The 70,662-nt window shown below is 47.2% G+C and overlaps 3 protein-coding genes across 3 annotated transcripts in view; 1 reads left to right on the top strand and 2 right to left on the bottom strand.

Annotated features, from left to right (window-relative positions):
- Nucleotides 1–179, top strand: part of FGF23 (fibroblast growth factor 23) — a 2,234-nt gene extending 2,055 nt beyond the window's left edge. Inside the window, 1 exon segment of the mRNA XM_050324854.1 lies at nucleotides 1–179. This exon segment is cut by the window's left edge and continues 259 nt beyond it. Coding sequence (XP_050180811.1) covers nucleotides 1–179 — 179 coding nt within the window.
- Nucleotides 180–5,775: 5,596 nt separating this feature from the next.
- On the bottom strand, nucleotides 5,776–12,856 carry TIGAR (TP53 induced glycolysis regulatory phosphatase). The gene is made up of 6 exons (XM_050324588.1): nucleotides 12,590–12,856; nucleotides 11,605–11,642; nucleotides 11,090–11,211; nucleotides 9,283–9,360; nucleotides 7,735–7,845; nucleotides 5,776–7,251 (listed from the first exon to the last, which is right to left on the bottom strand). The coding sequence occupies exons 1-6, from the start codon at nucleotides 12,619–12,621 to the stop codon at nucleotides 6,799–6,801; spliced, it is 834 nt and encodes a 277-aa protein (XP_050180545.1). The 5' UTR covers nucleotides 12,622–12,856; the 3' UTR covers nucleotides 5,776–6,798.
- Nucleotides 12,857–19,510: 6,654 nt separating this feature from the next.
- CCND2 (cyclin D2) lies at nucleotides 19,511–49,059 on the bottom strand. Its single transcript, XM_050324600.1, has 5 exons — nucleotides 48,623–49,059; nucleotides 46,969–47,184; nucleotides 44,046–44,205; nucleotides 33,245–33,375; nucleotides 19,511–23,765 (listed from the first exon to the last, which is right to left on the bottom strand). Exons 1-5 carry the CDS (start codon nucleotides 48,815–48,817, stop codon nucleotides 23,610–23,612), a joined length of 858 nt encoding a protein of 285 aa, XP_050180557.1. The 5' UTR covers nucleotides 48,818–49,059; the 3' UTR covers nucleotides 19,511–23,609.
- Nucleotides 49,060–70,662: the final 21,603 nt, after the last annotated feature.

Genomic DNA, 70,662 nt, shown 5'->3' with positions numbered 1-70,662 from the left:
TGGTCCCGCAGAGGAAGGCCTCGGGGCCGGGCTCTGCCCCTCAACAGGGAGCACACTTCCCCCACGTGCCCCGGGAGCCCGTGAGGATCAACCAGAACGACGTGGTGAACCCCGACGACCCCCACGCCATGATGGAGCCCCGCAGGTACCCCAGCCCCCGCTTCCACATGGCGGGGTAACGGGGACCCTGCAGAGCGAGGACAGAGGCAAAGGGACCCGCCTGACACACTCCCAGTCTGAGTGGCCAACGGGAAACGTGGGGAAAAGCCCCTTACAGTTCAAATTTTGTACTTAACAGGTGCCAACGTTACTGACAAAGCAAGCCGGACTTTCCCAACTGGGGCTCTGTGGACTGGAAAGATGTATTTTTTTAAAGAATAATAGAAATCAAACCTTTTAGGGTCCTAATCGCCTTAAGTTTGCATAAATGGGAAAAAAAAAAGAAAAAAAAAGGGAAATGTCTTGAATGAAGTGAGAAATTGATGTTATGTTGCTAATATAACTGGGAAGAGACCTGGGGCATCTGACATTCCAACAGAGACAGGGAATCCTCTTATTGCACTGTCCCTGAGTGTTCAAACACAGCAGACAAACTGTCTGGCAGTGTGTGATATTATTAGATAAAATACTACTATATATGTAGTATATCCATTGTCTGAAGGGGCCTACAGGGAAGCCAGAGAAGGATTTTCTTTCTGAGTAACTTCTTCAGGAGGAACTGTAGTGACAGGACAAGGGGATGGCTTCAAACTGACAGAGAGCAGGTTTAGGTTGGATATTAGGATGGAATTCTTCCCTGGGAGGGTGGGGAGGCCCTGGCACAGGTTGCCCAGAGAAGCTGTGGCTGCCCCATCCCTGGCAGTGTCCAAGGTCAGGTTGGATGGGGTTTGGAGCAACCTGGATTGGGATGAGATGATCTTTAAAGTCCCCTCCAACCCAAACCATTCTGTGTTTTTAGCTTTTAAAAAATGGTCAAAAAATGACCACTCTGCTGTTGTAAGAGCACCACGTGGAAAACAAGTAAGGGACAGGAGAACAGGCCAGGATTAAATGGTCTTGTGTAAAACGAGCAATTTTGGACACTTTCTGAATCCAAGATGAGGTTTGAGAGAAAAAAGAGTCTCACTGTCTGTCAGGTGCTTCACTATCACAGTTCTACACTCACTGAATTGTGGCATCACAATGTGGAAATGTAATGTAAAGATCATCAGTTTTGCATCTTCCCAACCCAGAGAGAAGTACCAGGATTACTAATAACCAATAGTGTGGGGCAAGATGGTTTGTTTTGCATACTGCTGAACTACACAGGGGGAGAAAAAAAGCAAAAATTTATGCCTTTTAAGTGCCAAACTGTTAACAGTTTGACTGTAATGAAGGTTCTCATCTAATGAGTGAAAATCAGGTATGTATTTAGAAAAGGACCATCTAATTAGCATCCATGTTTCTATCCAGTTCAGAGCAGGTATCAGATGCTTGATATTTGTAAGAGTGAACTGACCATTAATCAAGAGATCTCTCGTTGACAGAACTTTTCCCCTGGGTTGGTTTATGCTATGGGTAAGTTTACTTGGAAAAAGTTATTTGTGATGCAACTCTGCAGAAATCAGTTCACTGAAGTCACTGGAGTTACATCAGTGCAACAAAATCAAAATAAGCCCCCCCACAATGTTTCCTGTGTTTACTGGAATTTTTCTGGATTTAGCACAGGGTCTGTCCTGCTGACAGCATTTAAATAATCCCTTTTTCCCTCCCTATATATGTATAAATACATGATATCTCTTTACCTATAACATTCAACTCATGTTAGAAAGTCATAGGTCCTGGTACTGCTTTCAGAACTCCTTTCCTACCTGGAGTGACTCCTAATTCATGTAAATGCTCAGGAGCACAGGACAAGCCAAGTGATTAAGATTAGACCAGAAGTTCTGTCTCATCATTTGTTTTCCTAAACTCATCATGGTTTTGATTAATTTCTGAAGGAATTCAGGAGAATTGCAGGCAGGTGGAGAGTTGTGCTTTTTCTTGATTATTCAAAACACAGCAAAGAATTTTTACCTTGCTATCTGTTGTACAGTGGAGAGGTGTGATTTTATTTAATAACTTCACTTGATTTCTGTTCTGGGCTTTTGCTCCCTGAGAACTCTGGGCTTCAAGTACAACAGCAAAGTTTGCATTTTGCATAAATTGTTGGAAGCTCCACAGGGCTCTCTGGGACTCCAAGACAAAGGACCTACAGAAATTTGAATCTCTGTCCATACTAAACTTTGCTGAGAAATGTGGGGTTTAATCTCTAAACCATCTTTATATCCATACCTTAGAACAAAGTGAGCAGGTTGCTCACTCTCTCAGTAGCCAGGGGATTTAGTGCCTAAAAGCTAAGACTGAGTACACAGTGGATTTTGCATTAAAAAAATGTATTTGTAGCTATAGACAATTGTATCAAAATGTCAAAAGAATTAATTCTTCAATGGAAACGCTGGCAATCACCAGCTGGTAAGAAAGGTATTACTTATTTATGTTGCAATATTTATTTATTTATTTGTGCGGGTCTTAAATCCCGCAGAATATTTATAAATATTTATAATAATGTATTATAGAGACTATTTCCTTTTATAAAAGCACCAATAAACTTTTCATTCTCTCCAAATTGTGAATTCTGCTTTGTTTGTTTAACTCCCCCATTCTGGAAGGATTTGAGTCTACAACTTATTGATGATGAACAATTTCTCGTGAACATTCCTAAATTTTATTCAAAGCCATTACAGAAAAACAGCCCCATGAAAAACTTAAATACTGATTTTACTCAAGCTCACTGCTTCACCTTGGACATTACCACTTACTCCTATGCCCAATAACTGCTTGCATACCTACTTCATCTTTTTTTATCTCCTAAGTAACATTTACTTTTTCCAGTTAAGCTTATGGCATTGTGTCAAGTGTTTAATTAAAATTCACCATATTCCATCATTTTTCCCTTGTCTATACATCAGTTATTTCACCAGAGAACCACTCACATAAGTGTGAACTACTTATGGTAAAAGCTCAATTATATTCCAGGTTTCATTTGCCTCTCTTGTCTGTAATTATATTCTCCTTCAGAGTTTATTCTACAGCCCTGAGTGTTATTAAGGTCAGACTGACAGTCCTGTAAGATTACTTTGTTCTCAAATAAAAATTACTTTATTTCCCATTCTCTAGTCATATGGTTCCACACCCAGTTGGACAGATCTATTTAAAATACTTCCTTACAAATGTCTAATTTTAGATGTGTTTTATTCTGGGATAAAGATTAGCAATTTCATCTGACACGAGAATACTAAATGCTTTCATTCTTGGCTTTAAAAGGGAAGAGGAGGGGCCAGAACTCTCTGCCAGAGCACTCCCCTGATGGCTGCTGGAGGTTGGGCAGACCTGTGAGATGATGGTGGTGGAGCAACACTGAGGAACATGAGCTGCCACGAGCTTTGAACTCCTCTTTTTCTCTCCTGTCACCTTTTCCAAACCAAGCCTGGCCTGATAAAGCACTGACTAAACACGAACCACTTCATCAAAAGAGGCCAAAACTCCCCTACCTTTTGAAACATTATTTTTTTGGAAGCAGAATACCACTGGGCTCTTCAGCAAACAAAACATCAACTTAGAAAGGAGGGGACTGAGTTTCCTCTTGGTTTTGGTGTTCCCCACAGCCACCTTTTCTTCTCTCCTGATGTTCAGATGAAAAAGCCTGCCAAGACAGCTTTTATTTTATTTTAACCTTCACCAGTTTCCAAACCAATTTTCAAGCACACATCAGTTCTGCCAGATCTGACTACAGTCAGATAGGCAAGCTGAGAAGTTTCTAACATTTATTTCAGCACCACCTTCCTAGAAAGGCGTTCCAAAGGAATGGAAGATTTTCTTATCACCCAAGGTTCTCCTGATCCTGGTAGTGTGTGTGACAGCTTGATCTGCTTTCTCTGCCTCTCCCACATCTTGGCAGCTACTGCTGAAAATCCACCCTGTAGTTAAGGCCTTGTCTCCTGCTGCTAATTAGAGACTGGCACATCACAGGGACAAAACATCCATTGCCCACTACTGAGTAATCCCTCAAATATTTATGTTCTGTTACTATTCCTAACAGAACCATCTATCACTGCAGGCTCTCCTTTCCCATGATCCCAATAAACTGTGTGGATTTACTGTACAGATGCACAAGAGTCACTTGATTAAAAAAAGCAAGAATTAAGATTTAGTCTCTGTGTCGATGTACAGACCTGAAAAGAGCAGCACTGGACACAGACCTAAAGAAAACAGGGGTTAGAATTAACTTCAGAAGCTTCCAGAATTAGTGGCCTTTTATTGCTTAGAGAACCTTACACCTGGCAAAACAAAGGTGAAAGAACTACATCAGGGTAGGCTATAAGATCATCTAGGCTGGTACAATGGTCTCCTACAATGACAAGTGCAGATAAATAAGGAAAAAAATACAACAGGGCATCTGCAGAACACACCTGACTGCTTGTACTCCCCTGGCCACTGGCAGATGTGTTTGCACCACTTTAGTGTGTTTTACGAAGTGTGAGCTGGGAGATTCTGACTCGTAAGTTTTTCACTGGAAAGTAAATGTTACTCCATTAACACAGGAGCTGTTTAGAAAACTGGAATGCTTTCACCCTGGGGTATTTTTCATCCCACCACCTGCTTGCCCCGTGTAACAGTTACCAAAAGAGACAATTATTTGCTAACAATAACTTCAAGAAAACAATCCTACAGATGTGATCCTATTTCTTGGCATGGGTCTAAATTTTAACCACCCTTAGAGAAGGCAAAGTGTATTAGAGATAGAGTCAAAAATCCCTCTGGGAAGAGTATCACCCAAGCAGTGGCAAAGCATTTAATAAAGAGGTAGATATCTCCTTAAGTTATTTATGTCATCAGCAAGAACAAAATGTTAATTACCTGCTTGAGAGTAAGCAAGAAAGAGAGAAAAAGAAGTCTTTTAAACTGAGAAGCACAGAAATCACTAGTGTGTTTTGAAACATTTGATAAAAGTTACAGACTTAGGGAGAAAAAATGTGTTGTGTCTCCAATCATCTTCCAGCTGATGAAGGATGCACATTTTCAACTCGGTTACTCTGGCTCCAAGAAGTATTAATGGAATGAGTGACAAAATTCAGGGCATGGCAATTCCAGAAGAGTTCAAGCTATTTAAAGCCCTGACAGGAGAGTCTCCTGCTGTGTAACTGCCCTTCCTGAAATAAACAGGCTCTGCCAGGGACAGGCAAAGGAAGAATGAACTCCTGTCCCACCCTCTGCCATTAACTCTGCCATAAGTCATGGTTAAAACTGTCCTACCTTCCTTGGCTGTGACCATCATTCAGCATTGAGGAGCCCTCCAGGAAGATGCACTTCTGAAAGCCCCACATTCCCATTTTAGCTTCCTGAGGACACAGCTTCCTTCCTTCAGCACCTTAAGAAGGAATACCTTGAGTTGGGACAAAGTGCTGTGGGCACTTTTAAGCGAGTCTTGAGCAGCTCCTCGAGCTGCCACTGCCATCTCTGTACTCCTGATTTTAAACAGGCCCTTTTTAACTCCACAAGCACAAACTCACTGTCTGGGTCAATGATGTGGTCAGTGATGGTTGGCTCCCAAGGATTTTCCCAACCCAACTCAGGGGTACCCAGTCCTTCAAGCTGTGTGATCTGAACAAAGCTTCATCATAGAGTAATTGTTCATTTCTCACACTCATTATTCATAGAGTAATATTAAGAAAGATTTTTACCTCAAAAGAGACACAGATGAAATGGAAGTTTTATTCAGGAGCCTTTAATTGTTGTTTTTTTTTTTTAAACAGGCTTAAAATACGCAAATGAAGAAAAAATATATGGATATTATAAATAACATAAACCAGATAAGCTTACAGAGCAACACTACAAACACCCCAGAGGGGAAAGAATGCAGTATTAACACCAAAAATCGCCAAGCAATCAAATTTGCCTAATTCTAGGCAAAAATATTCATAGAATCAAGTGTATGACTGAACTGACAGAAGGATTTTAGCTGGGTACAACTCCCCCTATTGATAAAGTTCCTTTTTAGAAGAGAGACCATTATTCCAACTATGTGCACATAAGGTTCCTCTTCGTGCTTACAGCTTAAAAATAAATATTCTATGTTTATTGTACAGTGCTCTTCAACAGAGATGACAACAACCTGAACAATTTCTTAGGAAATACTCCTGGCGAGGTAGGTATATCAGAATTCCCACTTTCCAAATGGGAAGGAGACTTTCCCCAGAGTCTCCCAGCTGTTCAGTGCCAGAGCTACAGTCCCTGACTCTGCACCAAACCTTTCTCACTAGGCAATGCTCCTTTTTCAGGTTGGACTATTGCATTCAAAAATTCATTTTAAGACAACGTGTATGTTTGCTATTACAATCTAGCATTTTGCAATAAAACAAGAATACAGTATAGCTCATCTTTGAGGTACCGTTCCTCTCCCCTCCCCAACTCTCTTACACGGAGGTCATAAAAACAACCATGGAGTAAAGCAAAGGAGTTTTTCAAATTATGTGCTGTAAGAGCAGATGTGCAAGTGACTGGAAGTGTTATGTTTCTGTTCACAAAGAATATTTCTTTTATTTTGCTACTGCCAACTTATGCTGGGCAGGAGGACCATGCGGACTGTGGTTTTTTGGGATGGTAAGCACTTGCAGATTAGTGTCAGTAATTCCAGTCCATCTCAGTAACTACTACACACACCTTTCCCATGCTTAGCAAAAGGGTGACCTAAACCCACCTCCAACCCTGCAGGGGCTGCTAAAACACTTTTGAAGCCACACATTCAGCTCCCACGTCCACTAAGTGGGAGTCCTGGTTCAGACAAACGCACGCGATCTCGGGTTTCGACAGGTTCCCGTTTTCCAGCTTTACAACGAAGTGACTGACCCCTGTATTGGGACTGACAGAAGACAGCTGGGACTTGGTTAAGTTTGCTGGCAAAGTACAGTTGAGATCTGAGACAAAATAGCCGATCCAGCTCCTCATGTAGGCTCCGTGGCTCACCACCAGGATGTTGGCATCTAATAATACTTTGGAGGATTCGCCGCCCTCGGAACTCGGCTCTCCTTCGCTGCTGTGGTTTGTCCAAGGGAAAACAAACTGTTCTTTAGGTGTTCCTGAGCTTCTGCTGGATGCACCAGGCTCCTTCTGTTCCAACCCAACAGCCAGCTGGCACAGGAATTCAAAAAAATCCCTCGCACGTTCTCTCACCTGAGGAGAAAGAGCAGGAGGGAACACTGGGGAGAACGAAGAGATCATCGTGGAGAATGAAGGGATCGAGAAGAACTGAGAGATCCTTGTGAACAAAGCAATGGGTTCTGGCTTTCAGAAACCTAAGCTGCAACTCCCTCAGTTAAAAGAGAAATATTTATCACAGAGCAGGCTCAGAGGTCAGTGGTAAACTACTGGATGTTGTACAAACTCCCCTCAAAAGCCGAGGTGGAGAGTGATTGCCACCCTTCCTCCTGCAAACCCTCCTCCTTCATGAGGAGTCAGCCTCAACATCAACAGTTCAGTTACAAAGAGATTTCCTGCTTGGCAGCCACTGTTAATGAGGCCAAGCAGTTTTTAGCCCAGAAAACGACTCTGGCTGGGCTGAGCTCTCAGTAAGTTCCTAAGCAGCACAAGCTGCAAGTGCACTGATAAAACTGCCCCTAGAAAAGGAAGGCACAAGTAAATACATAAATACCATACCTCATCCAGTGTCTCTCCTCCAGAGGGGGTGAACGAAGGACATTGCTCTCCAGCATCCTTTGCCATAGCCTTGAGGTCAGCCAAGGGCCTTCCTTCTGCAACACCGTATTTCTGCCAGGGGCAAGGTACAAAAAGGGGGGTTGGCAAGATGTGGCAAGAGCCCCGTGCCCCTTCCAGTGCAAACAGCTTTGTTTTCTTGGATTCTCCAGTGTAACATGGAAGTTTAACCACCTTTCATATTTTATTCCAATCTGGGGGGAAGGAGGTGTCTTTACGTTTGCTATTTAAAATTTTTCTAAAACTATGTATTTTATAAATATAAACACACAAAATATATAAATATATATATTTATAAATACAAATATATTGTGTTTATTTATATTATATAATATATTAAGAGCAGCATCTCATTTAAAGCACTGACATTCAGAACATGACCTTCAGCCTGATCTACACCTTGAGATTGTTTCCTCCACTGACACTCCTAGCAAACAAAATTCAAGTGGCTTTGTCACTGAGGTTACACTGCAAACACTTCTGTGCACGGCTGTTCACATGAGGATAAACTCCATTTACTTCTCACTTGCACAAATACCACATGGAATTATTTTTCACAAGTAAAAGAAACAAATGTTTTCTCTACAGATCTCTGAAATCTCCACAGCAGAGGATGAATCTCTGAAGATTAATCCTTCATTACCACTAACATAATTATCATGGAATATAATACATAAATTATTACAGTCTTCAGAATTTAAATATACTGAAATACATTTAGTCTCTCAATCCCCTTCTCTAAAGCAAAATAGCAGCAGTTTAAGAGCACCAAGAAAGACATGAAGAAATCAGTGCTCTGAAGCTGCTGGAAATGAAATCCTAATCCTAAAGATTTTTCCAGAAAAATCATGAAAGCAAGGCATGAGAGAATAAAACTTTCCTAAGAGGGTCAATGCCATGTGTTCTTCTAAAGTACTTTGCTTCTTTTTGTGCAACTCACTTAATTCCTGTTATCCTGAGTAGTGACTCACAACCTGTGACCTGCAGACACTGTGCTGGCATTTCCATGCATCCCTAAAAACACCATGAAAAACCTTGTACCAGAGATATCAGATTATTCTTTCTAAAATCTGGTACCATGAGCTGTAATATTTTTCTAAAAAGTCAGGTGGTAAAGCAACTAAAGAAGTCTGGGAGGCATTTAATGGTCTCAGGGGAAGAGCTGGAATTTCTGAGAGAAAAAAAGGATTCAAACAGGAAGTGCTACAGTCATGTGCTGCTCCTTAAACAACAAATATTACCTTATTTAAATCATTAAAGCATCACAGTTACAAGGCTCATTGCTAAATTTTGGCTTTGCCTCACAATTCTGCAAACAATTCATTGTGCCTGATGTGAAAACTTCAGTTTTCAGTGATTAAGAACACAGCAAACAGTGCTCTCCACTGTTAAATCTATGACTTAATAAGCCAAGATATCCATCAGCAGTAAGTTACATTTTCAAATTCTTCAGTATTTGATATTAAAACAACAAATTCTTCTGGCACTTACTCTCTCTCGCAGCCTTGCATCATACTTGACTTCCAAATCTCTGCAGAACTTGTTCTTCCCTAGAATGGCAGCACAAGTCTAGAAAGTGAATACACAGCCACGTCAGTGGGATGGAACAGAGACCACCTCACACCCCAGCAGCCAAGGCCAATCACACCACAGCACCCAGCACCCCAAACCAACAAAATGAAACCTTCTGCAGCTGAATTTTGTGAGAGTCGGGCATATGGCCTAGATCAGGAGAAGTTCCTGGACTGTCCCTCATAATTCGAAGTCCAGAAGAGCTGGAGACACCTGGCACCTGTGGAAGGTGGGCAGCAGGATTTGCTGGGATGAAAGCCCCATCCTGGGCATAACGCTGCTCACAAATCCACCGTGTCCACACATCCTTCACATGGGCTGCAGGGGACAGACCTGGGCCCTAAAAACTGTTCAGTTAACCCAACTGCAAAAAACATCTGTCTGACACCTGCCTGGCTGCCACAGCCAATCCCACAACCATTAGGGCTGGAAGGGACCTCTGGAGATCACCCCGTCCGACCCCCCTGCCGAGGCAGGGTCACCTGGAGCAGGTGACACAGGGGCGTGTCCAGGGGGGTTTGGAACGTCTCCAGAGAGTTCCAGGGCTCAGTGGAAAGAAATTCCTTGTTATGTTGAGGTGGAACTTCTTGTGTTTTAGACTGTGGCCACTGCTCCTCATCCTGTCGCTGAGCACCGATGAAAGAGCCTGGCACCGTCCTCGTGGCTCCTGCCTTGATCCCCTCTCAGTCTCCTCTTCTCCAGACCACTGCTGAGGCCCAGCTCCTGCAGGGAGATACTCCAGACCCCTCATCATCTCTCTGGCCTCCACTGGATCCCCCCTGACAGCTCCTTGTCTTTCTTAAACTGGGAACCAAAGGATGGCCAACCTGCTGCTGTTCCCACGTGCCCCCACGTGTGGAGGCTGGACTGGGCACACGGGAACTTTGGACTGGTAATATCTGCTGGCAGGGCTGTGCAAACATCCACACCCAAACTGACACTCAGATAACTCACTTGGAAAAGGCTCCTTGGATTCTGGCAAAGAAGCAGCAGCCTTGCTGTACTGACACGGTTTTATGATTGATTTAACACGTTGCTCAGGAAAAGATTTTATGTTGCAACTTTAAATTTCTGTCACAGAATAACGTCAAAATTCAGACAGGGTCGAGTCCACTTCCTTGTATATATGAACAGCACAGTTAATTGTATGATTATATGCTGGAATTTCCTCTTTTTTAACAGAATTTGTACGTTCCTCTCATACTTGAGCTGTGAAGTGACAGCTTAGTAACAAGACACTTCAGAGATCTGCAGCTGCCAAGAAAGGGAATTCCAACCACATGGAAACTGCAGCTTTACACATCTCTGGAAAAGCTTTCACCAAGTCTGGGTAGCTTCTCAAACAAATGGCAAAGCACATGTCCTTTAGGCAAAGAAAAAACTCAGGTCTGTCTTCTACATTTTGAGAGTGCCAATGCTTTCCACGGAAAAGGCTGTCTCTAATACAGGGAAAAAAATCCAAACCCAATTCCCCTAAGGCAGGCACACAGCACAGACAGTTTTATGGAAGTCAGAAAGTGCTACTGATTTAAAACATAACCACTGCCTTCCACAGGAGATATGTCCTAGAACAACTGACCTCTGCCTTTAAAACTCCTGATTCCTTCATTTTGAGAATCTCATTTGCACACAAAATCCCATGTAATCTCACTGCTTTATTTCTGCATCACCAGCAGCAAATAAATGCTGAATTTTGCAGCTCACTGTTGCCTCAGGGAGCCCTCACCTGCTTTGCTCGAAGGAGGTCACTTGAAAAGACGTGAGTGAACTTCACATTGCTGAGGAACACACCAGCAGCATCTGCTTGTCTGAAACCAGTCGCAGAGAGCGGCTCATCCACTCCCTGACCTGCAAAATAAATACATCAAGACACGGGAATTTTGGGATTTAGAGCAAGCATGTCAAGGAATAAAGAGTCTGCTCAGTCATAATAAAATCCTGCTCCTTCAGTAAAGCCAAGCACTGGGAAAAGTTACTGCTCTCCTGGTCTTCCTGAAACCCAGTCACACAATTTTAACCAAGAAAAGGAGTACAGGATAGGAACACAGAAGGACTGCCTTCCTAGAAGGAGCTGGGATTGCACAATATTATTCTGTAATATTACAATATCACTGCAATATTACAATTATTATTACAATTATTACAATAGTATTACAATATTATTCTGCAATAATACTTAACAGCTGAGCAGTTGGTTACAGGACTTCACCGTGATTTTCCAGCAGAATAACTGATACTAACCTTGCAGTATCTTGTCTTTGTTGTATCTCGTTTCTCCACTGAAAGAGATTATAAACAACAACAACAACAAATTAATCAGTTAACTGAATTTTCAAAAATGTTCTTATATTAGACACCAAGTGACAGCAGAGCCTGAATGTGGGCTCTGTGAAAAACACAATACAGTACAGATTCTCTTCAAAAGGATGCACCTGAAGGCTTTACAACAACAAAAATCCATTTTCAACTAGTCAACCCCAATCATGCCATCAGTATTTTTAAGACAAACCCATCCAGAATAAAAGGAAGTGAAGTAATTACTTAAATTTATCACAAATGCAGCATAATTTATCTATAACAACTACACCTCCGTGCTGGAGAGGATAAAGTTGCAGGAAGACTCTGGAGCCCTGTTATGAAAGGTATATGTTGGCCAACTTGACCTCAAGATGAGCCCCAAACAGGTCACAGGAGGTCAGTATTTTTAAAATGAGCTCCCATCCCTTTGGTGAATGATTTGGCATCTTCCTAAAGTGCCTGCAAGAAACCCACGTGAACTTTTCAAGTTCAACAAATTCACCCAGGCTCACGTTTTCTGGCTGATGTAAAATTAGGCTGCAGTCACAGCACCAAGTCAGCAAGACCCAGGTCTTTGAGGGACGAGTTACTCTTAACAGGAGGAAAATCAGGAAGGCAAATCAGTTGTACTGATTAAGTGTTAAATCACAGAACCATGGTTTGGGTTGGAAGGGACCTGAAAGATCATCTCGTTCCAATTCCCCTGCCGTGGGCAGGGACACCTTCCACTGTCCCAGGTTGCTCCAAACCCCATCCCAGCAGAGCTGCTCCATCCTCTGATCACCTCGGTGTCTCCTCTGGACTCTCTCCCACAGCTCCCTGTCCTTGCTGTGCTGGGATCCCAGAGCTGGGGCAGCTCTGCAGGGGGTCTGTCCAGAGCAGAGGGGCAGAACCCCCCTGCCCTGGGGCTGCAGGGCTCGGTACTCACTGCCGCACCACGGTCAGCCCGAAGCGAACCATGGCAAGGTGAGCTCAGGTGAGCTCAGGTGAGCTCAGGGGCCGGGCTCGGGGGGAATCTCGGGCGGGATCCCGGGCGGGATGTCCGGAGGGATGTCCAGTGAGGCTCCAGGGGAGGTTCCAGGTGGGATTCCAGGTGCGGATTCCAGGTGGGATCCCAGGTGCGGATTCCAGGTGAGGATTCCAGGTGAGGATTCCAGGTGCAATCCGCTCCCGCTGCCCGCACTGCAGCGCCGCGCGCCCGCGTGACGTCACGGCCCCGCCCCGCGCCCCGCGGTGACGTCACGCGGGAAAAGGAGGCGGCTCCTGGGAGGAAAAAAAAAAAAATAAGGAGGCTCCGGGAAGATCTCATCGCTCCGGGAAGATGCCATCGCTCCCGGCGCCTCCCTGTGCCAGCCGGGTTCTGCTCCCGGCGAGCCAGCGACGGGGCGAGAGGACACGGCCTCGAGGGGAGGCTCAGATTGGACACGGGGGAAAAAAAAAAAAAGCCTCATGGAAAGGAAATTCCAATCATTTAAACAGCCCGGCGGTGTTTAGGACAGATTTAAAGCCCCGTGGCTGCGGACAGGGCTCAGCGGAGCGGGGTTCGCAGCCGCCCCACCCCGGGTGATGCTCCGGCTCGCACTTCGCGGCTGTCAGCGGTGTGGGGCTCGCCTTAAAAGCCTGGTTTTGGCGTGGTTTCACGATTCTGGTGTTAAGGGAACCTGCCGGCCGTCCAGGAGCCGCTCTGGCGGTGACACTGCGGCACCCCGAGCTGGCTGCGCTGAATGTGTTCCTCGGCACCAGCGCCGGAGAATTCCCTGAGCAGAGCACGTAATACCTGGTGATGCTCAGCCTGGTTGCATCGATGCTAAGAACACTTAATCGGCAGCAGGGCTTTGCTCAGAGTTGTATCAAGACATTGATAGTTATGTGATAAATGGGTAAATAGCGCTACTAACAAGTCAATTAAAAGTCTTGGGAGCCAAATCGCACCCCAGAGTAACCACCCATCAGCAAAGGAGAGCTGGTTCAAAGGAGCAGTGCCAGACCAGCAGTGTACAAGGCACAGTGTGTGTGGTGTGGGAATCCACGGCCAGCTGGGACCACCTTGTGCTGCAGAATCACTGAATGGTTTGGGTTGGAAGGGACCTTAAAGAGCATCCCATCCCACCCCCTGCCATGGGCAGGGACACCTTCCACTGTCCCAGGTTGCTCAGAGCCCCATCCAACCTGGCCTTGGACACTGCCAGGGATGGGGCAGCCACAGCTTCTCTGGGCAACCTAGAAATTACTGCTGGTAAAACGGACACAGTAACATAAGAAGTGACTGGAAATCATCCCTTTACCCTCAGAAAGATGAATTTTTATGGATTACAGGCAATGTGATTAACCAAGATGTTAGTTGGTCAGATAGCTGAGTGTGTTTCCTTTTGGATTTCACAACCGGAGGGAATAAATGCTATCTAAAAATCAGAAATTCTTCTGGGTTGCACAGAGATCTGACCTAAGTTTGCAACTGGTTTGTGCTTTAACACCAAACACATGATGACTAAAACATAATTTGTTTCATTTGGTAGTCTAAAGCAGCTGCTAAATTAAATATTTAATGCAACAGCAGGTCTGTTTCATTCCCATTTTATCTTCCTTTGTCAGCATGAAATTAACCTCGTATTTCTGCAGTGCTTTTGCTCCACAGATTTCAGAGCTGACATTTTCAAGGGGTGAGACCAGTGATGTGTCTCTCCTCTATATATGAGCCAGTGCCAAATGACTCAGCTCTGGCCTATTTCTATTGTATCACCATTAAAAACAACCGTGTTCTGCTGTGATGAGGAGACCCCAGCTGTGTCTTGAGCATGTTTTAGAAGGACAAGAATCAAACATGAGCCAACACTGTTGGCATCTGTATTCTTATAAGTGCGTGTTTTGATACAGGTCCATTTGCAGGAGTGACAGACCTTCAGGCAAAGTTTGAAAGAGACTGCCTGAAGTTGCACAGCATTAACATTCTTATTTTTCATTTCTTCCTCCTCGGAAACTTCTCTGATCTGCAGCAGCACATCGTGTCAGTCTGTGCTCACGAGTCTGCTTTTTTAAATTGACCCACTGAAACAAAATGTTCATAAAGCACAACTGCTACCATGAGCACAGGAGCTCCCCAGAGGAGGAGCAGTGTTTTGAGGAAGTCATCCTGGGAAGGAAAAGCTTTTGTGAAGCTGCAAGTTAAGCATTTTTGGAAATGAGAAATGAAATGAGAATCTTTTTTTTTTTTCCCAATAGAAATTTTGAACCTCAGTAATGCTGACTGCCTAGGAAATTCATCATCACATAGCTCTCACATCATGAACATCAGACAATATCCTAAACCCAGCGTGAGCTATGACAGAATCACAGAAGCACAGAATGAGTTTGGGTTGGAAGGGAGGGATTGCGCCGTTCCTTTTCCCAGGCTGGAATGCCCGGGGAGCTCCCGCGGGACGCGCCGGGCCGTGGGTGGGTCGGGACCGCCACCGCGCGGTCACCCCGCGCTCTGCACCCTCCCTTTCCCTTTCCCTTTCCCTTTCCCTTTCCCTTTCCCTTTCCCTTTCCCTTTCCCTTTCCCTTTCCCATTCCCTTTCCCTTTCCCTTCCCATTCCCATTCCCATTCCTTTTCCCTTTCCCATTCCCTTTCCCTTTCCCTTTCCCTTTCCCATTCCTTTTCCCTTTCCCATTCCCTTTCCATTCCCATTCCCATTCCTTTTCCCTTTCCCATTCCCTTTCCCATTCCTTTTCCCTTTCCCATTCCCTTTCCCTTTCCCATTCCCATTCCCATTCCCATTCCCTTTCCCATTCCTTTTCCCTTTCCCATTCCCTTTCCCATTCCCATTCCCATTCCCATTCCCATTCCCTTTCCCATTCCCATTCCCCCTCCTCCGCCTTTTCCCGGCCCCGCCCGTCCCGTCTGTTGCGCTGGTGCCGCAGGACGGGAAGGAGAATCCCATCGGGCATTCCCGTTGCCAATCTCCACAGCGTTGGGCCAAGCCTCAGTGCCTAAACCTGGGAGGCTGAACAGTGACCATCAGCGCCCTCCAGGATGAACTTTGTTGTGGGTAAGAAGCAAATCCAAAGAAACTGAAATAAAAAGCTTCTCAGAGGAGCAAAGAAGTGGAACTTGGAATCATAGGATCACGGCATACCCTGAGCTGGAAGGGACCCACAAGGATCATGCAAGTCCAACTCCTGGCCCTGCACAGGACACCCCAAGAATCACACCATGTACCTGAGAGTGTTGTCCAAATGCTTCTTGAACTCTGTAAAGCTTGGTGCTGTGCCCACTGCCCTGGGGAGCCTGTTCAGTGCCTGACCACCCTCTGGGGGAAGAGCCTTTTCCTGATATCCAACCTAAACCACCCCTGATGCAGCTCCAGCTGTTCCCTTGGGTCTGTCCCTGGTCACCCCAGAGCAGAGATCAGTGCCTGCCCCTCCTCTGCCCCTTGTGAGGAAGCTGTAGGCTGCAAAGAGGTCTCCTCTCAGAGGGAACTTGAGGAAGCTGGAAAAATTGAGGGAAATTTTTGTTTGGGTGTGCTGGGTAACAATGCTGACCGATTTCATTCCTCCTCATTCAGCTGGTTATGTCCCATTCACAGCTTTGTTGAAGTTCTGGAAACCCTCCTCGTCAGAAAGGTCAATCTATTGCTCTTCAGGCTTGCTTGTGAGTCCCCTGTCAGATGAACCGGAGCTTTTGCTCTAAGAAGCATTACCAAGTAATCTGAGGAGCCAAATGCAGCTGCTCTGCTGACCTTTCTCTCTCTCTTTCTGCCTCCCTCTGTCTCCTTCCCTGCTCTGTCCTAATTCTTCTTCTACTTTTCTGCATGTTACATTTTGGAAGAGCTCAAATAACATCCCAGTTTATTTTTAGAGAAAGCTCAATAGTAAGACCAAACTATCACCCCATCATTTCCACAGAAGGACAGGCATTTAAGGAGACAGACATTTTTGCCTTTTTTTTTTTTCTTCCCCCTCCCCCCCCTTTGCATCAGCTTCTTTGTCTCTGTCTTTCAGGATGCAGCAAAACTCAGAGCAGCCTCAGTGTTTTTTCATACCTAAGTGTAAATACCTCAGTTTTACTCAGATTACTTACTGTTGTAATCCTAACAGGTCTTGATTTAATGTGTCCATCACTGGGAGATGCTCACCTGAAACCCACCTGAGCACTGGCCTCGTGTTCTCCCTGGCAAGTGTCTTCACTAAGACTCCCACAGCTTTCACTGTTAGCTCCTGGCAGCATCAGCAGTGACATCAGCTGCCACATGCTCCTTTTGGTGTCAAAATATGGTGGTATCTGTGCCCCTGAGGCTGCACACAGCTGGAATGCAAATCACCTTTGAGAACCATTTTAAGTAGAATCACAATCCCAGAATCCCAGAATAATGTTGGAAGGGACCACAGTGGGCCATCTGGTGCCACCTCCCTGCTCCAGCAGGGCCATCCCAGAGCACAGGGTATGGGATTGTGTCCAGACATCTCTGGAATATCCCCAGTCAGGAGACTCCACACCCTGTCTGGGCAATCTGTTCAGGGCTGGGTCACTGCACAGCAAAGAAGTTCTTCCTCATGCCCAGCTGGAGCTTCCTGGGCATCAGTTCCTGCCCGTTCCTCTTGTGCCATTGCTGGGCCCCCCGAGCAGAGCCTGGGCCATCCTCTGCCCCCTCCCTGCAGCCCCTGACACACATGGATGGGGTCCCCTCTCAGTGTCTGCTCTGGAGGCTGAACAGCCCCAGCTCCCTCAGCCTTTCATCATAAGAGATATCATCATTGTATTTAGAAAAGCAGAAGAGTGTTTGCTTTGCTTTTAATATTTCAAGTAAGTACAAAGTAAACGTGGTACACTTAGCTTTCTCCAGAGATCTAAAGGGATCCCCAAAGAGCTTTGAAAATAAACTTTCCCTTAATTGGGAGGAGAGATTCAGCAGGCTGTGGGGGTGAAGAAGCAGAGCACAGCCTCCTTCCCTGCCCTTCCAGCTTTGCTTTGCAGACAGCACAGAGAGGGCTCTACCACAGCTCTCTAACACCTGAATGCAGCTACTCTGTCTTTATACCTGCAAGGGGCTGCAGAAGGTGAGAGAGTGTATCAGCAACAGAGCTGCAAAGCCGTGTGGTTTTCTGGGCTTTTTCTTCCCCATGAAAGGTTAAAATAGACCTTTTCTACCTGCCTTTCCATCAGCGTTACATTTACTGAGGTGACTAATAATTTACAGTATGAGGCATGAACTGGCTGGAGTTGGTGGGAAAATTACTAGACCTATTAAAGAGCTCCCACTGTCTTCCAGCAGGGAAAGAATTTCATTCTACTTGTGCTGGTTGCATGAGATTTGATAGGAATTTTGCTTTTTAGGGCAGCACAGAATAAAGAGCGACTACATAGTTCCTGGACAAATTAAAAAACACACAGCAATTGCAACAGAACAGTTTGAAAAGACTCTTGGAACAAGCACTCAGGATAACTTTGTTGAAACACAAAGGAAAATTCCCTGCATTTCCTGTCCCCACAGAAAGGTTTGGGGAAATGTAAAATAAAACACAACCTAACTGGTATTCTGAGACTGGAAACACCAAGCAATTATGTGTTTGTTTGTTTTTTTCCTGGAATCTCAATGCTAAAGCTTGCTTTCCTTTGCCTCACAAATTTCCTAAACACAGGAGTCAGTCCAGCCTGTGCCCATCCAGTTGTTTTAAGCATGATTTTTCTGTGTTGCCCCTTCTTAAAATCCTCAGGCTGTCCTTACATAAAGTGTAAGGATCATGATGGGCAGAGATTGTTTGCAGATGGTAAGAAGATGACAACACAAAATGCTTTCACAGGCCACATAGTAGTGAAACGTTAACCCGATTGTCTGTGGCTTCTCAGCATCCAGCCAGCTTTCTTCAAAGGAAAGGACAGGCTGTGGCCCAATTAATTTCAATTTTAGCCTCTGTGCCCCAATTCTGAAAATACACATTCACTTAATGACAACAGAACATCTCCTAGATTGAGTCAAACCTCTCAAAAATTGGAGATACAGAGCACATCCATGCAGTCCCAGGGCTGGTGACACTGTTATCAGGAAAGGAATTAATCCCCTCAAATCTGAAATTAGGCTGGAGAGCACCCCTTTGAGCCTTAAACCACGAAAGGAAGGTGTAAGAACCCTCATAGGTTCCCGTTCTTCAAAGGCTCCAAGTTGTGCCTCAAAATGCCAGAAATTGTTGGTCATGTTGTCAAATGGTGGCCAGAGGAACAGAGGATTCGTTATGGTTTAGAATCTCTACCTCTGGTGCACACAACCTGGGAAATTTTAGGCTCACAGGCCACTTTGCAGGGAAGTCCTCAGAGACTTTGCCTAAAGCCACAGGTCCCAAAGTCATGGGATTAATTCTAGAAAGATCTGTATGTCCTGACTCGCAGCCTCATGACTTAATTCGTGTTTCCTATTCATTTCTTATTCATTCCTATTCAATTCATATTTCATATTTAATTCCTATGTCATATTAAATTCATATTTCCACCCATTATTTTTTCTATTTGTTCATATCTGTTTATTTTTTGCTCATATGTTTATTTTGGCAACACTTGTTTTTTCCTTTTGTTTTCTTCTCCCTGCTCATTGTATCTTGGAGTTCATTCCTTTTTTTTTTTCTTTAATTTATCTAGTATTGGCAGGATTATTCACTTGATGATGGTGTTTCCCCAGCGTGGCTGCCCAAATGCCTCTTCAGTGCTTGTTCTGTGACTGTGACTCCAACAGTGCACATTTTATCTGCCTGCTGACACCACCTGCCCAGATCAGAGGCTTTAGAATCACACCCTTGGCACCATCACACCCAGAGAACACCATCATAAAGTGAGGAATGCAGCCAAATTCAGGGAAGGAATAAAAGCAAGCCAGGCAAATGTAGGTCAAGGTGAGTTTATTGTCCATACAGCATACCTAATCCCGCCAAAACACTTGTCTTAGAACCATCTTTAAACTAGTCAAAAGAACAGGTTATTAATAAAAATGACAACACTGAACAAAGACCTTTTAAAAGGTAATCAAGACTACACCGTATCAGAGTCTTATCCATCAAAAACAACCTTGTGTACTTTCTAAATACTTTTTGTTTACACTGATGTCTACTACCACACTTTCTAGCATCCCCTGACCACATAAAAACATCCACACCTCTTAAAGAGCACATTTGTGAGAGAATAACATTGACTTGATATGGCATCACACTCAATAAAGCAAAAAAAAAATTAAACCAAAAAAAAAACCAAGAAAAAAAACAAAAAGCAAAATAAAACAAAAACAAAACCCAAAAAAGTTTGAGAACAGAAACTGTGCAACCGAGAGTGATTTCTGAGGTACATGAGAACATGGTAATAAACATAGTGGAAAAAATCCAGTGGCCAGGTGGTTTGCTGAGTAATGAAGAGCCATCCGATTACTCAAGCACAAATCATCGACATTGACATGGGATTAATCATTTTTCTCTTTCACAAGCATGTTGGAAATACAAATAAATACACTATGAGGTGCTCCTACACTACAGGAATGGAAGGGAAGATCACCAAAGTACCATCAACAGGAGGCTGAGAGAGAAATGCTTTTAGCAGTTGTGCCAATCCTTTGGCACCTGGGAAGGCATAAGCAGCACCATTTTTTTGTTGTGTTTTTTTTTTTTTTTTAATCAATCAATTGGAAGGTTTAGGACATCTGCAATTTGGGGGGTGGGGGTGGGGGAACTCTCACACCTCATTTGCAATAACAGGGCACTCCCTTTAACATCTGTTAGAAGAGAGCACAAGGCAGTAATTTTATTCTGGAAGCTACTCTGAGAACACTAGAATTCTAGGTTTTCCAGACTTCAAACATGCAGTAACGGGGTGGTCCCTGTGAGGGATTGGGGCCAGCACAGGCCTTCCAGGTCCCCGAGAGGAACTGGGAATGCTGAGCGGTGCTGCTCCTTCCAGCACAACCGGATCGGACCTCGGTGGTCGTACCCTCAGCCCCTTCCTTGGGGGTGATCCTGCAGGGATCACCCCTGCGATCCCACGGGACCAGGGCATGCAGGAGGTGGGCAAAGAGCAGGGCAGGCACCCTAAATACCAGTCCTGCCCACACCTGAGCTCCAGCACAGAGGGGAGCAAACCACACCAACAGGATGAACAGGGTGCCAGCGCTCGAGCCGTGACGGAGAGGCCACCCCACCACCTGGGACCCTCTGGCACACCCAACCACGTTTGTTTGGGAATGGTGTGATCTGCCACACACAAGCTGTGTGGAGTCTGCCTTCACCAACATTATTAGCTACTTTATGTTTTAACTCCAGAAGTGACACCCTCGCTGAACCCCAGGCGCTCCCAGCGCGGAGCGTCAAGGCGGGAGGTGAGGGCAAGGTCGTGCCCGCCGTTCTGGGAAAGATGGACCAGCCAGTGGAGAGTCAATGCATTTTTTCCACTATGAGAAGGATACCAGAGACCAAAAAGGAGCCAGTGCCCCGCCTTGGCTGCTTGCAACCCCTCCCCGGTGCGGACGGAGCGCGGGCCCCGGGGCGGAACCAAACTGTGGCTGTGTGAGGTATTGTGAAAACGGGAACCATTTGTTTTGTCCAGCAAACCTGAGGTAAGTATACCATCTTTGCAGGATGTGATCAGGAAGGAAAGGGAAAAGGGAAAAAAAAAAAAAAAAAAAAGGAGGAAAAAATAAAATAAAATAAAAAATAAATCATGAACACGCTATTAGGAAAAAAAAAAAGAAAACAAAAAACAAAACGACTGTACAGGGCATTTCCAGTAAATCAAAAGAACTCATCATATCTCCACTTAACCATCTACTTCAGGATTTGAAATTTAAGCAGTAAAATAATATATTATAAAAATGTTTATAAAATAGCAGCACACTCAGTGAAACAATACAGCTAAGTACTGTTAATGTGAATAAGAATGAAACAAATCATAGCTTCTTAGCAGCGAAAAAAAAAAAAAACCAAAACCAAAAAACCCCCCAAAACCAAAAAAAAAAAAAAAATAACCAAAACAACAAAACCTTAGAATCTTACTCCATTTTTCTACCCTCATCTAGCCAAATACGGCTGAGTCCATACATATAATATTCTTCGAAGTAGCATGTTCTTTCTGGATTTTTCTCTTAAAAATGCAAACATTAACATTTCAAACCAACAGCTTCATATTGGATATCTGCAAACTGTTAATACAATTGTGCAAAAAAAAAAAAAAAACCAAAACAAAAAAAAAGGTTGCTCCAACTCCTTTTGCCATCTAAAATGCCTCTTCTTTACAGGTGGAGCAGGAAAATAAATTCAAGTACACTGAATACACCTTTGTAATAAAACTCCTCGATGTTTCCCATCATGTCTGTTGCACCAGGAATGTTCTTGCCTTGTCCACAGATGAGCATGAAGGTGGCTGTTAAGATCCTTCTGTGACACTGAACAATACAGATGGTCAGGCTTTTATCCGGAATGTCATGACAGGAATGTCATCTGAAGCAGGTATTGGTATTTCCAGCAACACCTCAACTAACCAAGTACACCAAATACTGGAAAATATTGACTATAAAAAGCTATAGGCCTTGTTTTTGTGACTTCTTTCTCTTTTTTTTCCATTTTTTTCTTTTTTTTTTCTGTTTTTTTTTTGTTTGTTTGTTTGTTTTGTTTCACTTCGTTGTTTTTTTTTTCCTCCTCGGCAAAATTGTCATAAACCATCTCATTTAATCCCTTAGGAACAATTTTCAAAGTGCTTTTCGAATGAAATGGTTTACAAAAAACGCTCACTGTGGATCAACAAAGTTAATGAAATGCTGAAAAGGCGTGTGGGGGCAGTGGGGAAGATGGGAAGGCAGACGAGGGATCAAAACCAAATCTCATCTTCTTTAACACAGTGAGGGTTATGTCAGAAAAGGAAGATGGACAGAGCATCATTTAAGTGTCTTTACGGCCAAGCTAAGAAGCTGCCAGAAGTTAACAATGACGTGGAGCATTAGCACTGGGAAGGAATATAATGCTTTTCATGGATGATCCACCACAGCTTGCAATCCAGAGGTTGGAGGCGGTCTGATCAGAGCCAACCAGTCGGGATTAATGCATGCATTTTCCCCCACTGAACGTGGACACTGGGTAACTTTGGCTTGGCCCACAGCTGGGTAAATGGAATTGCCCTTATGCCAAAGATGCTGCTGTGTTTAGAATGAACCATTTCAGAAGGAAAAGTAGAAAAAAGTCAAGAGGGGAGAGGGGAAGTTGAAAAAAAAAATTTTTTTTTAAAGAAAAATAAATCAACTAAAAATAAAACCCAAAAAAACACCTGCTCTTCTGGCTGGTAAAATAAAGCATCTTCTTTCTTAGGTAGCAGCTACCACAGACAGCAAGAGTAAACAAAACTAACATACAGAGATCCAACAAACACTTCTGACTAATAACAGAGGTGACAGATCAGCAAATCTCTTCTGCATTCAAAATGGTTCAATTGCTTCAGGGATCTTTTCCCACTTTGCCCTAAACCCCTTATTCTATTGCTTTGCAATCTAGTCAAGCCATAAAACCGCACACACGATTCCTTTCTTAAATCTAAAAAAGGGGTGTATGCACTAGGTCATAATACACAGACAAGTATACTCTACTTTGTTCCCACAAACGCAGGCTTACATGGATCTAGCTACTTTGTATGCTTTTATAAGCATTTAATATCATTGATACATAATCAAATAGCAATTACCAAATATATTGTGGGATTCCCTTCTGTAGAACATCACAGGCACCAAATGCTTTTTTTTTCATTATTCAGTTTTTGTTTTGTCTTTTTTTGTTGTTGTTGTTGTTTCTTTGTGTTTTCTTTTTTTTCCTTTTTTTTTTTTAACCTAAAAGAGGTTTAAATATGTTCTATGTGGGAGCAGATTAAAAAAAAAAAAAAAAAATTTTTTCACTCTAAAAATAATAACAAAAATAAACTGGGCTGGGAGGAGCAAGCGTGACTTTGTGTGGTGATGTCCTCACAGGTTGATGTCCCTCACATCTGTGGGAGTGCTGGCCTGGTCCAGTTCATCCACCGTCTTGGAAGGATTGCTTTGCTGCTGCTGCTGCTGGACTTGCTGAAGGCTGTTCACGAGCACCGCCTCGATCTGTTCCTGACAAGCTTTAAGGCAGTCCTAGACAGAGAGCAAATTGATCTGTTAGTGCAGACAGGCAAGGGTTTTTTTCCCTACAGGGTTTTTTTACCTCACTGGGCATTAGATGGAAGAGCATCAATCTGGTGTTCCCCAAGGAGCATCTGCTCTGACGCCAAATGACCCTGAATTCTCACAGGTAATCTCTGAGCACAAACCACCTGGGTTAAACAGTGCCAGTGCCACGTTTATTAGACTCTAAATCTTACTATTTTACTGGTCCTTGCTCAACAGGTTGCCCAGAGAAGCTGTGGCTGCCCCATCCCTGGCAGTGCCCAAGGCCAGGTTGGATGGGGCTCTGAGCAACCTGGGACAGTGGAAGGTGTCCCTGCCATGGCAGGGGGTTGGAACTGGGTGGTCTTCAAGATCCCTTCCAACCCAGGCCATTCCATGATTCTATGATTTGTGTGGTCTTCTTGAGCAGGAAAAAAAGCAAAGAAATGAAGGGTATATGATTTTTTCATTTTCCTATGCAGGGTTAAGTTACTTGAGACGGAGCAGAGCCCGACCCCCATCTGGCTGCAACCTCCTTTCAGTGAGAAGGTCTCCCCTGAGCCTCCTTTTCTCCAGGTTAAACACTCCCAGCTCCCTCAGATGCTCCTCATAGGACTTACTCTCCAAACCCTTCCCCATCTCTGTTACCCTTCCCTGGACATGCTGGGTATTGGCCCCACCAGTGCCCAGCACAGAAGGACAATCCCTGTCCTGGTCCTGCTGGCCACACTGTTGCTGATGGAATTTGTTCTCTGAGTACATTCCAGAGAAGAAAAGTGATTTCAGCAGCAGCAGCAGAGGTGGAGGAGATGTAAGGTGTGCTCTTCACTCTGAGAGCAGGGCTATTTTAACAGCCCTAGGAAGAGTTATTGGCAATAATTCATAGAACACAATAAAGCAAAGACTAGATACTAGAAAAATATGCAAGTCAAAACCACACAAACCAAGCCTGAGAGGCCACAGCATTTCAAACTATACTACATAACACTCAGAGAAAACAGCAGGGTGCACAAATCTGGGAACCCTGTGCATCAGGAGTCTGACAGCAAAGGTGAAGCATAAATACAGAAATAATTGAGAAGGATTCACCACACTTAAACCTGCCACAGCAAGAAGAATATGACGACTATTAGAACATTTTACAGCATGTATTCTTGATAACACGCTGGAAGACCAAATAATATGGTTGTTAAAAAAAAAAAAAAGGTGTGAGAAAACACTGACAAACAATTACAGTAGAAACTGAAAAATAAAACCCAAGCTGTGACTGTCTAAACACAATTATGTGCAGTGGGCTGGGAGTATCCATCTGACACTGTGTAGGTCGCCACGTGGTGCTGTGATAAATGGCATCTTCTAAAAGCAGCCCTGAGGAGTCCTTCTACAACACTGGAAAAGGTGCTAACACTGCCAAAACTTACTGCAGCCTCAGTCTGCCTGAGAGCTGGGACTCTCCCAACAACTTCAGGGAGCAGAGAAACACAGGTTTTGGTAGGAGGATTTTTTTACAGCACAGCCCCGGCAGGGGCAGTGAGACTTGGCATCACCATTCCCACTTCCAGAGCTGGGCACTGAGCTCCACAGGGATCCACGGGTGCTTGGCACCTTGGGAATCCACCCTGGGATGCCACAGCAGCGCTGGGGAGAGGGGCTCTGACCAACACCCCCCGCTTTCCCAACACAATTCCAGGTTATCCGGGAGAGGTCTGACACATTCATGGATGGAGGTTTGATTTGCCTGGGGAAAGATGTCAAGGGAAGAGGATCTCTTCTGCTGATTACACTGATGCTTGTGATGAGTGCAATTAGCTCGTGAACACCCGTTTTTCTTGGCTCCTGCCCTCTCCTTGTCCTGAAACTGGCAAAAGAAAGTCAGCTAAAAAAAAAAAAAAAATGCCCTGTTACTAGCATGGGCAGGTTTTAAGCCCATTATAACCTGTAAGAAGGCAATGGCAAAAAGTCACTTCATGGCTCAAGGCATTTTTCAGTGTGGGAGCAGCAGTTTGGAGACTCTTATAACAGACTACACTCATAATACACTTTTTTTTTGGTTGTAAGAATCCCTTCTTTTAAAGCACAGTGGTGCACAGTTTCAAAATATTTTGGTCCTCCTGAAAAACAAGCCAGATTTTTTTTTTTTTAAGCAGCTTCAGACTGCAAAGCTTAATGAGGCAATTTCCTTGCAGCCAGGCTTGGGGAAGGAAGGGTGGTGACAGGAGGCACATAAGGCTTGAGCATTTGGAGTCTGCTTTGTCAGTTCCCAAACACTGCTAGATACGATCATTTACACCATTACTGTACAAACTTCTGATGGGCAATGTGATGATTCATTTAATGTGTGAAGAGGCTGAAATCTCTAGGTAACCCTCTAGAGAAACAGGTCATTTCTTATGTCTTCATTTTGTACACAAAGTAAACCAAGGGGCCTTGACTGGAATTGCCACATGGATTTTATTTCATATGGGAATCCACAGGCCACTGTGTGTTATTTCTCTGGTCCATACTTCGGTTTTGAACTTAAACCAATGTACCACTGAACTCTTTAGAGCAAAGAAACTTATGGTAAAATGACCAGCATGCTGCATTCAGCATGAAATAGCTTCCCAAAAAAGCGTTGCAATACTACAGCTCCTTGGATGTTAATCTCATGGGTGAAAGGAAAAAAAACAAACCCTGATTTCCAGTATTTTACCAGCCCAGTTGATAAGGCAAGGGGGTTTATTTTATGAATGGGGGCACCACTGCAACTTTCTGTCAATCCAAAATTCAGTGATACACAAAATACAAAAAACCCACCAGGACAAACAACCTGGCATTCCCACGACACAATTTTTTTAACCCTTCCTACTTCCATGGGGATTTGCTGTATGTGTACGTATTTTACTGGTGGGTGTTTTGTTCCAGATCGCCCTGACAAGAGAAAATTAAAGCTTTACAAATGTGTCAAAGAAACAAAACATGAACTGCATTGTTTTCAGCAAATCTTCCTTCAAAGAACACTGTAATGCACTGCAGCAATGGCCCCGGATTTTCCAGTAGAGGGACTGGGCCATTCCTTCAGAATACCTCAGGGTTGCCTTTGTTGTTTTTTATAAAAACTTTTTAAAGTGTGTGTCACATGGATTAACTTCCCCATTCTTCTATATGGTCTAGTAGTTTTAATGATTAAAATAGTTCTGGTACTTTCCATTCCATAGTTTTATTTTTACTTCAGCATGTACAGAACTAAAAAGGCAATTAACTTTTGGGGTGGGTGGTTTGTTTTTTTTTTTGCTTTCTGAAACTCTTTCATCCCTAGGTGATTTTACTAGCACTCTTGAAATGCATTTGAAGGAAAAGAAAAGCTTTTCAGTGTCTGATGAGGGGTAGCTTCGTGGCTGTGATGGAAATGCTGGCAGTGAAAATAACTGGAAGGATGAGTCAGCAGCTCTATGGCATGATCTACTTAATTCAAGTCAATAATAATTGGAGATATCGATTTCCATTCATGACAACCTTGAAACAAAACAAATCCCCAGAAAACCTCATCTGTGCTGGAATTTCTCCACTTACTACTGCTACATTACTGCAATAATGCAATAAACAAGGTGATTAGCATTAAGCACGTGGAAGAGGGGACAATTTTCTCTGCCATCTTCAGGTCTTCCCAGCATTTTCCCCAGTGTTCTTTCCAGATTCAGCTTCACTGGTTGTTTCAACAGTCACTTCGTTGGTTTCCTGTTGCTCCTCTGGGTTAGTTCTCATTGCAGCAGGAGAGAACAACGTTTTTAGGAGGGGGGTAAAAAGTGAGAGTAAAGCCCAGACACCAGCAGGGTGATCCTGGGGCAGAGATGCCACTCCTGGAACGGCACCTCCCGCTCGGCGCGACTTGGGATGTCGAGCCCTGTCAAACAGGTAGCACTTGGCAGCTGGGAAAACCTGGGTGTTCTACCCTGCTGCAATGAACTCCCCCGGGGTTTTTATTGAGAAGGGGGGGTTTTAAAAAAGCTGTGAAAGGGGGTTTTTAAAAAAGCTGTGAGGACCCGCCCGTGTCCCACGAGGGCTGCGCGAGGATCGCCCGCCGGAGGTCGAGGGCGAGTCCCCGAGCAGACTCCGCTGGGCCTGCGAGCTGCCCTGGCCGTGGAGCCGGTTCCTCGGGGTTCCTCAGGGGGCCTGGCTTCCTCGCAGGGCCGGATTTATGAATGGATGGGACGGAACTCCGCCATGAGCCCGCGGTGTAACTGCATCACCCCATTGTTGCTACACACGCACAGCACTCACTGGGGAACAAAAAGCTGAATGAGACGGAGCAGCTGCCAACTCAGGCAGAGACAACTTAGGAAACTATCTCATTCTTCCTTTCTTTTGGGAGGCTATTTCGCCTGTTGTTTCCTTGCATACAAAATGCGGTCTGCAACAAATAAGGCAGGATAAGATACAGCGAGTCCTGTTTTCTTGGTTCCAAAACCACAGGCCCTGAACGCTACAAAGGAAGGGATAAATGGTGTATGTGCTGCAGGGACAATGTTCAATTGCGACCCATTCAAGATAGATTTCCATGATTTTACACTGCGGCTCAACAGAAACGGAATTCTTGAGCGTGGGGGGGTTCTGAACCCAGTTTCTGGGCAGGAATTTGCAGGGATCTTTAGGAAGGGACTTGGGGATAAAAAAAAAAAATCCCCAGCACGGACATATGTCTGTGGCACACAGAAGTGGAGGCATTTTAAATGCTGTTCATTGTGGGCCCGGCCTTCAGAACAGCCCCACTCCACATTTTCAAGGGCTCACAGCCAGCTCGTTCAACAGGACCCAAAGAAAATCTTGCTTCCTTGTTTTCTTTCTACCTCAGGCCTTTAAATACGCTTTGGATTTTCCAAACAGCTCCATACACACCAGTTTCCATCTGGAAGCAGACGTCTAAAAAGGAATTGTGCCCACCTACAGGCCCACACATTGGCTCTGCCTGAAAACCTCTTCCCAGCTGCTGATGTGGGGGAAGGACAACCCCTTGTGCCATCTGGATGCCAGGTCAGAGCTGGGCTCTGAGAAGAAGATGCTCCTCCTGTGCACATACAACCCCTTCATCACACACAGTGGACCTGACCAGATACTGTAAACTTAATTTGGGATCTAACCTTGTCAGCTTTTGTCAGTGATGTAACCCTGAAGAATTTTTCAATATGACATAACAGTTTCCACATTTCTACCTGGTCTCATGGAAAAGACACTGGGGGGGGCCTCTGGAGGTCTAAAACTTAGCTGAGTGCCTTCTTTTGACTGACTTAAGCCTACAGAATTCTGGTCCAAGGTAAAGACTTTCATCTACCTACCCCTGCACTGGTTTCTCCAGCTCCTCAGAAACCTTACTGTATTTCTCCTCTGGGAGGAGATCCAGGGGCCCAGAAAAAGTCCCTAGAAGCACAAACCCAGCCAGGGCACGCCAGCCACGCACATGATTTGTGGGAACACTCCCAGGCATGCCCAGGGAGGCAGCTCCCAGACCCAAGGCTAGCGAGCTGCCACACTGAACTGATGGATGGCTGCTCATCCAGCAGGTGAGGGGATGGATTTACCCAACACAGGTCTGTGGAAGGCAGAACGCTGACTGCAAGGCCCTAAAATGTGCCCTGCCCACTCAGCTATCCTTCCTCACATCCCGTCACTGTGCTCAGCAGGGTGCTCGTATCCTCCTCCGAAGGGACAGGACACTGCTCCCACCGGAGTGCTGCTCTGGGATGCTGGGGAAATTCCTGACTTCCAGAGCTGTTTGTTTTTCCACTGCAGTGACCCACCAAGAGATGCACAGGGAGCTCCAGGGCTCCCTGTGAGCAGGTCTGTTCACTCTTGGCCCACCGGCCTCTCCCCTGCAAGCAGCAACAACGGGAATGTTCCCACCCCCCGCAGGAGAACGGAACGGAACACGCAATCCCCATCCTGCAGAGCTCTGTGAAGTCAGAATCACAGAATCACAGGACGGTTTGGGTTGGGAGGGACCTTGAAAATCACCCAGTTCCAAACCCCTGCCACGGGCAGGGACACCTTCCACCAGCCCAGGTTGCTCAGAGCCCCATCCAACCTGGCCTTGGGACACTGCCAGGGATGGGGCAGCCACAGCTTCTCTGGGCAACCTGTGCCAGGGCCTGCCCACCCTCACAGGGAAGAATTTCTTCCATATATCTAAGCTAAAATTCCCCTGTTTCAGTCTGAAACCACTCCCCCTTGTCCTGTCACTACAATTCCTAATGAAAAGTCCCTCCCCAGCTTCCCTTGAGGTCCCTTCAGATTCTGGAAGGTGCTGTGAGTCCTCCACACAACCTTCTCTTCTCCAGGCTGAAAATTCCCAACTTTCTCATCCTGCCTTCATAGGGGAGGTTCTCCAGTCCTCTCATCAAATTCTTGGCCTCCTCTGGATTTCTCCAACATTTCCATGCCCTTCCTACGCTGGGGACACCCACAGGTGTCCAGGTGGGGTCTCATGGGAGCAGAGCAGAGGGCACAAATCACCTCCCCAAGTTGTGTGGGACCAGCTCTCAGTGACTCTTTGGGGCAGTAACAATCACAAAAGGCAACTCAGACACCCCACGCAGAGCTACTTTCACTACCCCTAAGGCTTCTCAGCTCCTCCAGGAGCGGCTCCCTGGTGTTTATTTTGGTAGGGGAAGGAGCAATGAAACCAAGGTTTGCACGGCCCTGCTGTCACTGTTTCTCCAGGTTGTGATTTAGGCCAGGGCACCTATTTATCAGAAATAACTGTTATCCCTGGAATGACACTGGCAGGATGCCTTGTACAATCCTGCCTAAAGTCTGGAGCGCTGCTTTGGATTCCCTCAAGGATATCCAACACCAATGTGTCTCAAACAACCAATGTGCTGGTTGCTTGCTCACCCAACAGCTGGGCTCTAAATTACATGTTGTTTATTAATAACATATTTTTTTGGTCTAATTCTTAATGAAATATACATTAAAAACATTCATTTTAGCACTAAGTGCCAAACTCCAGTGCAGATCTAGAATAACTCCATCGATTTCAGCCTCCTGGTTTATGCTGCTATTTCCCAGCAAATAGACTGCACCCTAAAATTATCATTATAAACCAATAAAGGTTCAGAAGAGCTCACTGCAGTTAAGCTGCATCAGGGTTTCATTATCACCCTCTCTTTTCACATGCTTGGAGCTTTGAAGCTGAAATTTTTCACAGAATCACAGAATCATGGTTCTGTGAAAAATCTCACGCTTCACCTCGGACAGTGACATCTTCTGAAAAGCCAGAGGGAGAGTCCTATCATCTGTTTTCCATGCTAAGCAATCACACATCCCAAAGCCAGAAAGGATCAGAAGGCCCCAGCAGCCTCTGGGCGGGAAGGGCTCTCCCCCGGCTTCCTGATGGTTCCTGTGGGCTACCACGAGGCACAGCGGGGCGAGAAGCTTCTGCTCTGCAGAACTGTCATTTCTCTGAGTTCCCCTGCTTCTCTACCATGTGATGCTCCTGAAGCCCAGCAACTCTCACTTCCCCCTCTTCCCTAACCTCCCCTTTGAAAACAAAATCATTCACACAGTGACAATGAATTAATTGTGTTGCTGCAGGAACAGCTCTCAGGCATCAGAAATTAGGAAGCGAGAGAACTGAAGCTGTTCATTCAACTTTAATTAAGTCCCAGCGTAAAATATATTACAATAGTCTTTACTCTTTATTAACACAGCCTTGGGCTAACTCTTACACAATCTAGCCAGTGCATTTTTTTCCAACAATGCATTTCACACATGAGGCTGGTATTACTACCTATTGCTAAGAATGCCCCTGAAACCATTTTTTCAGTTGCTTCTTTCTCTCTCAAGCTCTTAACATGTGGGATGAAAGTTTCCAGTCCTGGGCCCTTTGGCATTTTTCCAATGCAGAAGTCACGAAGGAAACTTCTACCAAAATATTTCTCCCAAATCCAAACAGCTGGCTAACGGAAAATACGTAGTTTTGTCCAAGTTAAAAATTTTGGCCACCTTTGGTTGGGCTGAGACTTCAAACCTTGCAGGGAGTCAAGGTCACAACAATGGAAACACCTTGAAAAAAAATGACAGCGCCTCTAACTTCTGCAAAAACTTCTACTTCTTAGCAATTAAATGATCCAGAAGCTCCTTTTATCCCAAGTGTGCTCTGATTTGGGGACTGAGACTCTCCTCAGTGGTCTGTGCCGCTGTGGGCTGACCCCAGGAGCAAAGGGAAGAAAGTTTGTCTCTGCCCAGTGCCAGCAGACATTTGGAAAGGAGATGAGACCAGTAAAATGTTCAGAGGTCTTTGTTATTTGGGAAGAGTGTCTTTTTGGCTTTTTTTCCAAAGGAACGTGGTCTCAGTCGGAAAGATTTTCACCAGGATGACAAAAAGCACGTTCCTGATGAAAAAAATCTGCTAAATTTAAAAGGTGTGAAGAAATATTCAATGCAAAAAAACCCACCATTTTGTTTTCTTCTAATCATTTAAGAACCACCGGAGCTGTTGGGGTAGGTATTTGCTTTCAGACTGAAACAATCCGTGTGAAAAAATCCAGCACGGGAGACAGAAGTTTGTCCAATCTGCAAGATGCTGCAAAAGGGCCTTGCACCCAACTCTCTCAGCCTTTCCACACAGCAGAGCTTCAAACTGACAGAGAGCAGGGTTAGATTGGATATCAGGGGGGAATCCTTCCCTGTGAGGGTGGGCAGGCCCTGGCACAGGTTGCCCAGAGAAGCTGTGGCTGCCCCATCCCTGGCAGTGTCCAAGGCCAGGTTGGATGGGGCTCTGAGCACCCTGGGCTGGTGGAAGGTGTCCCTGCCCGTGGAAGGTGTCCCTGCCCATGGCAGGGGGTTGGAACTGGATGATCTTTAAGGTCCCTTCCAACACAGGCCATTCCATGATTTGCACTCCAAGCATTCAGAACTGGTAATGTCCCATTTTCTGTGCAAATCCAGTTCCGATCAAAAGAAATGGGAAGCCACAGAACTGCACTCGGAAAATTAGGATCGTATCGAAAATCTGATCATAAGAGAAAAAAAGACTTATCAAAATTCTCTCCCTTTTTGCTAAACTGGACAACTTATTCCCTTCCTTCAAGCCAAGGGTTTTTAGATGATACCTCCCTGAGGGCCAGAAGAGCAGTTTCAAGGTTGCAAACACAGGACCAACAGCACCACAAGGCCCCCTGGTTGACTTTATTCCCCCAGGGAATGCTGCCTGCTTGCTCACCCCATCACTCAGGGTACCCAAGGAGGCTTTGGTGCTGGACCACCAGCCAGGGCAGGCAGAGCAGCCTCTCCCCACCAGGCTGTTGAACCAGAAAGGGTGAATAAAAATTGATCCCGGGAGTCCAAGGAGGTTTGGAGATTCAAAAGCCTGCAACTCAGCCCGGGAGCATCCCTGTGCCTTGCTCCACCGAGCTTCCAGGATCAGCTTTCACAGCCGGGGGCTCCCCCGTGCCCTCAGCAGTGAAAGGAGGAGAGGAATGTGGGACACTCACCACATCTGTGTTGGTGATCTTGGCCAGGAGGTCCGTGAGGCTGTCCCCATCATCGAGCTGAAGGCCACAGATGGCTGCTCCCACACTTCCAGTTGCTATCATTGATGGTGGGTACATGGCAAAGTTAAAATCTGCAAGAACAGATCTGGGAATTAGTCCAAGCCCAGACCAAGAAAAGCTGCAAAACATCAGAGGCAGGCAACATAAAAAAAACCACACCCAGGAATAAAACCCGGGGAAGGAGAAGAAAGGGAAAAGTGCCACTCTTTTTGGTCCTGTGGAGCTCATTAGTCACACTGCTCATCACAAGCACTCAAAGGAGGGGGAACAGACCTGCAAATTAAAATGGAAATGCAGTTCAGTCTTTTATTCTCACTGATGCATAAAGTAAACCTGGACAATTTTTAATAGTCTTTCCTTAGTTTTAAAAGAAAAGGGAGAGAAGAAGGAGGCTTTCTGTAATTTATGTCAGAAATTTGGGTCTCGGTCACATTAGACCTCTCTGTATAACTGGAAAACTAACTGGAATAAGGTATCACAAAGGACCAAAATGAGATTTTTAGTCACGTCAATTTTTAAAGACTTAATTAATTCGAGCATTTAAAGACCTGTCCGGGAAAGAGATTTTAATTAACAGTTCATCTTTACTACCTTAGCAATTAGGAAGTGAGAACACTTACGGCCCACAGCTACGTAATCAAAGGGAAAAAAAACAAAGATCCCATTTGTCATTACTACTATTTCTTGATAAACAAGTTGAAAATACATTTCAGAACTTCCTCTCACCCATCTGTGAAATCAGAAGAGAAAATTAAATAAAATCCTGTGGTCTTCATATAACAATTTTATGGTTTAGGGTGCTGCCATGGGACCTGGTTTATCGGCATGCCTTACTAAAGACCATTTTCAGGAGATATTCTACATCACTGACATATTCCTAAACTGAAACTTGATTTTCAAGTTCTTTGGCTCAACAGTAACTCACTAACAAACCTTCCTCCACCGGTTTTCAGCTGGGGAGGCCGGAGGTGAACGCAGAGTCAAGCAAAGCAACACTTACCATGAAATAAACCCCAAGCAGTATATTCAGTCTATAGAAACAGATTGTTCCAGAAAACTGCCCCCAACTGCAGCTCCCAAATCCTCTCTGTGCATCCAGCACAAATTCTGTAACCCTGCTCGTGCCTGAGTAACCACTCAAGTTTTAGACACATGGAGAGCTGTTCTCAGCCTCCTAGACACAGAGCTGGCAGATACTTCAATAGCTGTGGAGACAGCATGTTCTTCTCCAGGCTGGAATATGTCCCTGGGATTGAAGTATTCCAGTAAGAACGGGACTTGGGTCATAGCACTCATCCAGATGGACTGGAACAGGGTGGAGAAGTCAGACGTGTGGAGAGAAAAGGAGGAGTGGAAACCCTGACATGGATTTATCTGTCTCACAAAGTCACAGAGCAGGAGGTGGCCACCTGCAAGCCCACCCCTGCACGTGGCTCCCCACCAGGGATGCTCAGCAGACATCACACTCTGACAAACGCTTCAGAAGGAACAAATTCCCGCCGAATGAAGCAAGGAATACAGACTGCCATTACTCTAAAAACAGTAATTATGCACTGCTGTCACAGTGAGAACCCACCGTACCCAGGAAAGCCAATTCTTGGAAATGAAATTATATTGGCCCCAGTGATGAGCGAGTCAACAGGGGAGCCTTGACTCCTCAGTGCAGGACACAGCCCTGAGGATGCTGAGCTCAGCAAGGGAACGGGAACTGCCCTTCCACGACTGCAGTCTGCCCCAGCCACTCGTGGTGCCCCTCAGGGCTCAGTGTTGGGGCCATTTCTCTTTGGTATCTTTATCAATGACGTGGATGAGGGGATCGAGTGAATGCTCAGTAAGTTTGTGGATCACACCAAGTCAGGTGGGAGTGCTGGATCTGCTGGAGGGCAGAGGGATCTGGACAGGCTGGATCCATGTGCCCAGACCAACAGCATGAGGTTCAACAAGACCCAGTGCTGGTCCTGCCCTTGGGTCACAACAACCCCCTCAGCTCCAGGCTGGGGCAGAGGGGCTGGAAAGTGCCCGGTGGGAAAGGCCCTGGGGGTGCTGTGACAGCGGCTGGACATGAGCCCAGCTGTGCCCAGGGGGGCAAGAGGCAAGATGTTATTACTCTCTACAACTACCTGAAAGCAAGCTGTAGCCACGTGGGGGTCAGGCTCTTCTCCCAGGGAACAAGGGACAGGACAAGAGGAAATGGCCTCCAGTTGCACCAAGAGAAGTTTGGATATTAGGAAAAATTCCTTCAGGGTGGTCAGGCATTGGAATAGGCTCCCCAGGGAAGTGCTGGAGTCGCCATCCCTGGAAGTCTTCAAAAGTGTGCGGATGTGGCACACATTGGGGATACGATTTCGTGGTGAACACGGTGGTGCTGGGTTAGTGGTTGGACTCAGTGATCTGAGAGGTCTTTGCCAGCCCTAAAGATTCTGTGATCAATATTGTTTTCACATTCACCTCATGTGGATTTCCACAAACCAGCATACACCAGTTTACACAAGTCCAGTAAGAAGAGCAGGAGTGGTTAAAGGACTCTGATAACAAGAGGTTTTATAAAGGCTGTAAGTGTTTATGTGCCTGAGTGATTGTCCAGTGTCCTCCTGATCCACAGAGCAAATAACAGAAACCTGTGAAACTTAAGAGTGGTCAAACATTTATGGGGCACACCTCCCATCCCCAAAATCCACTCTCATCTACACCGAGTGATTCCTCAGCAACCCCACTAATCCCTTCAGAAAAGGGATGAATTAAAGCAGAGCACACAGACATGAAGTCTGTTCTCCTCTAGCACACGCTGAATTTCCTGGGGACTGCAAATCCCACGTGCTGTCACTGGTGTGAACAAGGTTTCACTTGGCCAGTGGGGCCCTAAGTTGGGAAGCAACTGCTTTGTCTGATCTTTGGGCTTTACCAGACTATCTCTCAATTATCCAGGTAGCAATGGGCTGTCCATGATTTACCCCTCCACGTCTTGAGTTTCGGGAAACTCGGAGAAAGAGGATGAGAGACCTCTCAAACTCTGCCAGTGTTTTCACAGTCCCTACTGAAGCTATGATGTGGTGGGTGAGAACCAGGACCCTCCTGTGAGCCAGCAGCAGGCAGAAATGGACTCACTCAGAGGCTGGGATGGGCCACACCCTCATCTGTGGTCACTGAGGAGCAGCTCCACGCAGAGCAGAGCAGAGCAAAGCAGAGCAGAGCAGAGCAGAGCAGCTGCTGAGGAACCCCAAGCAGGGAGCTCCCATGTCCTGCACTCAGTGCTCACCACCAGGCTCAGAGGAGGACACAGGTCCAGCCTGCCCTCTGAACTCCACAGGGCTTGCCCCACGACCTCCACGTCATCCCGACACCGGTGCTGTCGTGGTTGATTTTACATCCACTCCCAGAAACTGTCTTCCTAGGAAGCGGAATAAAGAGGCACAGTGTCCCTGCCAGCTAGCACTGCTGTAGGTCTGCTTCCACGTGGGGTCACATGCGAACATTTCTATGCCCAATAACCTTGTTAGCTCCCTTAATGTCATTCATAATGCAAATGAGACAGCGAGCGAATGGCCAGAGGCCCAGAGTGACTAAAGCTCAGCATCCAGAAAGTCTTACATCGCCTCTAGCTCTAAACTAACTTCCCTCCATAACAAGCACCATAAACTTGGCTATCAAAGCTACACATGCCCAGTCTTTGTTGTACAACAGGCAGCGATTTGTATCACTGGCTTCTATTTTTAGCATATTAATTAACTACTGCAACTGGTGAGGCAAGTGTCTCCAACTGGAGAGTGTGGCACCATTGTCTGGAGTCATCACCTCATCTCGAGCTATTGAAAATCATGGCAGTGACCCTCCTGCTGATATGAATTTAACCTGACATGCCCACAAAGGAATGGGGGGTGGTGCACCAATTTTGTGCACATGGTTCTCCACATCACCCTGGACCCTATTAGTGTGGAAAGAGCTCATTGAAAGAAAAGGAGCCACATTGTGCTGGGCCACCTAGAGGGTTGAATAGAAAAGGCTGAGGAAAAGAGCAGGCAGCAGAATAAAGGCCATAATTAACATATTTCCATATTCAAGCAAAGCAATAACTACGTGAAGTGTTTGTCAAGGTGCAATGCAAGCATAAATATTAAGTACCGTATCTGAGGGGATGCAGAACCGCCCTCAGAGTCCCTTAGATTCCTTTGAGAAACTCAAAACAAGCTTTTTACATGCTCTTTCCAATTACAAACCTCTATCTCTGCTTCCCCCATGGCAACAAGCCAAGGCCCGCCATCCTTACTTGGTTTTCACCCAGGTAAAACTGGCCCTCCCCCTAGAATTAAGTAAAACATTTGCCCTGAGATTTAAATAAATAAATAAATAAATAAATATAAATACAAGGGGGAGACAGAGGACCTAAACATGTAAAGCTGACATTTCAAATCACTTCAAATTCTTCTTGTAGATGATGAACCCTGGAACTACAGCTGGAATTTTATCCAAAGCACTTCTTCCTGGACACCTGAAGCGTGGCTGTAGACTAAATCCTTATCTCAGACCTCGGTTATTTGGCATCCAGAGCCTGCATCAAAGACATGGCTGACTCTTCACTTTGTTGTGATTTAGAGGTTTACAGGTTGGACTCGATGGTCTCAGGGGTCTTTTCCAACCCAAGTGATTCTGGGGTTATGCCATTCCATGGGAAAGTACAAAAGAGTCTCGCTATAAGTTAGAGGAGTGTTGTCACAACGCAGTCTATGGGAACCTGAGCACATGAACACTCCAAGGGAAGACACAGGGTTTTTAGAAGGCAGGGCTTGCTTTACTTTCTATTCCCAGCCAATGAACACTAGAAACCATCCCATCCCCATTTCAGCGTCACCTGTTTCCTAAAGGACCTTAAAAACAAGGGACCAAACACCCAGGCTGAACACGCTTGCTGTGTCAAAGCCAGGTGGGGGAACTCTATATTCTTACAGCGACCCTGGTGGCTGCTCTGGCTGCTGGTTGTTTCTTTGACCAGCCTGTTTTCAATCTCTGTGGTTTGACAGAGGTTAATTTTCAGAGTTGCAACTACAGAATTGGAAACTGTTGTCTTAAGGGAGGTAAGGGAGAAAAAAAAGACAGAAAACAAGGGTGTGTTACCTCCATCGGGAGAACAGGCATTCATACACCAATTTTTAAACCCATCTACAGATCATGGCCACAACCAGCCTCAAACTTCACCCAACCAATGACTGTACTGTGGAGACAAGATATTTAACTATCTAAGCTTAAAAGAAAGGTCTAAGGGAAACAATGGAAGCAGTGAATTTAATTCTTGCCTGCTTTGATCCAAATGCACTTCCAGCGTTCCAGTCTATGTAATATGAGCAGCCACCACAATATGCTCATTAGCTGATTGTAGATACTACTTCTGAGCAACTCTTTGCACTGATTATTATTTTCCCTTATTCTACACTGTCCTTAGGGAAGCTCAACCAAGGATCAGGATGATGTTAGTGCTCAAAGCACCCAAAGGTCAGACCTGCAGCTGGTAGGAAAGAGGGCAACATATCTGGCAGTTCTGAAATAATGCCAGCTTGTCTCAGCACAGGCTCTCTTGCTTCATTTTCTTCCACCTCATCTTCCCAGACTTGACTGGTCATGAAACATTCCCCAGGCCCTGACTGCTTGCTGATGGCAATTCCTTGGTTCTTGTGGTTCCATTTGTCTGGAAGGCTCAATATACTGATATGAGCTGCCCCTCCCTGGAACAACCAAGAGCCTTCCTTTGTACAGCAATAAATTCATCTGGATTGTTCTTCCCTCTGCCACGCAAGAATATGAGTATTTGTGCAAGCACTGCCCCTTTGCAACATGCATTTCATTTCCAGAGAGATTAATTCACACAATGAAGCCCCTGCAGACTTCTTTCTTTCCCTCTGCAAAGAACGAGTCCCAAATAAAACTCGTACCACGCACCCGGGACAGAGCCCAGGAGCTCCCAGTGGCTGAGAAGGTGATGCACAGCAGGCTTGCCCAGCAGGAGTCCTGGGGACCAAACATGCCTCTTCGTGTTACAGAGCATTCTGTGTGGTTACCTCCAGATCACTGCGAGGGCTGTGGGCCTCGTCCTGCAGCCTCTGCTCGGACAACACCCCCACTGACTTCCACAGCACTTCTGTGAAGGACACAGGATTTGGCCCAGAAGTTAAAGAAAAGGCTTCTCAGCTTTCAGGTGCAGATGATTAATGTCCCAGAGACAGTGGGCAGAGGTTTGGCACACTGTACAGAACTGACTTCAAGCTGAAATTTTCCTACCCTTTCTTAGTCCCTTCACTGACACAGGCTCTGAAAGCTCCTGGTCTGAGGTGCTGCACTGCATCCACGATGGGAACATCCTACCTGCTGCAGAACTCAGAGAACAGACCATGCAAAGGGTCCACTCCAGGCTTTGACATAAGCTGCCTTCTGTCCCTGCAAGTCTGCAAAGATTTTTCCTTCCAAGTTTTGCACAGCACTCAACTAAAACCCTGCAAAGCTCCTCACTGAGATGAGTCTCTCCATCACACCTCGTGCTCAGAAACAGGCAGCTCTTCTCCCTGAAAGCCTGTCCTTCCCCAAAACCCGTCAGCCCTTACAGGCCCTCACACAGACAGGGGTATCCTGCACCAAACCAGCGCATGTGCAGCCTCCAAGAAGAGAGTGGAACCCCAGGAAGCAGCTGTGCATCTGTGACTCTGGGCAGGATGGCAGAAAAAGAAATGAAGGGCACTCTGAAGTCAACGAAACAGTGTGTGGTTCTCTCTTCAGCAGCAGTGTGGCATGTTCCACACACCCCCCTGTTCACCACTGCCCTCTCCCACTCCTCTAGGAGTGATTCCTGGCTTGGAGCACAGCACAGGCACACGGACAACCCCTGAGAAAACACTTCCAAACTGTGGAGTGCTGTGCAAAGAGGCAGAGGGGGAATGAAGGGTGAAAAGCAACAGACAGATGGAGGTGTGGGCAAAGTGGAAAAGCAACACGATCCCAGTGAGCAGAGAAGGACATCTCCATAGGGCTTACAGATAAACAGGATGCTCCCACGCTGAAGCCTCACAGGATCACAGGATCACAGAATTGTTAGGGTTAGAATGGACCTTTGGAGATCATCCAGTCCAACCCCCTGCCAAGGCAGGGTCACCTGGGGCAGGTGACACAGGAATGTGTCCAGGTGGGGTTGGAACACCTCCAAAGAGAATGACTCCATTACAATCCCAGGCAGCTGTTCCAGGGCTCTGCCACCCTCAGTGTGAAGAAGTTCTTCCTCATGCTGAGGTGGTTGTGTTTTAGTTTATGGCTATTACTCCTCATCCTGTCACTGGGTACCATCCTCTTTGCATCCATCTTAGAGATATAAAAATCTATGGATTGATGAGATCCCCTCTCAGCCTTCTCTGCTCTGAACTAAACAGGCCCAGCTCCTGCAGTCTCTCCTTGTAAGAAAGCAGCAGCAGGCATCACGTTTGCTGAGCCACATTGTAAGGACAAAGGCTCCAAATGCAGCCTCTTAGTGCCTCTAAATTTCAGAAGCCTCCTGAGGGAGATTTTACCTTGCACAGGGAGCCACCAGTGGGAGGAGAAAACAAATGACAGGGTGACAGGTCCAGGCTATGCCAGAGCATAATGTCAATGTACACACCCTTACTGTGCAGTGAGCAAGGTGGCTGGAAGACAGCTGTCCTTAAACAAGGGCAATTCCCAGCCAGCAGATCAGCTCTCTCCCAGTACCAGCTCCCTGTTTGCACAGCCGTGGTGCTGGCAGCATCACCTGGGCTGGGGGTGGATGCTGCTTACACCCCCTTCTCATGAGACCCCTGAAACCACTGTAAGTGCAGGGCAGCAGAAGGAGAAGAGTTTTTATTCAGGGAACAAGCCTCTGTCTTGCTCAGCAGCCGTGTGTTCAGATGGGACCAAGGGCAAAGAGGGATACATTCCAGTTTCAGTCATGCTCATGTGAATCATTAATCACTGCAAGGACTGGGGAGAGGCTGTGGGTTTACATCCAGGCAGCTTGTTTCAGGAACTGGGTTCAAAATAAAGGCAGAGAAAGGGAGAGAGTGCCAAAATGGTCAAACACGACTGAGAGGAATACGCAGAAGAACTGAGTTATCATCTCCTTTTCAGGGAGTTTCAAAGGGAAAGGAGAATAGAGATGAGTATCAAACTGATCTTACACGTCCAGCAGAACACCCAGTAACTGTTCATGGTTGCTTCCCTCTCTGTTTGCTGACACAAAGTGTTGCAGGACTGAGACCACAGCCAGCTCTGTACAGGCAGGGAACACTTTGGAATTTCGGGTATAACGTTTTTGCTGGGAAATTCAAATGGAGCAGGTGCTGAAGAAGAACTCAGGCTGGAGGAACAAAAGTTCAAAATATGCCAGATTTCACACGATACACTAAAGAAAAAGTACTTGACAGCAGAGAAAGCTGTGCTGAGATGAATCAGGATTCACTGCTGTGCTCCAGACCAGAGCTGTGAGCCAGGCAGAGAGGTGAGGTCTGGGAACAGCAAAGAGTCAAACACACACGGAGGGAGCAAGGGAAGAGCCAGCCACATGTCAAAGGAGGTCATATTGCTGACAGAAGGCAAATGGGGAAATGAAACACCAGGCTTAACCCAAGCTGGTGGAGAGCAGCAGCTTTGAGGGAGAAAGAGAAAGAAGAAACAGAGCAGCCGGTGAGAGCTCTGCAACAAACAGGACAAGAAAAGGAAATGACAACTGGATCTGGAAGGAAGTCAGATGAGAAAGGGCTTTTCTTCAAAGAGTGGCAGTGAAAGGGAAACACAGTAGTAACAACATCTCTACAATGGAAATGGGGGTAGGAGTTTGCTGGTAAAACTGAGAATGTGGGAGTGAGGGCTTGGGTAAGACCTCTGCTTTCAAAAGGGCAAAGGCTTGGGGGTCCTCCTCAAAACTAAATGCCAATGCTGTGGTCTGTGCAAAATGGGATGAGAATATAAGAAAACCTACAGCCAGCACCACGGTGCCCTGATTTTTGGGAAGCTCTGTACGCAGAATTATGTCTTTTATTTGCAATAAACTCTTGACTTGCTGCCTCTTTAAACTCTGTGTAAAGGACTTCATGCACTGGAGACATATAACATGAGAGGCAGATCACATGGGGGAAACACATGAGACAACTGCATGACTGGGCTTAAAGGATGGAAAGTCTGGATCTCAGTGAAAGGACTACTAAAGCATGGAGCTAACTATCAGAGAATTCATGGAGTGGAAAGAAAACACAGACTTGGGAGGCTCTTTTGTGGCCCACGGTCTTGCAATGGTTTGGTTTTATGGAAAACTTCAAGGGCAAAGGATTACAGACCAGAATTTGACAAGTTAAAGCATAATGAAATTCTAGGGCACTCTTGAAAGAAAATGTCCTCTTGGATAAAAGAAAACAAACCAAAACACTTTTGTAGGAAGTGAAAGCAACACAGGAGAGGGAAGATTGGCCTGGTTTGGAAGAGCACACGCAGGGGCGTTGGAGGCTGATGGTGGTGTGAGGATCCAGGGAAATGTCCGCGGGAAAGGCACTGTGAATGAATCACGAGTCAGGGGAGGGGGCAGAGAAAGAAGTCAAAGCTGATCAAACATATTAATGCTGAAGTATAAAGCTGATTAGTCTGAAATGGCTGATCAATAACCAGGGGTGATCCTGCAGAATCTGAGTGATATTTCTATCGAGCCCTGTGGCCTTTTGTCTGGAAAGGATCATGGAGCAGAGGGAAAAGAAGGGAAAGTTTGAGCATCCTGGTAACCAGAAGATCAATCACCCTAACACAGCTCACACACAGTTCTCTAAAACTGACCAGCAGGGGCAGGAAAAACAGGCCTACATCGTAAAAGCACTCACTACATCTTAAATAGCAAGAAGCAGCAGCAGACAGTCAAACCCAAAAGCTGCACCCAGTCTTCCTTTCCTCTCTGCAAACACAGAAGCAGAACAGTTGCTATCACAAAGGACTAGGTATGTCAAGCTACTGAACTCAAACTCTGGAAAGCACTGCATGCTGTCTGTATGTTCCAGGTCTGGCTTCCAAAAAATGGTCTTACCGTTAACTCTTTGGATGAAAATTAAGAGCACACTTATTTTCTAAAATTCACTGAGGGAAAAAAAGCCCAGCAACAAAAAAACCCAAACAAACAAACAAACAAAAACTGCTTCTGCAGACAGGTATAAATTAAAAAGCCGCCTTTTCCACAGAAGCAACTATCAAAAGTCATTATCTTCTGAATTGTCATTCCCTATGTTTCAGGGATGTAATATCATATTCCCTGTGTTTCAGGGTAATATCACACACGCTAAATGATGATTTTTACCTTTTATCTGGACAGAGTCCAGTTAGTGAAAAATTTAAGAACACATGCATGCAATGCATTAGCCTAATACATTTTGGGCTAATGTACTGTAACAGCTTCCAGTATTTTGGCTGTCCCACACCTGTCCTTACAAACAATCTTTAAAATAATCAGTGACTGGGCAAGGCAGGGAACACTGTGGTCTAACCCAGCCTTACAGACTTCACTGCACAGGCACTGCAGGAGCAGGACTGCAATTGCACCACAGCTCCCCACTGCAGGAATTCTGGTTTTACACAGAAAAGGGGGGCCTGATTGCCAGCAGTCCCGTGGGATTCAGCAGCTGCTCCCACACTGTGTACGGATGGAGCTGATGGTGGCACCACCAGTAACAAACCTGCCCTTTCAGCTTCACAGCAGGCACCCAGAGCCCCTCAGCCCTACCTGTTGCACAAAGGGCAATGAAGGTCTGTGCATGCTTCCGGATCAAAAGCAACTTGTCTTTAGGGAGGGGCACCTTCCTTAGGATGTGCTCGATGAAATCGTGGGGGGTGACGGCTGCAAGGTTCCACTTCAACTTCCCCAGCACCACCAGCTCCCATTCCTGCAGGAGGAGGATGGGAAGAAGAGAAGAAGAGCCATAAGCAATCCTTAAAAAAAACCCCCCACACCTTACTTCACTTATTTCTCTGATTATAATTTTATCACTGCTAAGTTGGTTTTGCTCAAACCATTTTTTTCCATACGCCTCTACTGCTTTGAAGTTGTTGACTTTATATTCTTTTTTTTCTTTAAACACCAGAAATGTCAAGCTCTACTGAAAATAATGAGACCTGGCAGCTCCTGCCAAGGTTTTACTTTTTTTTTTTGCATCCAGTGCTGAATGCCCACCCAGAAAGTTTAGCCTGCAACTAGATATTGCCAAGGTCACTGTGGTCCTTTCCTAGTAACTTCTTTTAAATGGCTATAGTCCTTTCTTTATAGCCATTTAAAGCCCTAGGGATAGCCATGCACAAAAATAACCTAGATATACATTCCTTTTTTCTTTTTCAAAACTGGGGAAGTCAGCTTGATGGCATTCCCTCCCAAAACTGTATTCAAAATGTCCTGCAGATGAATCTGATGGTGCTTAAGACTACTCCAAGGCAAGCTTTGCAGGAAGGCAACGCACACAACACAGCCAAGAAGTGGCCTGTGTAAACTGCCTGCCAGTAAATCATGCAGGATCCATTCCCACGTTCTCTGCACACCCAAAACTCCCAGTGAAACCGAAGGAAAACACTGGGTGTGTGTGTAACTCCTGGTCATTCCCCACCACAGGATTCCACGTGGAAATGGCGCCCCGACCACCAGATCCAGCCACAGGGCTTCGAGCAGGGCTGGACCCAAACTAAAAACCGAGTTTTGAGCACCTTTCAGTGCCCCACACAGCGAACAAAAGCTCAGGCCTCCCGACTCGCTGGCTGTCTCATCCACCAGCTCTCTGCCGCTCCCCGAATCCCACGCACTGATCCCTGCGTCCCGAGGATGCGGGATCCCCACGGAGCCCGGCCTGGCGGGGCAGCCCCAGCTGAGCTCGTGGAGCTGGCAGGCTGAAAAGCAAGTCCTTTAACTTTGCAGCCGAGGAGACGTCAACCGGCGTTGCCGAGAAACCATAAACATGGACCCCACAATGCCATTTCTGCAGCCGTTTCCCTGAATAGATGCCCACTTTAACTTCCCTACGGACATTCCTACTGGATTATGACAGAGCCCTCCACAGCCTGAGAAGTCTCACATCCACACGTATGCAAAAGGCCACAAAAAGCAGGTGGGGATTCTTTTTTTCCCCTTCCTCAAGAAAACCTGTAAAATGTTTGAACGTAACGGCAATTACGTGGACTAAAGACTGCTCTTCCCAATATTTCTGATGTGACACGGGACAGTAAACCTAAAGGACTGAATACAGGGAAGCACTTCAAACACGTGCCTAAATCTACATGGCTACAATCCTACAAAGTAATAGGGACATCATTCTGCATCTTCTCCTCTGGGCACCACAGCACTTCCCCTGACAGCCCATCCTACCAAGGGGACAACTCCTGTCCATGAGTGTGCAGCCTTTGCAGGGCAAGGCTCTTCACTCTGAGGAAGCACAAGCTCCCAGCCCCTCCCCAGGGGGAATTCCCAGTGATTCAGAGGAGAAATTCTCCTGGGATTCGGATGGCCATGTGAATCTCTTTAAATTCTCAGTGATTCACAGGAGAAATTCTCCTGGGATTTGGATGGATGGCTACTTGCATCTCTCTGATAGAGCATCCATGTCACCAAGGAACTCCTGTGCATGCCCCGCACCACCAGGTAAATGTTATTCTCTTCAACAATTACTAGTTATTCCCTTCAATAATTATCAGTTTGTCTGGGCTGAGCCCTCCCTGGAGAAGCATCAGGCACAGGGCGGTTTAACCAACACGGGATGGGCCAGGCTGGGAGGGACCACAGTGGGGCATCTGGTGCCACCTCCCTGCTCCAGCAGGTCCATCCCAGAGCACATGGCACAGGACCGCCTCCAGAGGGTTCTGGAATATCCCCTGTGAGGGAGACTCCACACCCTCACTGGGCAATCTCTTCCAGTGCTCAGGAGCAAAGTTCTTGCTCACGTTCAGGTGGAACCTCCCGGGCATCAGTTCCTGCCCGCGGTCTCTTGTCCCACTGCGGGCAGAGCCCGCTCCACCCTCTCTGGGGATGACATTCATGCACACACGTGTGTCACCTGCCTGGGGACAGCGCTCGGGGCAGCGGGGCCGGCCGTTCCCACGTCCATCCCGAGGCGGATCCCCCCCGGAATTCCTGCGGGAGCCGCCCCCGCGCGCTCCCGGCACGGCCGCGTGGCTGCCGCCAGGGGGCGCTGCCCGCCCCGCGCACGTGCGCCCGGCGAGGTGTCCCAAGGGACACCCAAGGGACACCCAAGGGACACCCCGGACACCCCCGGACACCCCCGGACACCCCCGGACACCCCGGGACACCCCGGGATACCCCCGCCAACCTCAGCACCCCCACGGCAACCCCGCCAACCACAGGGCTCCCCGCACGAGGCGGGGAGCGGGTGGGAGCGCCGCATGGCACGGCCACTCCGAGGACAGGGATGTCCCCGTGTGTGTGTGTGTGTGTGTCCCCCCCCCGTCACTCTGGTTGACACCCCCTCACCCCATTCCCCCGAGTGTTGTAGTGCTTTCTGGCCATTCAGAAACCTGGGAAAAGCGTGTTTTTTAAAAAGAAAAAAAAAAAAAAAAAGGAGGGGGTGGGTGGCAAGAAGTGATGGGTGCCAGCCAAGGGCAGGGAGGCGACGCCGGCGCTGCCGAAGAAGAAGGACAAGGGGGCTGCTTACCAGCAGCTCTTGGGGTTTGATGGAATTGTCCGTGTATATGCACAGCTTCTCGGCTGTGAGGGGGATTGTCTCTTTCAGCTTGGAGGCCAGGAACATGCACACTGCCCCCAGCAGCTGCAGATGGCACTTCCGAGTGGGCACCACAGCTAAGAATCTGTCCAAGTAATTCATGGCCAGAGGGAAAACTTCTTCTTCGCACTTCTGCTCTTCGCAGACCTGCAGGCGAGGAGCGCGGGGAGGGATGGATGGGGTCGGAAGGGGGGGGTGGGGGGCATAGAAAGGGTCGGAAGAGAGAAAAGAGACAAGAAGGAAAAAATAAATAAATGAGTGAACCCACGAAACAAGCCCACTGCCTTCCCTTGCTTTGCCTCCTGCTATTTTTGTTTCCCGGGGAGCTAAATTTTGGGGGAGGGGGAGATCTCTGGAGAGGCTGGGAAGGCTGTCAATCGGCTTTCACATTCCTTTAGTTCATTCAGTAAGAAATGAATTCAAGACACTGTGTGGGAGAGCCGAAAAGCCCCATCCAGCAGCAAGCGAGCAGCCTCCGACTTTTTTTTTTTTTTTTTTTTTTGCGACCCAATTTTTTCCCTTTTTTTATTTCGTCATATTTTCAAAAAATCGATAAAAAATATCAAAACATCCCCAGGGGTCCCGGTTTTGGGGCCGGCGGCATCCCGGGACGTTCCCCTATCGTTTCCGACAATTGCAAAAATTCCCCCGCGTGTTGTCCCCCGGCCCCGCGCCCCCGATCCCGCGGTGGGGGGGAAAGGACGGGAGAGACACAGCGAGGGCGAGGTGGGGTGGGGAGAGCCCGAGCCGCCTGGATCCTTTTAGCGCAGGGAGCGAGGGGCGAAATTCTTTCAAAAATTCACCAAAAATCGGCGCCGCGGAGAAAAGCGACAAATCTCACACGAAAACCAAGCGGGGAGCCTGGTCTTTACGACCCGCGGGGTCTGGACGGGGAAAGGTGCCCCCCGAAGGAGATGCCATGGGGCAAAGGATGGGTGGCGGGGCTGCGGGGCTCCGGGCCCGCGGCAGCACCGGGGCGAGCGGGGGGCTCGGCGCCCGCCCGACGGGACCCCGACAGCACGGGGGTCCCGCTCCGCGGGGCCCGGGGGGGCATTCCCGACCCCCTGGGAGAGGAAAGGGGGGGAAGCCGGGCTCGGCGGCGGCGAGCGGAGCCCGCATGCAGCGCAACATGGCGAGGAGCAGGCACGTCCTCCCCAGTGCATACGTGGGCACCGAAGCCTCGCCGGGCAGAGCGCGGGGGGCACCCCCCGACCCTCGCCCTGCCCCGGGCGCAGCTCGCTTTTCCCAGGAATGCCTCGAACTCAAGCGCTCCCGGAGGCGGCTTTGCTTTTTAATTGCAAATGACTTTTCCAACTCACCCACCGCCACCGCCACCCCCCCATCCCCAGCACGCCGCGTTTCCTCCCCTCTCCTGCACCCGCTCCACGGAGCCCCCCGGAAGGGGCGACTTCCCCCGCGGGCTGCCCGTGCCCCCCGCGCCCCTTCCCGCACCGGGGGAGCTCAGGAAGCGGGGGGGAAGGAAGAAGAAGGAACCCCACGGCGGGCGGAGGGGCGAGGGGGCTGCAGGGGGAGAGGGGACGGGGCCGCTCTGCCTCCCCCCACATCGCTCCCAGGGTGTACAAACCTCCAGCATCCAAGTGGCCACCATCCTCCTCATGAAGGGCTGGATGTCCTTCTGGACGCACTTGAAGTAGGAGCACTGGGGCAGATATCTCTCCTCTATGGTTAGTAAGTTGTGCAAAACGCGGTCATCGTAGAGCAAGTTCGGGTCGGGCAGAGCTCTCCTCATGGGATCCACCTCGCAGCACAGCAGCTCCATGTTTCCAAAGAGATCTCCCTCTTTCTCTGATGGGAAAGGTTTTTTTTCTTTTTTCTTTTTTTTTTCCCTTTTTTTTTTTTTCTTTTTTGGAGGGGGGGGAAAGGGGTGGGGAAAGGAGAGGGGTAAAGGAGGAGGGGTAGGTGGGTGGGAGGAAGACAGGGTAGGTGGGTGGGAGGAGACAGGGCTTTCCAGCTCGCTCCTGCCTCCCTTGAAACTTGTCTCTCCCTCTCTCTTGATTTCTAGCCTAAAGTTGAAGCGAAGTGACGCAACTCGGCAGGGCAGGCAGTTCTCTCTCTCTTGTTATTATGGAGAACAGCAGCTGGTCAGACGTAACATCAAACGCTTTTTTTTTTTTTTTCCCCTCTCTATAAGCTAACAAGGAACGAGGAGGCCCTCGTATAGGGACACACACACACACACGAATGACAGCTTCTCTTTTTCTTCCTTCCAGCAACCAAATTAAATGCGCTCCACACTTTTCCTTCTGCGGGAGCCCGTCCCAATCTATTCCCTCTCATGGCGAGGAACTGTGGGGCTCCCGTGGGTACCCAGAGGGATGGTGGGGGCGAAGTATTGAAACGTCCTGGCATAGCGGGGTGCCCGTCTCGCCCTCCCCGCTCCGACACCTCCTTAATCTGCAGCCGGAGGGGGGACAGGACCCATAAAACCAACCAAACAAAAAACCCCAAAGCAAAACAAAACCCCAACAAACGAAACAAACAAAAACACTGTTTGAGGGGTGGGGGTTCCGTGGCGCCTTTTAGGGTGCAATCTAACCACCACCGCTCTGCTTCCTGCGGCACACGGACGTGTTTCGAGCACGCGAACCGCCTTAGCGCTGCATGGCCACACTGATATAACTTTCTAGGAAACCCAGCGGAGGAGGGAGGGAGGGAGGAGGGAGAAAGGTTGGCTGGGGGAGCGGAGGGGGAGGTGAGAGGGGTTATGTCCCGCACCGGGTGACTTCCACCCTGCTCGCACTCGGTCGGAGCTGCAAAATGTGTCAGCTCCGCGGAGTCTCCGGCGGCTGCCCCGGAGCGGAGGCTCCCGAAGGGGAAAAAGCGCTGCCCGGGCGTGCGGGGTCCCCGCAGCGGCCGCCCCGCGGCCCCCGCCCCTGGGCGGCACGGAGGGTGGGCTGGCTGAGCTGGAAGGGAGGCGGGGGGGGCCGGCAGACACCGAAATACCGCCTTAAAAGTGCGAGGGGGGGGAGTTTGGGGCGCCGCTTCCCCTCCCGCTATTTGCATAGCCAATGGCTCTGGGGCTCTCGCCGCTGCGCGCTGATTGTTACCGGGCAGATTATATTTTAAGGAGGCGTGATGCCCCGGCGTCGGTGGCAAGCTCCGGAGGGATGGGGAAGAGGGGCAGCCCCCTCACCTGGATGCGCGTCCCGGTCCCGGCAGCCGCGCCGGGGGGCAAACGGGGCGAGCGGCCGTGGATGCCCGCGAGTGGGCACACTTGCCCCCTCCCACGCCAGCCCTTGCCCCTCCGCATCCAAGAGGATGGGAGGGGTGGGACCGGCTTTACCGACTCCCGTCGGACTCAAGCGGCGAGGCTTCCTTGGCACAAACCGGCTGGGACGCCCGTCGGAGCAAAGGGCTCCTTGGCCACCAAAAAAAGCCCAGCGGGAGTGCGGTCCGCCCTCCTCCCGCCGCCCCCAACCCCCGATAAAGCCGGGACGGGTCGAGTAGCAGCATCTTCCCGCAGAATCGTCCCCGCCGCCCCCTCGTCCCGTCCGCGAAAGGCCGGGAGCCGCCGGGCACCGTGTGTGGCCCCTCGCAGCCGCACCCCCCGAGCCGCGGGCTTACCGGGGGCGCAATCGGGCTGAGCTTTGCCTGGCAAGGCTCGCGTTTTCGGGAGGGCGAAGGAAGGGAGCGCGGAGGGGGCACCCCCCTGCCGTCCGTCGAGGGCGGTGAGCGGGGACCCGCCGCGCTCCGCAATGAAAGGCTCTTTAACTTCCACCATTCATTTCCCCTTCCTGGCTACTCCTGTGAACAGGGAGCGTGTTGTGTCAGCGCACGTTTTCCTTCTCCAAACTTAAATTCATAAGCGCTCCCGTCTGGCTTTGTAGCCCGACAATGCAGCGATTGTGATTTATGTGGGTTTCGGGGCGGGGGGGGAGAGGACAACGGGTGTCCTAATTGTCCGGCACCGACTTTCCGAAGTGGGGTGATGTCTGGGGCACGGCGGGGAAGGGATGCGGGGGGCACCCCCGCACCCCGCGATGGGGCGGCAGCCGGGGGAGCCGCCAAGGGCCACCTCGCTGTGTGTGTGTGCACGGCGGGGGTGTCCCGTCAGGAAACAGAAAACACCCGCCCTATATCAATAAGTGGAAGCGTGCCAGCTCCGCACGAGGAGGTGCCGTCGATCTGCGGGGGGGAAGAAAAAAAAAAAAAAAAAAAAGAAAAGACAAACTCTTTCCTCCGGTGCGACAGCTTTTATATGCGCGGTGCCCGTTTCCAGCGGGGAAACACCGGCCCTGGGAAGCGCGGCTGTGCCCGAGATGCCCCTTTCGCCTTGCCCCCGTGCCCACGGGCGCTGCCGCACGCGTTGGGAGGCAGCAGATGTTTTAACAGCCTCCGTGTAGAGATTACCGAGTGCCATATGTTAAATACCACCCTTCCTCCGGAAAAAACAACAACAACAACAAAAAAAAACCCCCAAAAACTCAACCCCAAACAAACAAAAAATAAAGCAAAAATAATAAAAATAATTAAAAACAACAAATAAACCCCCCTTTCCGCATTCGCTGCCCTTCTTTTGCTGAGCTGCTTCAACCATTTAAAAGCACAAATGATTAAATGAAGCATCCCCGGGGTGTGCGCAGCCCCGCAAGGGCGCTCCCGCGGGAGAACCGCACTCCCGGGAAATCCGCGCTCCCGGGACATCCGCGCTCCCGGGACAGCCCCACCGCCTTCCCAGCCCCGCGGCCCCGCGGGAAAGGGGCTGTCCTGCTCCCAGACCCCACCGCAGCCGCCGGGTGGCAATGCCGCCGTCACTATTTAGGGCTTGGGACACTCCTTCAGGGCGTCCAGTCCGGTGCCGCGGCTCCTCATCATTAATCCGACATTAATCACGCAATCGGCGATATGTAATGATGCTTTATTGGGGGCAGTCCGAGAGCGTTGCAAAACTCTTGTTTGGTTATTTTTTTTTTTTTTAATAGATCCGTATTTCGTCATCGCTCCTATTTATTTAATTTCTTCTCTCTGCAAAGCCCAGAGAACCATCGTGAAGATGCTTCGGTGTTCAGGATGGGCTCAAGCCTTGCAGACCGACAGACACGTTGTGTGTGTGTGCTCCCGGCGGCCGCAGGTTTTTTGTTTGTTTAAATGAAATGAGTATCCCTTGCAGTGCTTGAAACCTGAAGGCTTGGAGTGTGAAACGTGAGAATCTGAAAGTGAAACCGACTGGAAGCCAAGAAAGAAACAGATGAACGTGTTTCCACTGTCCGAGCTGAGGAAAGCCCCGAAAGCAAACAAACACCGTGAATATTAAAATGTGCAATAGATTTGAAATAAAATTATTCCAGCATCAATCACTGGAAACAGTCTATGCTGGTAGTTTGTTTCTTGGTTTTTTTAATATATCTGATTTTTAGCTGTTCAAGGGTAAATTGCGTAATTCCGTGCCGTGCATTCAACAGGAACGACATGATAAAAATAACCTTTTATTTCCTCTGGTATTGAATGAAAGACTAGAAAATGATTTGGATACCACAGGATCTGCTGCTCATCACCCATGCGTCTTCAAGGAGTGCTTTAATTGTACAGGTGGTTTTCAACCCTAAATAACTGTGTGATGGCAGCTTTATAATTAACAGCCACTTTAGGGAACATAAGTACTGAGCAGGTGAAATAAAGCTATATTTTGGAGGGAGATTTTATGCAGGCACAACAGTTAACAACTGCATTAACTAATGAGTTCTGGTTGATCGATTGACATATTTTAAATTGCTCGCTCCTTTCTGCTTTGTGCAGTTTCTTCTTTAGCTTTTCTCATTCCTTTGCTTAAAATTCTTCAGAGCAATAATAAGAAAAACTGGGTTTGTGCAAGGAGTGCGCAAATCCACTCACATTTCTTTATTAGGCAAGATGGGAAGGGAGTCAAAAAAGAGCTACAAAAATGATCATGTACCTGGGACTCAAATTTTAGGCTGGAAGACCTGGTAAATTCATCACACTTAGCCCAAAGACACTCCCAGGTTTGACAGGAATGAGAAATTCTGGGAGATTTAGGATGGTAGAGGTGGTAGGTGATGCATTTAGGCAAACAACAGAGTGGACTTGTCAACTGCAAATTTAATCAATCCTTCAATCCCTTCTGATTCGTTTAGGGCTGTGTCTTTAAGGTTACATGAGGTTGAAACTTAAAAAAGTATATTCTGCCCACAAATCCCACTCGCAGAGCTGAAGGAGAAGTTACTGCGTGGGATTATCAGGTACATAATCCCTGTGCTGTGCTCTGGCTTTAGAATGGCTAGATCTGTGAACGTCTAGAGAACCTCTAACCTGTGGGAATGGAGCACTGCAGGATGAGGGTGAGATCCTGCAGTTTCTCCTGAAGCAAAGGAGTTGGAACTGATGAGAAATGTTCTGCCAGAGCTTTAAGCCTAGGACTGGGATTTTTCTGGCTGTACAGGACATTGGGGAAAACTGTGTGCTGCTTAACAACCCTGGTGCCACAGCCTTATCTTGCAGGGGTGCCACGTCCTGTGCAGCCAGTGCTCGCTCCTCTCCTTGGCGATAAGGCTGCTGTTCCTTCCCAGGGAGCAGGAACACAGAGCAGGTGCCTCCCACACGCCAGGAAGCCAACTGAGAGGGAAAGCTCCTGGCATTTTTTACAGGATCAGGCCCCTGGTATGCAGAACTGTACATAAACACCTTCAATTTTTTTGTGTTTGTGTCTTGTTTTGTTTTTTCCTTTCTTTTTTTTTTTCCTTGCTTTTGGAACCAATATTTGAAAGAGCAAGGACAAATTACAGGTATGAACCACTGGCATCTGTTTCACCATTAATAGTATGATGGGAGCTGAAGGTGACAATCCCTTTTTTTTTTTTTTTCCCTCCTCACTGCTTATGAATCAGCTTCCTTTTCTGCTTAAAATGACTTTGCTGTTAACCTCTCGAATTCCATCGGGTGATTTCCCTGCCCTCTGGGATGTTTGTATCACTCCTTAGTTCACGAACTTCAACATTAAATGAACAATTTTTTGTTTTTTCCTTTCCAGGCTGTTAGGAGAGATCAGTAAAAGACTCTCTGTCCCCAAACCTGCAGCTGATCTCCAATTTTTAAAGCACCTGGCTGTGACACACCTTCCCTCCTTGAAAAGTAATGCTCTGACTTTTCCTCTGTGGTCTCTCAGTGTTGATCCAGTACACGATCAAAAAACGTGGGGTTTTTTTCTCTTGCTGAAACAAACGTGGAGCTTCAGTTCCATTTTGTTTTCTTTCTGTCCACACTGAGGCAAAGATTTTACATTTAATGCACGTGTGTGGCATGGCCAGGTCTATACAAACAGGGGAGGGGAGGGGAAGACCTCCAGAGCAAATTGCTCCTTTTATGGGGAGCTGGGAAGGGATCCTGCACTTCTTGGTTGTCTTAACAGTGCTGTGAGCTGCTAAATATTTACTTCAGGAAGAGCTGTATTTTAAAGGTAAGTGCAGTGATTCTGTTAACCTGCAGTAAGAGAATTATCCTGACGCAGGTTCCCGCACCGAATAGCTTGCTGAGACACATTGTCTGGCAAGGAATGAGACACTTAATGTGGAGCTGCATCAGTGTGGGATCATGGTTTGGAAGCCAGGTGAATGAGTGTGTGGTGGGGGTAAGTCGGTCTCCTCGCTGTGTGCAGATGTGTAGAGCACGTCCAAGTTCTGAAAACAGGTGGATTTTTAAAGGGAAGAAAAAAGCTTGGCTTGTTATCTCTGTAAAAGCATCAAAAACTGACCCTGAAGAAATATCGGGCTCACAAATATTCCAGCTTAAACAACCAGCTGATGCAGTATTTTGGATGTCCCCTTCGCATTCCAGAAAACTCTCTAGGTCTGTTGATTTCCTTCTACTTAATATGATCAAACAAACAAGGAATAAACTTTTATTGCCTGACAAGGAAACAAACAAATAAAAGCAAATAAAACCACCAAAACAATAATAACACAAAATAAAACAGTGTGAATAAATGCTCTCTACTGAGGTAAACAATTTTACTTGCTAATTTCTTCTTCCAAAACTGCTGAATTAAAAGCTATTCCCATGGATAAACAGTTTGAATACCTTACCACTCTGCTCTGTGGCAATTACACCTACACCTGGGAAAATTGCTTTTAAAACATTAATAGCCTAAAATTTTACACTGCACATAATATTAATGACCACCTGAATGCAGTACTAGCATTGAATTCTTATTTTTCCCTCCTTGTCTTTTGGGAATGCAGCATTTTAGTCCTAAAATGGAGTGCCCCAGCAGCAGCATGCTCTGAAGGAAGATGTATACATGTTAGAGTTGATGATGAAATGGAAGCATTTTGAAAGGTGTCCCCCCCTTTTTCCCAGTGGCACTTACAGCCAGAGCCTTCAGTCACTTGCCAGGTGCCACAGGGCTTTTGAATAAACGGCTTTGTTGGGCTTTAAGGCACTGTGGGCAGTGTGAAGCCCCTCTCACCTGTGAGCTCCTTGGCATCCCTTGCTACCCCAAATCCTCAGGCTCGGCATTGCTGCTCTTGTGGAGGCTTTGTTGGGCATTTGAGTGAGTGATGGGCAACCAAGGTGTCAGCAGCTCTGTGCAAGGGGTGACAAACATCCTTGTTTCGGGCTCAAGCCCCAGCTCTTTCAGGTTTCAGCTGCCAGCAGTTTTTGGCTGAGTGGGGTGCCTCCCTAGGCACGGTGACATCAGGTGTGCTTTGCCCGAGTTACATCCAAAGGTCTGAAGAGGTTTCTGTTTGGTCTGGACAGAACTGCTGCTGTGGGAGAGGAGGTTGTTTGGGCAGAGAGAGGAGGGCTGGTGAAACCACGGCTGCCCTCCTGTTGAGGTGGGAAGAAATCCTCGCAGGTCTCTGTGAAATCCACTGGTGCTGCCCCTGGAGAGCTCCCAGAGCCCCTCCGTGACTCCACGGGGGCAAAGCCCTTCAGCAGCATCTGGGCCACGGGGAGGGATTCCTCAAGGGCTTGCTCAGGGCCTTGTCCAGCCAAAATATCCGAGGATGAAGATCCCACAGTCTCTCTGGGTAGCGCCTCAGTGCTGCACCGCCCTCGTGGTGGAAGAACCTTGTGAAGAACCCCTGTTAAGAAAGGTTAAGAACTTAACTTGTGCTTCTTTGTTAAGAATCCTTGTGCCTGGTCAGAGCTTGGCTGGCTGCAATGCTTGTCCATCCCCTTGAAGTCTCCTGAGTATCTGAAAAGCAGAAGGAAGCAGAGGTAGGTGTTTGTTGTCCATTACCAGGACTCCATCTTTATAGCTCAGGGTGTAGCGTGCAGGATCTGTAGATGTGGAGTTTATTGGTAAATGGAACTAAACTGCCTTATTAACTTAAGAAAATCAGTAGCACGTGTCCCACACTGCTCTCCCTCGTTGAAACCTCCAGATGTCCTCCACTGTCTCCTCCCTTGGCTCCGTTCTTGGTTTTGAGCTGTGCCCTTTCCTCGTCCCTGATGGGGCGGATCTGTACCCCAAGCAAAACTCTGTTGTGCTGCTGTCTCATTTCTCTGCATGCTGAAACTCTCACCTGCACTTTCACCTCATCTCGACACGGCAATCCCCTCTTTGAAGGGGAATTAGTTCCTGGGGCAGTGTTTCCAGCTCCTCATCCTGTTCTTCAGCTCTTCCCTAGGTCTTGTCTGCTGGCAGGCGGGGCACTGGACTGGGGGCTGCTCTGATGCCCAGACATGAACTGTGTGTCTTTTTTTGAGCTTTCAACCTTTTATTTATGAGGCTGATTGACAGCAATCACCATCCTCAGAGCAGATGCTTCCCAGAGGTTAGGAAAGCATCGTTTCTACTTTGCGAGCAGCTGAGGCTCCGTGTAAAGCGACGTCCTGCATGAGCTCCAGGGCATATCCTGGAGTAGCGCTGCCATTCCAGCGTTACCTGAACAGTAACACCTCCCTCAGCAGAGAGGAAGGTTCATTTTATGGGTGGTTTCCACCCTTATGTTCCAGCACTGTCTTCTGTTGTGCCCTTATCTCGCAACGTTCCACGGGGAAAAAAGGGAGTGGAACTGGTTTCTCTGTCTATGAATAGATGGACTATTAGAGGCTGCTGGCACCTGAACGGGCTTGTTATCTTCAGATAACAAAGGAATTGCTCCATCCTGGAGAAGGTCAGGCTGCACGGATTCCCTGGAGCGGGCTGGGATCGAGGGACAGGCATTCCCTGAGAAGCAGGGCTAAGATGCCGTTCACAAACAAAGCCTGGGGAGGTAAAAGTCCAGGAGAACACACCTCTGCTGAGGAGAATCCTTTATGATGAGACAAGTACCTGTGAAGGGGAGCTGTAGAAGAAATGCTTCCATTTGGTGTGGGGGCAACTTGAGAAAAAAGAGGACCTGGAAAGGGGCTGGCAAAGGGTGGTAGAGAACCAGAAGAAGGGAAGTGCAGATAAGGCTCTGCTGTTGCATTGTTTGGCTCTACAGATTTTCTTGCACATCCCTAGAGAGTGGTGATTTTTTGCAAAAAACAACACAATCGCTCTGCTATGTATTTTAATAGTAATTTATCCCTGAGGTGGTAAATGATTAAGTAGAGGGACTTCAAGGGTGGGATGCATAGAGAAATATAAGCTAAAACTCCTGGAGAGCTGGAAAAGCCAACATTCATCTCTATTTCTGGCTCAGGGGTCTCCGGGAGAAGTGCTCAAGGGAGGAGAGATGTCCTGAGGACACACTTGGAAATCTCCGGTGCCTGGGATCTGTTTGGGTGAGGGAAGCATAAAAAGCACGTGTGTCCCAAACACAGCCCTGTTTTAAATAACCAGAATATTATGTGTAGGGTTTTGAAAGGATTTAGCAGGTTTGGAGGATGGAGGGTTTTTGGGTTTTCCATGTTTTTTCTCGTTTTGTCCTTTTTCCTGTGAAAGTCAGGGACAGATTGAAACCTGCTGACTCCAGCACTTAGGAGATGGTTCAAAGGACCCCACTCCCAGCTCGGAGTTTCCAAACCCTGCTGGGAATCAGAACATATGTCCAGAAGAGCATCAGACACCTAGAAAGTGTTAGAAGCAGAAGTAATTTTGCCTATCTGCTGAGCTGAATCCCAACTCTACTTAGTTTGCTGACAACTTTCTGATGCTCACTGTAACTGTAGCTTTTTCTTTTCCCCTCACACTACAGAAACAGCATATTCTTGTCATGCAGCTGTTGCTTACTGTGTCTTCCTTCTGCTTTGGGTGGATTTTCCCATGTTCATATCCGTAGCTTTTGAGTCCTTCTGTCAGTGAACAGCTGCAGGCTGATACTAGATAGAGCTGAATCTTTTTTTTTTTTTTTTTTTCCGTGTTCACACACAAGCAGGCTTGTGAACAAAAGATTTTTAAGGAAGCTGATAAATGAACAAGGTCTTCTGGACGGTGCAATGTTGCTAACGTTGTGGACAATAAAAATCCTTGTGCTTGTACTCGCTGGAGGAGAGGGAAGACATAACTCGAGCTGTTTTATCTGGGAGCCTCTGAGCTTTTCCCTACAGGCTGGGGAGAGGATGTTCTCTAATGAACTCATCTTTCATGTGACAGAAAGGGAAATGCTATCATCTCACAGCCCAATGCCTGCATTTCTGCCTGCCATGTAACTTGGACTTTCTGAGGGAGCCCCTGTGTGCAGAGCTGAGGGGAGGATCAGGGTTCCCTGGCCAGGCAGCTCCAGGTCGGGCGTGTGAGAATCACAGAGCTTCCCTCTGTCTCCAGGGAAAGCAGATCCAGCTATCTCGGTGTGTGTCCATCTCAGACATCCTCTGGGGTTCGATTCAGTGCATTTTTCCAGCTGTTGGGCCCAGGCAGGCACAGTGACTGCCATTGTCTCCCGAGGGGATGGAAATGGGAGCGTGAGTGGGGACGAATAATGTGCGTTTGTCCCGTTCTTGCATCTCTCTTTGGTTTCCTCACAGCCTTGGGTTTTGCCTGTGGGCCCTGGGGGACATCAGCTTCATTTGTTTGTTTTTCCTCAACTTCTTTTTCCATTCTTGAAGTAATTCTTCCATGTATATGAAAAAAAAAAAAAAAAGGCAAAGCAAACCAGCAATGCCTGACCCATTTAGCTGCCACCATCCAGAACCCACTCTTGGACAAGGACAGACCCAGATCCTGGTGGGAAGGGGCACCATGGGGAATTCTCTGGCCAGCTCACCCCAAGAAAAGGACAGGAGGCTTTTTTTTTTTTTTTTTTTGAGGAGGAAAAGGAGAAGCCAACAATGGGTTTGGCACAGAGCTGGCCACCCTTTGCCCCCTCTGCCAAGGGGCTCTGCCAGCATGGACATTTGTGTGTGCCAGGGAGAGCAATGTGGGCTCAGGCTGGGGGAGGCTCATGCAGACAGATGGACAGGGGAGGGTACAAGGGTTATGGCCAGCTCTGCTCAGCCTCCCTGGGACAGCCCTGTGTCACAGCTGCTTGGGACACTGCCAGGGGGGGCTCTGGTGTGAGCATGGTGAGAGGCAGAGGGAAGCATCAAACCCAGGCCTGATACTGGAACAGAAAGAGAAAGCAATAGAAGAAATTTGGGAATAGCTGGAGGCAAAACACAGGCTTAGGTGGATCCTTGGCCTGAGCTGGCTCAGCTGTGTCCCGTTGCTTTCCCGCTTTGCTTCCTGTGTCTCTTGTCTCAGGTCCAGAATTGCAAGCTGACTGGGGGAAAAAGGAGTGTGCCACTGCTTTGTGTTAGTGCAGAGCCAGGCACCTGGGGAAACACTGTCTGTGTGCCAGCAAGGAGATCCAGGTTCATCCCCACCTTCTCTTAGGGCAGCCCAGTCGCTGCAGACCTGTGATCTGCTTCCCCAACAAGGGGAGAGCTGTGAGGAGAAATGTGTGAGGGTTTCCATGGCACTCACCTGTTCCACAGGTGATAGAAGGGCAGAGGGAAAATACTACCTGATTTTTAACAGCTAAAGACAGTGAAGCCAGCTCTGGGCAAGTGTCATCCTGCCAAGGCACAATGCTCTGTTGGTGCAGGTCTGTGGGCACTACAGCCTGGTGGAGAAGAGTCAGACTTGAGGGGCATTTATCTCGTGGCCAGCTGATAAAAGTGCAGCACTCTGGCTGAATTAGCTCCCACATAAACTGACACAAAGCCAGAGTGCCAGTTTTTGCTCTGGAAAAGTTATTCCCCATTTCCATCCCATCAGTGAGACCAGGACATGCAACTGAAAGGGATGAGGAGAGGAAGGGGTAAGGGGTATTTGGGATACAGCTGGTCCACTGTGGGCACTTCCCAACAAATTTTTATCTCTACTGATCTTCACACAGGAAAGGTGCTCCTTATTAAATGTGGCTGAGCTTTTTGACTGTCCCATAAACCTTTCCATGCTGCTCTTGCCTTCCTCGGCCCCTGCAGAAACTTGGCAGTGGCTCTGCTGCCCTGTGATTGCAGCTCAGCATGCTGAGTGGTACCAGCTAATTTCTGCCCTGGGCTCCCTGCCCTCCCCTGCAGACCCACCTGCTGCCTCTCATTGTGCTGCCACGCTGTGTGGCCAGGAACATAACGGGAGCCTGGAATGGGATTTCCAGCCCCACAGGGACTGGGAAGAGGGGATGAAGTGTCATCCTCAGCCCCATGCTGGGGAGGTGGTGCTGCTCCCCCCACCTTATTGTGAGTACTCTTCACCTGACACTGAGAAGGTTCCTCACAATCCTTTTGTCCCCTGTTCCTCCTAATGATGGATGAGAACTCTGGTGAAAGCACGGACGGGGCAGCGTGAGGGAGTGGGGGCACCTCAGGCACAGAAGGAAAAATCAGAGGAACAACTGGATGCTTTTTTTGTTGGAGGGAGGAGGAAGAGGAGGAGAGTCTAAAGTGTGAGTTGTGTGAAAAGTGGAGACCTGCAGCGAGAGGCACAGCTTAGGCTGTGCGGAGGGTGCTGTGCCAGCAGGGGCTGAGCTGCAGCACTGGGGGCTGATGGAAGATGACAGCTGCAGTTTAGGTCGAGGAAGGCTTCAGGGCCATCTTCCATCACATTTTGACAGGCTGCAGCGTGGTACTGGCCCAGAGATCTGCATAATCTCAGTTGGCATGAGGGGGAATTAAGAAATCTGGCAGTAATCTGAGCAAAGCGAGGAGCTGAGGTGACGACCTGAGGTGACAACCCAAAGGTTGGAAATGCTTTTAGCTAAAGACTCAAAGGAAACAATATGTCTTGTTTTCTTACACAGTGACTTAATATTTTGCACTGAGGAATTAGTATTATCTATAAAACCTTATTAGTGGGGACAGCACTTTGTAAACAAGACAAACAAAACTTTGGCTCTAAAAAGCAGCCTGGGATTGGAAGGGATCACCTCCACCCCCAGGGCAAGTCCTCTGCACATCACAGGCCACTGAACACTCAGAGGGGGACAGTGTCCAAGGCCAGGCTGGATGGGGCTTGGAGCAACCTGGGACAGTGGAAGGTGTCCCTGCCCATGGCAGGGGGTTGGAATGAGATGATCTTTAAGGTCCCTTCCAACCCAAACCATTCTGTGACTCCATGATTCTATCCCAGTGTGAGAGTTGCTACATTGCCAGTGTAAACCTTAACATACCCTGAGCAAGGATCCCCCAAAATTCACAAGCCTAAAACCAGTGCTGATTTCAGGGTTTCATTCAAGTCTGAACACTGAAACCACATTTTCAAGCTTTTTGATTGTTTGTTTGTTTTTCCTGTGAAGGTAAAATTCTCCCCATATTTTGTTTTGTTTTGTTGTTTTGTTTTGTTGTTTGGGTTTTTTTTTCCCCCCCTAAATTCCACTCGTATTTCTTCCCTATTTTTTACCACCTACAACTTTCACTCATGCACAGGTCAGTCATTCATCCTTGAGTGCAATTTAATAACACCAGTACTGACACTGATAGTTTTAACGCCTCAGGAATGAAGAAAATAAACTCCTTCCAATATGATTAATTGCTTTTTTTTTCACTTCTCTTTGTTTCTGGTCTTCCACTCTGTTTGCTGCCCACATGTTAGTTTGTTTGTTTCTTTGGTTTTTTTTTTTCCCAAGCCAATTTGGACTAATTTCTCCCCTGATGGTTTCGTAGGACACAGGATCAAATATTTTAGTATGGGATGGTCTTTAAGGTCCCTTCCAACTCAGGCCCTTCTGTGATTCTGTGAGCTTATGGAAGTGGGAGTGACCAGGCTTTGAGTTACCCTTCATTTAAAAGGGCTGCTTAGGAAAAGAGCCTCTGCAATGGGGGAAGGACAAGCTTGTGAGCTCATAATGGAGACATAAATATTTGAACCAAAAGGGTGAATGTGAGTGCTGCAAGTGCTGGGGAAGGGGAAAATCTGCATGGAAGGAGAGAATGAACTTTAACAAGTAGCTATCACAACAAAATGCAATCCAAGCAGTAAAATGAGAGCTCAAATATAATAAATTTATTTTTTTAATTGCTCAATTTTCAAGGCTTTGCAAATCGTGGTCAGGGGTGTGATATAAAACCATCTGGTAGGGAAAACAATGAGAACCAAAACTAGATCCTCATACATCTGGCATTTCATACTATGAGTTTTCCCCATGTGTGTTGGTGCTCCAACAGAGCTACTTGCATTGAATACTTGATAGCAATTCAGTGACCACAAAATATTTCCTTTATTCCAAGGAAAAAAAAAAAATCTTGCTGAGATTTTCAAAAACATCTGACTCTTTCTAGCAGGCTTCCCAGCAGTGCTTTGATGTCACATCGATAGGCCTTGGCAACACCTCAGCAAGTTTCTGTAGCGGTAAAGTCCTTAACCAGGTTGTGGACAACCATTTTTCTATTCCTAGGTAGGTGCAGACCGTGGGACCCTGAAGGATGGCTCAGCTGTCTGTCGAGCCAGTGTGTCTGCTTTCATTTTTTATTAAAAACATGACTTTTGCTGTTGTCAGGTGGCCTCCAGGACCAGCAGTCCCAAACCAGAGGAGCTGTTCGGGTTTTTTATGGACTCACTCAGGAAACATGGTAAAGCATATTTTGTATTGCAGTAGCTACAGGTCTTGAGGCAGAAAAATTGGCAAAATCCAGGATTAAGAGGTTAACTGAGCAGTGCACATTTTTCTCCATAGAGCAGATCTGAGCAGCCTCTGAACTGCTGTAAATTCAGATAATCCTGAGCCTTTCCTTCCAATTACTGTCTACAACCTCCTCATGAGGGGAGAGGAGAGGGATGGGCTGATCTCTTCTCTCGGTGTGCAAGGCAGGGGCTTAAAGCTGCATCAGGGGAAGGTCAGGTTGGATGTTAGGAAAAGGTTCTTCCCTGGGAGGGTGAAGAAGTGGAACAAGCTCCCCAGGTGGCCATGGAACCAAGCCTTTTTTTTCTCCCTTTCATGTCTCTTCTTCAACCACCTGTTTCTAAAACTGCATTTCTGAATACAATTTACTCCTGCAGGAGATGTGGCAGAGTTGGAGGGGAAAAAAACCCAGCCTAATAAAGTTTGCACTTGGAATGAGAGATACAGCATCCATGGTCCTCAAGCAGCTGTAAGTGTTTCTCAGATGAGCCACTGCACAGGGCTGAGGCAGGAGAGTCCCACTGGAGAGTCTCTGCTCGTGGTCTTTGCCTGATTCTCCTGGAAATAGGAATTCTAGGGCAAGTTTATTATTTAGGGTGACAAAGCTGGTGAAGGGTCTGGAGCACAAATCCTGTGAGGAGCAGCTGAGAGAGCTGGGGGGGCTCAGCCTGGAGAAGAGGGGGCTCAGGGGAGACCTTATTGCTCTCTACCACTCCCTGACAGGAGGGGGGAGCCAGGTGGGGACCAGACTCTTTGCCGAGGCAACAAATGACAGGACAGGAATAAATGACCCCAAGTTGCACCAGGGGATGTTTAGATTGGCTACTAGGGGAAATTTCTTCCCTGGAGTGGTGGTCAGGCATTGGAAGGGGCTGCCCAGGGAAGTCCTTGGAAGTGTTCAAGACAGTTTAGGTCACTGTAAGTGTGTATCTGCTTGCCCTGGAGCCGGTGGTGGCATTCACAGGCTTAAACCTGGCAGCTGCTCGTGCACTGTGGAGTGATATCCAGAATTCATCCTCGAGGACCTGTGTTAAAAGAGGGAGGGATGCAGCCTCTCTACTGCATGTCAGTGGGATTCACAGGAGAGGTCAAGCTAAGACAAAACACATTCCCAGGATAAGGGCTGTCTGCCTGAAATTTCTGACCTGAGTTTTCTAAGCCCAGTAAATGGATACTGTCACTAATGCAGAATTCCGTGCTGGCTAAAGGGATTTCAGTTAATTTTCAGCTATGAAAGCATTTCGATTTTAACAATAGCTGTCACTCCCAGTATAATACAGAAATAGTTCAGTAATATAGGCCTTAAAACACTACTCTGATAAATATTTATGTTACTGATTTTAAGTTAAAAGCTTGGCTATGAATTGTTTTCATTCCAGCAGTGTAAACATCCTTCTAGAGTATGCACTGTAATGTTGAGATTGAAGTCACTTACCCTATTTGCCTGGTCCCATTTTATCAGTGCAAAAATATTCTTTGGTGGATTCTGATAAAAGTATTTCACTGTACAAACGCTTTTATGTCCAATACAGAAGGGAAAATTACTGTTAGGTACCTTTTTGCAGTCAGCAAAAAGCATCAGTTCTTTGTTTGTTGGATGTTATTTTAGTTTAAATAGAAATTTGAATACACGAACATAAAACACAGGCTTTCTTTCCTGCTGATAAATGGATTTTGGCTATTGTTTAGTTGAATGTTTTATGCTTGTTTGATAAAGGAAACTCAGCTTTATAAAACGAGAAACAAAAGCTATTTAAGGTGTGTGAAATAAGGTAGCAGCACAAAATAGCCTCAGCTCTGAATTGACGAGCAGGAATAGATAAATAACTGGATATGGGTTTTGAACTGGAATCCCAGCCATATTCTTGTGGTGAAAGGGAAGGATTTGAATGATGGCAGCAGAATGTAAAAACCTCCCCAGTATCATCAGAGTCTGAAGTGGCTGTAGAAATTCAGGCAGTCATTTAATAAAAACACCTCTTTTACTGTGGAGGCTGTAAATTATACAAGCCTGTCAAGTTACAGCTCTGCCTTTGTGCACAGCACGATTGTAATGTTCTCAGTCCATAATTTAGAAAAGGATTAAAGTTCTCCAATGCTCTGCCGTTTTTACAATGTTTTGGTGATAATAAGATTACCTCAGCCTCCCTCTCTCATGTGAAAGTGTCTCTAAAAAGACATACCATATTTGAAGGTGGGGTTTTCTCACACACAGATGCATATATATGAGAGGGAGAAAATACATGACAGTGGTGTCTGGCATCAAAACCTTATTGTGGGGCTGGAGATGCCTCATTACTCATGGGTGTTGAAGGCATGCAGCTGATGTATGGATTTGCTCTGTATAAGTGCTAGTGAGTCTTCAAGGTCATGTCAGTAAGGTTTCTGTTTATTAAAAAAAGAAACAAAACCAAAAAAAAAGGTTTAAGAAGAGTTTTTTCGAAAGCTTGCAAAGACTACAGAGCTTTCAGAGGACCTATTCCTAGAAAAGCCAAGCTTCTTTACTTACCAACTGGGTAAACCTCAGGAGGAGAAAAACATTACAGCTGTTGCCTAAGTCAGAAAGTGAGAGCTACACAGATTTTCTACCAGAATAAAATCGTGGTTTTAGAAGCCCCGTGTCAGTGGGTATTCTGGAGATGGCAGGAAATGATACATGCTCTGCTGGTGACCTGGGAATTCCCTGTTTTCAGAAGTAGGAAGCTCTGACTTCTCTCAGCACATCAGGTCTTCATTTTGCCACCGGGCTTAGTCTCCTTCTTGAAGGTTCTGCCAGAACTTGGCTGCTGTAGCTTTTGGGGGGTGTGTGGGTATTTTATTTCTGAAGAAAATGGAAAAAAAAATATTCCCCTGACAGGTTTGTTGTTGGTTTTTTTCCCCCTCAAAGATGGCCCCATGAAGCCACACAGGGATCAGGCAGAGGGCCTGTGGAGGACAGATTAGACAGCAAAAGTGCTGGAGAGTCAGGCAAAGGTGCATGAAAGGCAAAATTTGTCATCTGCTGCTTCAGTATTGCTCTGATTATCTCCAGCACATACCAGACATACCTAGGTTTCGATTTCCTTGCAAAAATTCGTGTTAATACCATTTGCTTGAACTATTTAAGGAAAGGAGAGGATTCTAGGAGATACCAAAGCCCAAGTGTTCACCTGCAGTCAGAGCCTACGACCTGTATTATACAGGAAAAATAGGGCCACAGAAAAAGACATTAAATTCTTTGTGTTCTAAGACCCAGGCCCAGTTCCCCTGGAGTCAGCTATTATTTCAGCTATGAATGACCCCAGAATGCAGTTCTGGTCAGGGAGGCTTGACTGTCATCCATGGACATCTTGATCATGCCTCTTTTTCCCTTTCCCCCTGCTACCGTGGGGAGAAGCTGAACAACCTGGCCACCTCCCTGCTCCAGCAGGGTCATCCCAGAGCACAGGGCACAGGGTTGTGTCCAGACAGCTCTGGAATATCCCCAGTCAGGAGACTCCACACCCTCTCTGGGCAGTCTGTTCAGGGCTGGGTCACTGCACAGCAAAGAAGTTCTTCCTCATGTCCAGCTGGAACTTGCTGGGCATCAGTTCCTGCCCGTTCCTCTTGTGCCATTGCTGGGCCCCCCGAGCAGAGCCTGGGCCATCCTCTGCCCCCTCCCTGCAGCCCCTGACACACATGGATGGGGTCCCCTCTCAGTGTCTGCTCTGGAGGCTGAACAGCCCCAGCTCCCTCAGCCTTTCCCCCTCAGGGAGATGCTCCAGTCCCTGAATCATCTCCATAACCCCTGCTGGACCCGCTCCAGGAGCTCCATGTCCCTCCTGTCCTCAGAGGTTGAGGGCGCTGGGTTGGACAAGTGTCAGGTGGGTCTGTGTGCAGAATTCTATGGGCTAAAGGGCAGTTTTAGAACAGGCAGAACTAGATTCTTCTCAGAAGTGCACAGAGAAGGGACCAGAGGCAAGGGACACATGCTGCAACAAGAAAAATTCTTGATTTTTGATTGGGAAAAATTCTTCTCTGTGAAGTGATGCAGCTCAGGAGCAGGAGTCTAGGGCAGGTGAAGGATTTCCATCCTTGGGAATTGTCTAAGCCTGGTTGGACAAGGTCCTGTAATCCAGCTTTGGAATTAGCCCTGCTGTGAGCAAGGGGTTGAACTAGGAACATCCAGAGGTCCCTCATCACCTGAATTGCTCAGTTAAAACGGGTTTAAAGGCTCAAAGTTCATGCAGGCTGTTCCAGCTTCTCCAGAGCCGCTTCCCACCTTGTGTTGACACTCCTGGTGTGGGCTGCTCCAGGGTGTGCATTTCATGATACTGTGTGCAAAAGAAAACTCACCTAGTCCCCCTGGTTATTCCTGACTGAAAGCTTTTTCCTAAACAGTGAGCTAGGAAATCATAAACCCAGCTCAGTTTGGTGTGTTTCCTTGTCACCCTCTGCCCCCTGCTTCCCTCACCCAAAAACTGCTTGAAAACTTTGTTCAGTTAGCCTCAAGTTTCCAAAAGGGACCTTCCACCCTGAGTTAATATCATGCCTGTGAAAGTTCAGGCTGATTATTTTTCCTCTGGAGAAGGAGTCAAAATGGGGCTTATAATGGAGGTCTTGTTTCAAACAAGGATGAAAGAATTTAGCATTTATGACATCAGTGGGGTGGCCTGGGCGTGGAGTTGCCTGCGAGCGAGCTGGGGGGGAAGCTGAGCTCCTCTCTGCACCACTGGTTTTGTGAAGGAGTCTTTCACTGGTGGAGGTTTATCCAGACCCACCTAAACACATGTACATGTTTATTTGCTAAAGCAAACCAGGCTACAAATAGGACCGAAATCCGCATTTAAAGTCCCTACAAGCAACGCCTCCGTGGCAAAATCTTTCTCCAGCAGCCCTGCTGAAGAAAAAGCCTGGGAGAGTTTATTTTCCTCGGGCTTTACAATTCATTGTTTTCCACAAAAGCACCCCTGTGCTCTTCCAAGAGTAAGGATAATTCTGTGGCTAAAAGCACATGACCAGGACTCGGGGTTTTCTTCCCAGCTGTTGCACAGACTTCTTGTGTGTCCTTGAGTCGGTCTGATCAGTCGTGCTGCACATCTGCAAAATGGGGGCACTGCTCTTCTTCCTCCTTCACCGAAGCTGCTGCCAACCTTTTAGACCTTTACAAGTCAACTGAGTGGAAGTGGAGAGAAACACGCATGAAATTCTGTGTATTGAGTGGGTATAATAACGGAGGAAACAGTGCAATTTTTTTCTGCCAGGATTGTATTTGACAGAGAAGCTGATTAATTGTGGATGTAACATTTGTGTCTTAGAAAGCTTATGAGTTTTATTTGCCAAACTGACGGGGATGTTTGTTTGGGCGAGTGTTATTTAAAAAAAAAAAAATGAAAACAAGAAAACTAAAAGCTACTTTTTTAAATGGAGAAGGGGAAACCTCATTCTGTCAGTGTTACCTGCATTTTTTGAAGGGGGAAGTAGACCTTCCCAACCAGCCATACCAGTGGCTGAAAACATTAGCAGAAAGTCACATCATGGGAATTTTTTTTTTTTTATTTTGAAAATAATTTTTGAAAATTATAAACCAGTGACAAAATTACAGGTCTTAAAGTTTGCATATTTGTGATAGTAAATTCCCATTAATTTTGAAAGACCATGATCTGCACCCTTCACTTTAAAGCATGAGAAATATTGCCAGTGCCAAAAGTTCAGGCTGCAAGTATTTACGGGAGTGGCTGAAAAATGAGATTTAGGAAGTAGTTCAAGTTCTGTTCACATTTTTCAGTTTTCATTCATCTCCTGTTACATTTTTAAGCTTTCTCATCAACAACCAGCACGGGTGAATCACTGAAAGAATACCAGTGAGTTGCTTATGTCACCACGTATCTCCAGGAGCTGGAAATTCAAACAGAAGAGAATCATGGATTTGTCATGACAATAAATCCCACACATTGGTAAAGTTGTCTTCGCTGTAATGTGCATCTGTCTCTGTTTCTAACAGTTTAACTCAGTCCTGTGCAAGGATGGTCCTGCTCCTACTGAGTGATTACAGACTTGGGCAGGAGCAAGGTGGGAACATGGAAAGAGGGGTGGAGCTGTGTCAGGGCAGGCTCAGGTTGGATATTGGGAAAAGGTTCTTCCCCCACAGGGTGGTTGGCAGTGAACAGGCTGCCCAGGGCAGTGGGCACAGCACCAAGGCTGCCAGAGCTCCAGGAGTGTTTGGATATCACCCTCAGACACAGGATGGGATTGTTGGGGTGTCCTTTGCAGGGCCAGGAGCTGGACTCAGGTTAGGTCCCTTCTTACTCAGAATATTCTCTGATTCTGTGACTTCAGGCATGGTTTTTTGAATAAGATCCAGAAGGAATGATGTATGTCATGGGTGAGATGCTAGCTCAGGAGTCAGAAGGTTACTTGTGCACACTGCATTGACACAGGCTTCTGGTGTGAGCCTGAGTCCTCAGCCCTCTTCAGTGGTAGCTTCCTGCTTTGCTCGGGGTGGGAGTCAGCTCTGGTCTCATAACAGGTTTTCAGGATCATTGCAGCTCCTTTCTGAACCATTTCCAGCTTTTTGCTGTGCTCTGAAAGAGCCCAAACAGCAACACCACATCCTCTGCCCCCTCCCTGCAGCCCCTGACACACATGGATGGGGTCCCCTCTCAGTGTCTGCTCTGGAGGCTGAACAGCCCCAGCTCCCTCAGCCTTTCCCCCTCAGGGAGATGCTCCAGTCCCTGAATCATCTCTGCAGCCTCTGCTGGACCAGTAACATCACATCTGTAGAACCACAGGGTCACAGAGTCACAGAATGGCCAGGATTGGGAAGGACCTTAAAGATCATCCCATTCCAGCCCGCACCACCAGCTGCTCCTCGCTCCGGTTTTGAGCCCAGGCATGCAAGGAACACCACACAAGCAGATCCCTCAGCCCAGGTGGAGCCCCTGGGTGCTGTAACACTCCCAGGGTCCTTTTCCCAGGTCAGAGGCTCACAGCATTTAGAGCTTTGCTTATTTTGACAGTCAGCAACTGCCAAGCCTATAACCTGTTTGTTTCTTTATCAAGCAGGTTAATAAATGGTGCTGTGCTGTCTAAAGGGGACAGGCAGCCTGCAGTCTTATTCAGCATCTTATAGCAGCCTGCCTTAACCCAGCCAAGTATATTTACATGAAATAATGGAATGAGTTTTGCAAATTTCCCCCCTCTTTTTTTTTTCCTTTTTTTTTTTTTATATATATTTTAAGTGACTGTCTAGCCAAGTTCATTTCCTCTCCTGTCTGAGCTCCTCTCTGAAATATATTATCCCCCTTATTAAAAGCCAATAGCACTGTGCTTTGCTTTTCTTCCACCCTCTCAGAAGAAGGGGCATGCAGGGGATGCTTGGATTAACTGAGTGGGGCACCCCAGAGCTGGGATTCCTCGTGAATGAGCTCATATCCTCTCTCCCTATGATAAGAGGAATGCCGTTTGCATCCCGGAGCTGGCTGCATAAACACACACACACACACACACACACTTGGAAGGGTGAGCATTTAGCCCGAGCAGAAGCTGTGACATCCAAACACCGATGTGAGTGGCAGGGGATCATCTGCCAGCCCCGAGACGGGCAGGCTGCTTGGTGGCGATGGTCCCGTCATTCCCGGGGAAATCCATCCTTCCCGGGGCGGGGGAGGGGAGGAAGGGAGAGGAGATGACAGATCCCTGTTTGCATTCTTCAGAGAGAGCA

The sequence above is a fragment of the Myiozetetes cayanensis genome, unplaced genomic scaffold, assembly GCF_022539395.1.
Source record: "Myiozetetes cayanensis isolate MyiCay16 unplaced genomic scaffold, myiCay2020 scf3, whole genome shotgun sequence".
Classification (NCBI taxonomy): Eukaryota; Metazoa; Chordata; class Aves; order Passeriformes; family Tyrannidae; genus Myiozetetes; species Myiozetetes cayanensis.
The sequence above is the reverse complement of the archived record's forward strand: the minus strand, read 5'-3'. Positions and strand labels throughout refer to the sequence as shown.

Excerpts from the sequence above, each read along its gene's own strand:
- CCND2 (XM_050324600.1), bottom strand. The coding sequence starts at position 48,817 with ATGGAGCTGCTGTGCTGCGAGGTGGATCCCATGAGGAGAGCTCTGCCC. Across the intron at positions 33,376-44,045 it reads CATTGCCCTTTGTGCAACAG|ATTTTAACTTTGCCATGTAC; the intron begins GTAGGGCTGAGG and ends CTGTTCTTGCAG. Across the intron at positions 23,766-33,244 it reads AGATCACCAACACAGATGTG|GACTGCCTTAAAGCTTGTCA; the intron begins GTGAGTGTCCCA and ends CTCTCTGTCTAG.
- TIGAR (XM_050324588.1), bottom strand. The coding sequence starts at position 12,621 with ATGGTTCGCTTCGGGCTGACCGTGGTGCGGCA. Across the intron at positions 11,643-12,589 it reads GGGCTGACCGTGGTGCGGCA|TGGAGAAACGAGATACAACA; the intron begins GTGAGTACCGAG and ends AATCTCTTTCAG. Across the intron at positions 9,361-11,089 it reads ACCTCCTTCGAGCAAAGCAG|ACTTGTGCTGCCATTCTAGG; the intron begins GTGAGGGCTCCC and ends TTCACTTTCTAG.